Raw genomic sequence first — 72,089 nt, 5'->3', positions numbered from 1 at the left:
ACCTATGGGATGCAGCAAAAGCAGTTCTAAGAGGGAATTTTATAGCAATACAATCCTACCTTAAGAAACAGGAAACATCTCGAATAAACAACCTAATCTTTCACCTAAAGCAATTAGAGAAAGAAGAACAAAAAAACGCCAAGTTAGCAGAAGGAAAGAAATCATAAAAATCAGATCAGAAATAAATGAAAAAGAAATGAAGGAAATGATAGCAAAGATCAATAAAACTAAAAGCTGGTTCTTTGAGAAGATAAACAAAATTGATAAACCATTAGCCAGACTCATCAAGAAAAAAAGGGAGAAGACTCAAATCAATAGAATTAGAAATGAAAAAGGAGAAGTAACAACTGACACTGCAGAAATAAAAAAGATCATGAGAGATTACTACAGGCAACTCTCTGCCAATAAACTGGAGAACATGGAAGAAATGGACATATTCTTAGAAATGCACAACCTGCCAAGACTGAATCAGGAACAAATAGAAAATATGAACAGACCAATCACAAGCACTGAAATTGAAACTGTGATTAAAAATCTTCCAACAAACAAAAGCCCAGGACCAGATGGCTTCACAGGCGAATTCTATCAAACATTTAGAGAAGAGCTAACACCTATCCTCTAAAACTCTTCCAAAATATAGCAGAGGGAGGAACACTCTCAAACTCATACTATGAGGCCAGCATCACCCTGATACGAAAACCAGACAAGGATGTCACAAAGAAGGAAAACTACAGGCCAATATCACTGATGAACATAGATGCCAAAATCCTTAAAAAAAAAAAAATAGCAAACAGAATCCAATAGCACATTAGAAGGATCATACACCATGATCAAGTGGGGTTTATTCCAAGAATGCAAGGATTCTTCAATATACGGAAATCAATCAACATGATACACCATATTAACAAATTGAAGGAGAAAAACCATATGATCATCTCAATAGATGCAGAGAAAGATTTCGACAAAATTCAACACCAATTTATGATAAAAACCCTGCAGAAAGTAGACATGGAGGGAACTTTTCTCAACATAATAAAGGCCATATATATCAAACCCACAGCCAACATCATTCTCAATGGTGAAAAATCGAAAGCATTTCCACTAGGATCAGGAGCAAGACAAGGTTGCCCACTCTCACTACTCTTATTCAACATAGTTTTGGAAGTTTTAGCCACAGCAATCAGAGAAGAAAAGGAAATAAAAGGAATCCAAATCAGAAAAGAACAAGTAAAGCTGTCACTGCTTGCAGATGACATGGTACTATACATAGAGAATCCTAAAGATGCTACCAGAAAACTACTAGAGCTAATCAATGAATTTGGTAAAGTAGCAGGACACAAAATTAATGCACAGAAATCTATGGCCTTCCTATACACTAATGATGAAAAATCTGTAAGTGAAATCAAGAAAACACTCTCATTTACCATTGCAACAAAAAGAATAAAATATCTAGGAATAAACCTAACTAAGGGGACAAAAGACCTGTATGCAGAAAATTATAAGACACTGATGAAAGAAATTAAAGATGATACAAACAGATGGAGAGATATACCATGTTCTTGGATTGGAAGAATCAACATTGTGAAAATGACTCTACTACCCAAAGCAATCTATAGATTCAATGCAATCCCTATCAAACTACCACTGGCATTTTTCACAGAACTAGAACAAAAAATTTCACAATTTGTATGGAAACACAAAAGACCCCGAATAGCCAAAGCAATCTTGAGAACAAAAAATGGAGCTGGAGGAATCAGGCTGCCTGACTTCAGACTATACTACAAAGCTACAGTAATCAAGACAGTATGGTACTGGCACAAAAACAGAAAGATAGATCAATGGAATAGGATAGAAAGCCCAGAGATAAACCCATGCACATATGGTCACCTTATCTTTGATAAAGGTGGCAGGAATATACAGTGGAGAAAGGACAGCCTCTTCAATAAGTGGTGCTGGGAAAATTGGACAGGTACATGTAAAAGTATGAGATTAGATCACTCCCTAACACCATACACAAAAATAAGCTCAAAATGGATTAAAGACCTAAATGTAAGGCCAGAAACTATCAAACTCTTAGAGGAAAACATAGGCAGAACACTCTATGACATAAATCACAGCAAGATCCTTCTTGACCCATCTCCTAGAGTAATGGAGATAAAAACAAAAATAAACAAATGGGACCTAATGAAACTTCAAAGCTTTTGCACAGCAAAGGAAACCATAAACAAGAGCAAAAGACAACCCTCAGAATGGGAGAAAATATTTGTAAATGAAGCAACTGACAGAGGATTAATCTCCGACATTTATAGGCACCTCATGCAGCTCAATAACAAAAACACAAACAACCCAATCCAAAAATGGGCAGAAGATCTAAACAGACATTTCTCCAAAGAAGATATACAGACTGCCAACAAACACATGAAAGAATGCTCAACATCATTAATCATTAGAGAAATGCAAATCAAAACTACAATGAGATATCATCTCACACCAGTCAGAATGACCATCATCAAAAAATCTAGAAATAATAAATGCTGGAGAGGGTGTGGAGAAAAGGGAACACTCTTGCACTGCTGGTGGGAATGTGAATTGGTTCAGCCACTATGGAGAACAGTACGGAGGCTCCTTAAAAAACTACAAATAGAACTACCATATGACCCAGCAATCCCACTACTGGGCATATACCCTGAGAAAACCTTAATTCTAAAAGTCATGTACCAAATTGTTCATTTCAGCTCTATTTACAATAGCCCAGAGATGGAAACAACCTACGTGCCCATCATCGGATGAATGGATAAAGTAGATGTGGCACATATATATACAATGGAATATTACTCAGCCATAAAAAGAAACTAAATTGAGCTATTTGTAATGAGGTGGATGGACCTAGAGTCTGTCATACAGAGTGAAGTAAGTCAGAAAGAGAAAGACAAATACCGTATGCTAACACATATATATGGAATTTAAGAGAAAAATGTGTCATGAAGAACCTAGGGGTAAGACAGTAATAAAGACACAGACCTACTAGCGAATGGACTTGAGGATATGGAGAGGGGGAAGGGTAAGCTGTGACAAAGTGAGACAGTGTCATGGACATAGATACACTACCAAACGTAAAATAGATAGCTGGTGGGAAGCAGCCGCATAGCACAGGGAGATCAGCTCGGTGCTTTGTGACCACCTAGAGGGGTGGTATAGGAAGGGTGCGAGGTAGGGAGTCGCAAGAGGGAAGAGATATCAGAACATATGTATATGTATAATTGATTCACTTTGTTATAAAGCAGAAAGTAACACACCATTGTAAAGCAATTATACTCCAATAAAGATGTAAATATATATATATATATATGAGATTTATAAATATGACAACTTAAATTTATCTTTAGCTGTTCCCTTTTGTAGAATTGTGTAAGTTAGAAAACAAAAGCGTTCCTAAACTTATACTTAACTTCAGCAGTATGCTTAGACTTTCACTTTCACAAAACCAAAGTGAGGTATTCAAATATATTGAAGTAGTGAAATATTGAATGAGAATCAGAATCACTTTGTGTGAAAATATAGTTGAATGTAACCTCACATGGGACTATTAGTCTGAAGGCCATCATGGCATAAGATATGTCTTGAGAGATATTAGAAATATAAATACTGAGAAAAACTTTATTATAAAGGTGTTGGTTGTGATGGGGAATGATCTTTTCACACACACTCTTTTAACTTTATTTGAAAAGAAGTTAAGTGATATAAATATGTGAAATCATGCAAAAGTGAAAATTATTTTGTTAGAACAGAGCTGTTATAGATGGTCTAAATTTTAAGTATTAAATTATCTTTCAATTTTTTTAAACTTCAAAAAATAGAAACTGCTTAAATTTCATGGATGACTCAGAATCATAGGGTAGCACTAAGTTTAAATCAGGATGGGGAAAGGTAATTTTTCTCAAAATATACCCTGAAGGCATTTTAGAGGGAGCCATGGGAGCAATGTCTCTCATTATTACTCACTGTGTTTTAGGAGAAAGGAGGAATGAGCACAAATCTATTCCTTAGGCAAAAGTAGGCTCTGACTTCTCTGGTCCAGAGAAACAAAGGAGCCATGGATCAATTTGCTAACTAACTGTGGTGCAAAGTCCTAGACGTCTCAGGAAAGATTCTCAGATTGCTTTAATTTTGTTTTAAAAAAATAAGGTCTGATACACCCTAAATTATCTGGAGGTTATAAGTGTAAAAATCTTGTAATTTTTTATGGGTCATTTTTCTTGTGCCTGTTCTAAAGACTTGATAGTTCCTTAGTTCCTATCCCTATGGATTTAATTCCCAGATTGTATATAGTGTATTGGCTATATACATACATAAGCAAAAAAAAAAAGAAAAGAAAAAATACCCAAGCAAAAAAATCACAAAAGCAAGCAAACAAACAAAGAAAACAGAAATAAAGAAAAGAAAAGAAACCATAAGGGCACATAGGGATTATGTAAAATGAATCAGATAAAGGTGCAGATTGTAAATGGTGTGCTTTTATCTACTTACTTTTCCACACAAACATTAGAAATATTTGGAGGCACCAAGCCTCCAAATTGATGTGATTGATGTGATTGATGTGATGTGATTGATTTGATGTGATTCTTCACATCAAATATGATAAAATTTTAAGACCTAAATAAATATAGAGATTAGAAGATGACATAAGTTAAAAAAGAAGAAGAATATATAAAATTGACTAGTGGAAAATATAATTCACAAAATATAAGCAACATACTTATAAAAAGATGAGCTAGCAATATGGAAGACTCTGGCCATTCATATTTAACTCCATAATACTCTAAATACAGAGCAAGAGATATAAATGCCATAGGGACACTCAGAAAAAAAAAAAAAAAGAACATTGTCTCTATAAACCAGAAATCAAACATCAATTCAAAGTAAAAAGTTCAGACTGATCTTGCTAGCATCCTGGACTACTGGTTGTGGAATGGACCATGTGGTGGGAATTTTATTCTGTAGAATAACTGAGGGGGAGTATCACTAGTCTAGCTAAGAACAAAATCTTTAAGATTTTTTAAAATTTAAGGATGAAGAAAATGCATTTGACAAAATTCAACATTCATTTATGATAAAATCCCTCAAGTAAGCAGGTTTAGAGGATATGTACCTTAACATAAGGAAGGCCATATATGACAAGCCTACAGCTAACATCATACTCAACAGTGTAAAGCTTTTCCCCTAAGATCAGGAATGAGACAAGAATGTCAAATCTTGACACTTCTATTCAACATGGTATTGGAAGTCCTAGCCAGAGCAATTAGGCAAGGAAAAAAAAAATAGAAGGCATCTAAACTGGAAATAAACATGTAAAACTGTCACTATTTGCAGATGACATGATATTATATCAATATATAAAAACCCTAAAGACTCCATCAAAAAACAATTGCAGGATATAAAATCAATACACAAAAACTTGTGTTTCTATATATTAATAGCAAACTATTAGAGAGATATTAAGAAAATAACTCCATTTTCAATTGCATCAAACAGAATAAAATACCTAGGAATAAGTTTAACCAAGGAGCTGAAAGACCTGTGTATTGTAAATTTTTAGACTTTTAAAAATTGGGATGTGACAAGGCTATCTTACCCATACAATCTACATGTGAACATAGTTTGTGTTAAGGCTACATAGCCAGGGTTTGAGAAGAAGTACACTCAGCCTCATAGTAAGCATCATATCCAAACAAGGTAGATCATTCAATGTCCAAAAGCCAACATAGTGAAGGAAAACTGAGCTGTGACTATCTGAGCTGTGAGGTATTTGGGGGTCTCAGTGTCTGGGTGAAGCAATCACAAAACCAAATACAAAGGGGAATGAATGGATAGGGGGAGGGAGGGGAGAAGGGACAAAGGGAGAGAGAAAGGAGAGAAAGAGAGAGGGAGAGAATGAGGAGAGAAAATTTCTACTCAGAGACTCAGGGTAAACCTAAACTAGAAATCCAAAGTACGTGAAGAAAAAATATATATATATGAGTTGGCAGAAATGGCTAGACCAGTTAACTCTTATGTTTCTGTCCATTGTAGAGACATGTGACTGTGATTAGAAAGCAGTTGCTGGATCAGGTTCTACCTTCCCAGAGTCCCTTGTATCTATGTATGGCCATGTGACTTGTTTTCCCAATTCGAATATGAAGAGAAGAGATCGCTTTCATTTACAAGGTAAGATTCTAAACTTTGGATGTGCTTTTTACACATAATCCCTTTTTTCTTATGTCTTCTGGATGCAAAAAAATATGGTGAGGCTCTTACTGATAGAAATATAACAAGATGGAAGGGGCTAGGTTATCTACCAAAAAGAACCGCCATTTTTTACTGTTATAAGGCAAAAAAACCCCACAAAAAACAACAAAAACAAAAAAACATGGTGTCTTTGAACTGTCATAAATGAGGGTCTATTTATTAGAATAGCTAGTATTGTTATGAAGGTACAATAATAATTTGTAGTAATAATTCCTAACAAACTGAAAAAGCAGAAGACTTATCCTATCCAGACAAAACAAATAAGTACAATAACTATGATTAATTACTTCAGATACAAGGAGAGTAATAGTACTCATATAACTCAGTAGAGTGTATAATGTAAAAGTGGAAGATTAAATAAGAGGCATATGTATTAAAAATGAACACACAGAAATTAAAATATGTAATTACTGGAATAAAATCAAACTACATGTTAAAAATTACAGACTGGACAAATTCTTAGGGCATTTTAGTCAATTAGAATTTAGGACAAAGACCCCTTCACTCTTCACACAGAGAAGAAAACTATGAAAAAGCTATTAAGAAACATGTGTGTTATTTTAAGAGGCATCAATATGTTCCTAATGATGATTTCAGATAAAGGTAATTAACATAGTAGAGAAAAAAGTAGATCTAATAAAGTTTAAGGATTTGTTCTAACTCAAAGACATGAAACTTACCTTAAAAGTTGACACAAATTACTTTATAGGATAAGTAAAATAAATCCACACTAGATAGAACATAGTGAAACTGAAAATATCAGATATGAAGAGAAAATCTGAAAGGATACTTTAGTAGTGTAAGTTACCTGCAAAAGAATGGCAATGAGACTGAGAGCCATTTTCTCAGCAATAATACACAAAAAGTAAGATGGAGTAATCCCTTACAAGACCTAAGGAAAGGAAACTGTTCTGCGAGTCTATAACGGGGTAAACTATCATTTGAGATTTTTAGTGCAATAAGGCTATTTCCTCAGTACAAGAACCGATATTTTACTACTCACTGAATTTCTGTTAAAAAATTACCAAACAGAAATTATGGAATAAATGCCAGTTATAAATATTACTAAAATATAGAGTTAACTATTTAAATATTATCTATAAAATTATAACTAATCATTATGATTTAAAAAGTGGAAATAAGATTCTAGCCAATGATATTTAGGATGACTGAAACCAGATACCTAATTAGTAGTTATGACTTACAAATATCTTTTTATTTTTAACAAAGGTATAAAAATATGGGTGAATTATAATATACTTAATGAGAAATTTAATTTGCGCCAATTAAATTGTCAAAAATAATTTAAAGTCATTATAAAATTGGATATTGGTACATCGTAGTAAACATCTCAAGGAATGCTGACAAGTATTATAAATTCAGACTAACTTTAATTAAAAAATTTTTTTCCCTGAAAGATCCTGAAAATCAGCATGCAGATTTGATTCAGTAATCCTATAAAGCAGGAATATGCATTTTCCAGAATTTTAAAAAACTAATACATTGTGAAAAAAACTACTCTATTTATTTTTAGAAAATAACTTTATTATTAAGAGGATATTCTTTTCAAAGAAATTGGGACAATCTGGTCTACGTTATAATATTGAAATACTGTTTAAAAGTCAATATGGGGCTTCCCTGGTGGTGCAGTGGTTGAGAGTCCGCCTGCCAATGCAGAGGATACGGGTTCGTGCCCCGGTCTGGGAAGATCCCATATGCCGCGGAGCGGCTAGGCCCATGAGCCATGGCCACTGAGCCTGTGCGTCTGGATCCTGTGCTCCGCAACGGGAGAGGCCACAACAGTGAGAGCCCCGCGTATCGCAAAAAAACAAAAAACAAAAAAGCAACAAAAAAAAGCAATATGATTTCTGGGAGATAAATCATGAAGTGAAAACAGAAAAGTAGCTTAATTTGAACAAATCCCCTTCTCTCTCAATATTCTAACTATCCACATATACATATACAGTTTGAATTGTTTAAATTGTTTTGGGAATATAGGTATTGCAGGTTAAATTTTTAAGTATACTATGTCTCTGTAAGTCAATATACCTTTTATTAATGAGGAAAAAAATCAAATACAATTGATTTTTATTGGCATTTTCTTACCTTTTGCCCTGACAGTGATATAGTACTGCTACTAAATCATTAATAAGGCTCCATCTCTGCTTATAAATCATAGGTCAGTGTTTGGTAAATACACCATACCACTTTTCCTAAAATCATCAGTTTCTTAATTAAATATTCATCACATCTTTGGAAACATATTTAAAGGCTAATGAATTCTATCACAAATACAAGCAAATCACTCGCACCAGAATTTTATAAATCAATAAATATTTCATATGCTAGCTTGAATATTCACCTGCTTTTCAATTTGAAAATATTACTTGTAAAGAGTTATTTCTTTTAAAATTCCCAGAAATGCTTGCTATTATGTTTAAGTGTTTGTCTGTATGTGTTTAGTACATAAATATTTTAACCCATTACTATTTTAGCAAAATATCAATTTCTACCCTATTTTTATTTCTATCTTGATATGTAACATGTATAAAATATCTTACTGTTTCCTTCCTTCACCATTCAGAAATGTACCTTCTTGCTTCTTTGTTTTCTCTCTGTTCAAAAACATACTTATATCAATTTCAAAAAATCTATCGAGTAATTTTTAACACATTCAGCTGATTTTAGGGTGTTTCTTCATCATTAGAGAATACCCAATCAAACTACTACTCCACATTTACAAAGATGCAGATGTCCTTAAAGAAATACTTGCCTGCTCAATAGCTAGCTCTGTTAAACACTACGTAACAGTGTGTTAAACTGCTTCAAAATGTTAGAAATCCACTGTTTCTTTAATAACAAAACATTCTAAGTAATGATTATGTTCACATTTCATATTTAAATATTCAAAATATTTGTTATATGTGTATACCAAGGATATTTCATTCATTCTTTACACTTAATCAATATCCTAAGGTTTTTTTTTTTACACAATGAAAAAAATTAACAGTAATTTAAAATTCATCCCTAATGCTAAATATTGGAATTTATGGGGGTTAATGGATCTGTTCTTTTACTCGCTAAATAAAATGTGTCCCCTTAGATGATGGTTACCATCTCTTAATTAAGAATGCACTAAAATGCCATCTAAATGTACATAATTTATTCCTTTTATATTACTGGACTGGGAATTTTGCCAATGAATAAAATATCTTATTCTGAGGTAAAATGAAAACTAATATTTTAAAGCTTGGCGAAGAAATATCTTTTCTTTGAAAGAAATCATTTCTTTAACTTGTTAAATAATAAATCTATATTAAAATGTAGAGCAAATCAGGATAGTACCTAATCTGACCTTCAGTAAGGGCACTAGCTAAAAGCTAAAATGATTGCTTCTAAATGAAAGTATAGAATCCTTAGTGACAGAGGAAAAATATGCATATATGTGTGTGTGTGTGTGTGTGTGTGTGTGTGTGTGTGTGTGTGTAGTATGTGTATATATGTATTATTTTTGTTGCTTATTATTCTTTTCTTACATTAAATAACTGTTCTTGCTCCTAGCCATACTTGTCATAACAGACAGTATACACATTAACTTTGGTTTTTTTGAATGACAAAAGATGTCAGGAGCTTTATAAGGGAATATTTTTTAAATGAGACAGTAAGAACCAGATGGCAATACTTTGTAGAGGTTAACATAACAACAACCAAAAAATGGTTCAATGTTTTAAATTTGTATTTCTTTGTTTGATTCATAAAAGTTTCCTTTGAAAGGAATTAAGAAGTGTTTGGAAAGTCCCCCAGAAGAAACAACACTGAAATTTTCAGTAAATGTGATCACCACAGCTACTTAGCAGACATATACAGAAATGATGCCTGTCTTAACTTTGCCTAGTTCCTGAGCTATGGTTAGTCTCCAGATAATTTAAGCCACTTCCATACACTATTTTTATACATATTATTGGACTAATGATAATTTTAATGTACCTGATATGGCACTGTTCTATTAAAATCACATTTAAATCATTGTTATATTTATGAGAAATTGTTAATTAACTTGAGAGCTTAATTTAGTCCAAAAATAATCCTTTATTCTGTGGGAGAGTTAAGATTTATGATAAATTTGGTGCACATCCTTTCTTGCCACATGTCCAAAAATAATGATAACTTAAATATACTATTATCAACAAATACACTAGAGACATATAGAATATAAAAATCAAGACCATAACATTTTGAAAATTCAATTGAAGACATGCGATTGGCAACCTTTATTCATATTATAATTTAGATAGAAGTTCTTCGTTGGGAAGGTAATTTTTATTATTACAACATTCAAGACCAATGTAAAGATGAATTTAAATCATCTGGAATAACTTAGTCACTTTGTTTAGATTAATCACCTAGCTAAAAATTACTTGCTTTGAACTATAGCATCCATGTCATAGTTAAAATATCTATTTATTTGCTCCCACTCTTCACCAATAATCCACAAGTGACTTTTGCATAAATAAATTTCACTTACCAACTTGAGATTTCAGTCATGGCTGTTTTCCATTGTTTGCTGCTGAGTGATCACCAAAGATGGCAGAATATAATTTTTAATTTCTTGTTTCTAAAATTTTAGACATATTTTTCAGAATCTATGAACTCACATGTCTGAAGAATGTTGCCTAAGAACGTTGTTAGATGTAGGAGAAATTTATGAGAATTATTTCATCTTGTCTCAGTTTTGTACTTGCAGACTGCAAAAAATTTCAAACATTGCAATGCATGCATTCATGTTGAATTATTAATACAGGGATAGAAAAAGCAATGGGATAAATACAAAAGCACAAGTGGTAAGACTTTTCTACTATTTGCATTTGCCAATGAAAAAGTGACCATCATTTTGAATTCCTGCAATAGCAGTCCTATTTTAGCAGTCTCTTAGAAAACCCAACTCATAGCAGTAACATCTTTCCTATCCCCTTTTGTATTGATTCTACTGTGCTAGATATATGTGTGCAAAGAGAAAAAGTAAGGAATGTAATGCAGAAATATGATTTCTTTGCAGCATCCGAGAAACTATGAGTATTACCTGAAATCGAAGGTTAAACTAGAGTGCTAACATCCCAGAAAATAGCATTTTTTGACAACAGACTGATTAGATTAAAAGAATATTGATTTTTCTATTAAAATTTGTTCATTCCCATCTTAAAGTTCATGTTTCAAATGATTTTCAAAAAATTAGGGTGCAAAAGTATGCTTAAGAAATTAATTAAGTTACACCAAACATACTGGCTACAAAATTAGTAGAATTTTATAACAGAGAAAATGTCACATTTTACATAACATCAAACTACTTTTAAACAAATTGCCTGTCATTTTAGATTTTTTTCCTAAAATGATTCTTCTAAAAGCACCACATCCAATTTTTAATTAAAAATACCATGTACTTGTCTTTATGAATTAGGCAGGATGTCTTATTACAAATCCTGATGTCTCCATTCACGAGGAGGGGTACCCATCAGTGTAACACTTCAGGTCTATCTACTCCCTCACTGCTTCCTCCTCTAGGCAGAAGGAATTACCTGCCTTATGAGAGTATTTAGGAGAGAAATTGGGGAGTGCATTCGCCCCCTCACGTCTATCTGGAGTTACGCTATCCTCTGGAGCACACATTCTTTGTTACTCCATGATGTAACTTACAAAGATAGGCTCTGTCTAGAAGGATATTAAGGTCCAGCACAGCCTCTTACCAAGAGGGTAAGTCTATCCAGTTCTGGAGTGTGGTATCAAAGCCCTATTGTCAAACACCTAAGGCATATTATCCAATGTCAGCCATATCAACCATATTGTTATTTCTCCATCTGCTTTTGCCTTTTCCTTCATTTGATTCAGAATTTGCATGGCGAAAGATGCTAATTTGGGAGCACCTTAAAATTCTCAAAGTATGTAACCCTAGTTTTATCACAATATTAAAGCATTAGATTACTAGTACTTGTTTGCAAGTGAATTCCAGCTAACTTAGGCAGAAAAAAGTTGAATTCAGTAACTTTTGTTAAAAGTCAATAGAAAGATCAGAAATTTATATAGCCTAAGAAATGACTAGAATTATAGAGTCGAGCAGCATCTCTCCTCTCTGATCTCCTCCATTTTCCTTTCCCTTTTCTTTTTGTTTTCACTTCATTCTCTAAGACCAGTTCTCTCTACATAGTGGGAGCTATGGTTGCAAACAGATATGTGCTTCTATTTTTAAGAGTGTCATAAATAGAAAGGAAAAAAATGAGCTCTTTCTTATCTGCATGTGTAGAAAACAAAAACAAGAATAAACATAGGAGAAAAATACCTCAGAAAGTTTTCTCATTAGTCTGGCTTAAGATTTATATGTATTCCTTGAACAATCCTGTTGGCATGGATGGCAAATAGGATTGACTTGGCCTGCATCAACAAACAAACTAACCAAGGTAGAATAGGTGTAGTTCATGAGATTCAATATCCTGTAAAACAGAAACAAAACATGTTGAATGCTTCTATAGAAAATACACATGTTGGGGGCAGTGGAATACAAAAATGGATGTGATGTACCTCCTAACACTTAAGAACATATGTGGGAATACATAAGGTAAGTATTTATTTCAATATTGGGATATTTAACAAATACTCTTTCTTCCCTCTCTCAATAAGGTAAAAATAGCATTTGGGCATATGATGTATGCAGATGATAGAAAATGGATAAATGAATAGCATAGCCATGTCAAATCATGTATTCAAATTTCAGGTTTTTCAGGGTAGCACAAGTAAGTTTTGGACAGATGTGTCTTCTAGGGCAGCTGTCCATGTGACTAGATGTATTAGTTTCTTTATGTACAAATGTGCATGATAAATTTGTCTGCCTTAATTATCTGTGTATTGTAAGAGTAATATGGCTTCAGTAAATTATAAAAAAATAAATCTTTTATATTTCCTCTTCTCAATGAAGCAGGGCATGCATGAGGTTATGCTTCCTGTGGGGGTGAGGGAGGTGAGGCATTATAAATCTTGGACTCAGATTGTAGATTTAGTTGAATCAAGAGAAGCAATGAAAAGTTCTTGGATATGATAATAATACCTGTCACAGCTCACGTTCATACTGAGATGGCTAAGGAACATATTGGATATTAATTTTATTTTTGTATTTTGAAACACTTAAATAAGCAATGTTTAGGGTTACTACAGAAAAAAATATTCATCTAGAAGAGTCTTATTTAAAATAAATGTGATTTGAATAAAATATAAAATCTGGTTTTGCTTTCCAATATGAAAAAAATTAATAAATTAACATTTTAAACAAGAATTACAAGAAGAATGCTTAACTTACTTAAGAGGAAAAGTTGCATTTAGAAACACAAAATTATATGTAAGTGGCTTATTAATATATGTCATTTACCCATTTCTAAATCTCTATTTGGCAAGAAATTATTAACTTGTTCATAGCAATGTTCACTTTTAAATTGAACTGCAGAAACTGTTAGTATGATACATAAATGATATATTTTTTACGTGTTTAAATAAAAATTTATTCCAGATAGATTGAATTAGTAGAGGTTGGCTGTTGATGTGGGATTATAATTTGCCTTAAAACATTTAACAGTTTATGAAATATAGAAGATACTCTGCTTTCTCTCTGTTGAGGCTAGATTTGGAAAACATGTAAACATTTTCCTCAATTATCACAATCATCTGTTTAGAGTTAAATCACCCATATGATTACAGAAATTCTGGTCCTGCCTGCCAAAGAATGGAAGATCTCTGAGGAGGGTTGAAGGAAGAGATGAAAGGAATATCACAAAAAAGGACTGAAAGAAGAGTTTTCCAATTAAATTTTGTGCCAGCTTTTATATAAGAACACTGTAATTTTTCAAACAACCCAAAAATATATCACCATTTTACAGCTGTGGAAACTGAGGCATAGCCAAATTAAGTGATTTTTTTCCAGTAAAGTCATAACACAAAACTAGGGTTATTGGTTTCCTATTGTGTGGTATTGTTAGGTCGACTTATGCATTCCAGGAAAAGTTTCCAGGCATGGTTAGCCAGTCCGGTCATTTCAGGCAAGAAATAGAAACATAGAATATGGAAAGACAACAGATAAGTGTTTGACCCATAGTTACTTCTGGAGAGGAAGCAAGACAAAGTGGAGTCAGAGCTCAGGAATAAAACTGATTTGGGGGAACACGAAAGACTGAACTACAGCTCTTAAATCAGCAGTATTTCTAATTAATTATTTTATTTTTAATAAATAATGCATGCTGGAAATGTGTGAAATAACATTAAATATTTGTCACACTATTCTGTGTTAAGGCAATAGATCAATGAAAGGCAATTACATGTAAAGATTTACACTAATAGTAAACTAGCAGGGTTACAAATGCTGCAGTTAGAACATTTCTGATCATTGTGATGATTTGTATTCTGCCATTTTTTGCCAAAATTAATTTTCTTAATTTAATAATTAGCAACTTATTACACAAGTTCAAGTTTCATATTCATTCCAAAAACACCCATTTTTGAGAATGTAACATATTGTTACAACTACCAAACTTCAAAACATTAGGTTTATGGGTCAAAGAGGCCACTGGTGGGATTTCATTCTGCTTAGGAATTTGTTGAAGGGACTATCAAGCAAGAAAAATACATTAATGACTTAATTTGTCCAGAGAAGCCTGTAGAGGATAAAGTACTATTTGTGTGATTATAGAATACATTTAAGAAAATCTAAAAGTAGCTTAGAATGATCTCAAGAACTTAAAATGTAAACTATATTAAAAGCTATGATAGACAATTTATCCATTGCAAGATATACTCAAAAATAATTATTACTTTTACATCATGTGAAATAATTTCACATGTAGAGCTTAGCATTTAGTTGAACACAATTTCAATGAGGAAAATATGAAAGGCTAGTCTATAAGCAAATAATACAATTTACACTTTAATGGTAATTGATTGCCTAAAGATCTGTAACAATATCCACATGGACTTAGTAGGCTTTGTTTTATTTTAGTAGTTTTTGAAAGTGTATTATATGCCAGGCAAACTTCCAAGTCCTTTTAGCACTAAGTCAAAGAAAAAACTCTCTGTCTTTATAAAACTTAAGAGTAAAGCCCTTGGAATTGTTTATATAGATAAAATGCATCCTATCATAATTTTATTTCTTTATAAAAGAAGAAAAGAACAATGTAATATGCTCTCTTGTACATCTTTGCATTCTAGCAATTAACCATGTGTAGGAGGAAATTAAGAAATCATTAAATTCTGATACTAGGAGAGAGAGAGAGGATGCCGAAGAGGGAGAAAGGGAGGGAGGAGGGGAAATCCTAGGTGGTATTTATGCTATTATATGTTTTATACTTAATGCTATTATATTTATGCTATCATTAAAAGATTAAGAAACAGATTTTTGGAAAATGCATAGATAGTAAATTATCTCTGATTATGCAAGTGATTAAAACATTTTAATCTTGACCAAAATGTCTTGATAAGTATTATTTTTATATTAATGACACTTCTGTTGCTATACAAAAGAATAAGCAAATAAATTCTGTGACACTAAACTAAACTAAATATGTGACCCTGTAACACCCTTGTATTTCTGGGTATGAGAACTGTGGATGATGCAAAATTCTTTTCTCATTTTGGGTAAAACTGTAACTGTATAGGTTGTTCTCATATGTCACCAGTACAAAAACAAACAAACAAACAAACAAAAACACAAAAACCAGAACACTATTTATGTCTAATTTTAATTTTTTGTAAAGGTAATTTTATGTTTAATTTCTTGTAAAGCTTAATCACTATTAGTCACCCTACAGTAAAAGGGCAACAGGTCAACCCGCTGGAAGGAAAACTTCAAATTTGTACAGCTGTGCACCTATGGAAACCCGTGTATATTTGAAGATTCATTTTCTCGTTTCTAATATGCATATGGTTACAGATTGCTTTTCATATAAATCTGTGAAATGTTGTGTGGCATGTGAATATTTGCCCAACTGGAGGACTGGTCATAAAACTCATTTTCTATGATTTAATGAAACTAGAAATCCATGAGCAAGAACAGTTTTAGCTTTGTATTCAGACGTTGGAAGGTGTTACAATCACTTGTATGTTCCATAATATGTTCCTGATTTTATAAATGATTAATTTATGCTTCAAAGATAATAAACCTGGTAGTGTGACCATTGTATATAAATTCATGGCAACATGTATCAAAGAAATATGTGTTTTAATATTTTTCAAACCTCTTCCCCAATACCTTTCCTGCTCTTCCTCAAATCCCACTTCTCAGAAAAGCTGAATGCCTTAGTAAACACTGTTATGTAGTTTAGTGGAAGCTGTTGCTGGCACTGCATAAAATGAAACATAGATTTTATGATTCAAATGTACCAAAACAAATGATAGTTTTGGAATTAAATTAGAATTTTATTGCTTTCTCTGATCATTTTGGAGACTATTCTGTAATAAAAGATTATTACCATCCATGTATGTGCTGTGGAATCTCTCAAAAGTAGATATCAAATCAGAAATTGCCCACCACCAGCCTCTCAGAAAAAATAAAGTATTTTCTGGAAAATATTAATGATAACTTGAGAAAATAAGTATCTTTTGTTGTAAATAATCTAAGTCTACTCTACTCCAGTCAATCTTATAAGTGTCCTTGAGATAAAGAAATGAATATAATACGGTCCATGATCCCTAAAATTGTACAGTATTTTCTAGTACTATGTGGGTTAGAAACATTTTAGCAAAAAAATCTATGAGGGACTTGATTTAAGCTGCTAATATGTGACTGCATCTTAATTTTCTCTTTACAGGCTGCTTTATTTAATAAAATAAACAATATTAACAGAAAGTCTAAACTGCATTACATCTAGATTTATAAATAAAGGAGTACTTGGTGAGAACTACCAATATATCCTAATTTTAATAAAGATACGTAATATGGAAGAGAATAAAGTGCAAAAGTTTTATACATCTTGACATTAATTAGAATGTTCTTTCTTTTGATTTATGTTTTTCCTTATCAAGTATTTTACAAATTTCACTTTACCATACTTTACTAGTCTTATTGCCAGCATTTATTTCTTTCCTTCAGTAACATTATTTTTTCCCTGTATATTGTAAAACCTCATCCCCTTTCTCTTTTCTCCTTTATTCAGTTCTTGTCTCTCTCTCCCCTCTCCCTTCCCAATTGTACTAAGATATTTCTTTTATTTCTCAGTGTTCTTTACCACCTTCTCCTCCTTGAAATAGACATCTGATTTTGATGCTGCTTGGGACTCAAGCTATTCCCATTCTTTCTATAGGTAGCACCATGCAGTACTGCAATTATATTTCAAGTGCTTGACACTAAGCACTCTGTGTTTATGAAATAATTTTAAAAACAGTTAATCTTATCCTTTAACCCTGGTTTGAAAGAGTATCACTATGGAAAAAGAATAGCTACTGCATTCCAGAGCTTTTTACCTACTTCACCTTTCTTATTGTCTTTTAGACATATCTTTGATGTCTCACAAGCCTCAGGATTTCAACATATGGATTTGGGGTGGAGGGACACAAATATTCAGTCCATTGTGGGACACCTGAACTGGGATTTCTACAGTGTAGCATAAATGAAAAATAGTATTTATGTGATCCAGACCAGTTTTCCCCATCCTGCAGTAGGACTTTGTGGCAATTACTTGTTCAGAATACTATGTCCCTTTCTGAGAATTTTCTTCTGTGAAAGATCTTTTCCTTTGATATTTCATGAAGAGTGCTGGATAAAAGAAACACTCAATTATTTTAAAATTTGTCCCTAATGGCTGTGATCAAAAAACTTACAAACAATAAATGCTGGAGAGGGTGTAGAGAAAAGGGGACCCTCTTGCCCTATAAACTGATACAGCCACTATGGAGAAGAACATGAGGGTTCCTTAAAAAACTAAAAATAGAACTACCATATGACCCAGCAATCCCACTACTGGGCATATAGTCTGAAAAAACCATAATTCAAAAAGAGTCATGTACCACAATGTTCATTGCAGCACTATTTACAATAGCCAGGACATGGAAGCAACCTAAGTGTCCATCAACAGTTGAATGAATAAAGAAGATGTGACACATATATACAATGGAATATTACTCAGCCATAAAAAGAAATGAAACAGAGTTATTTGTAGTGAGGTGGATGGACCTAGAATCTGTCATACAGAGTGAAGTAAGTCAGAAAGAGAAAAACAAATACAGTATGCTAACACATATATATGGAATCTAAAAAAAAAAAAATGGTTCTGAAGAACTTAGGGGCAGGACAGGAATAAAGGTTCAGACATAGAGAATGGACTTGAGGACATGGGGAGAGGGAAAGGTAAGCTGGGACGAAGTGAGATAGTGGCATGGACATATATACACTACCAGATGTAAAATAGATAGCTAGTGGGAAGCAGCCACATAACACAGGGAGATCAGCTTGGTGCTTTGTGACCACCTAGAGGAGTGGGATAGGGAGGGTGGGAGGGAGACACAAGAGGGAGGAGATATGGGGATATATGTATACATATAGCTGATTCACTTTGTTATACAGCAGCAACTAACACAACAATGTAAAGCAATTATACTCCAATAAAGATGTTAAAAAATAAATTTGTCCCTTTGTGAGAGGCATGGTAATATCTTCTAGGTCCATGTATTTATAACTCACTACCTAACCCAGACCCCAACAATCATATATATCATCAAAGCTATCAATATTTTGATTCTATCAGTTTCACTGTTCCTTATCTCCTAATGTCCTTGTCAACCTCCTTTGCCCATCTTGAATTCCATAGTCAAGTACACACACTTAATTTCTGTGCCCCCGCCTCATGCTTCCTCATACTCAAGTGGCAAAACCACACTCTGATTAAATCCAACACTTCAGCTGCTATTTATCTCCATCCTTAAAGATTACCATGAATGGAGATAAATGCACAACTACATTGACTGATTTCACTTTAAATTTATGACTTGAACCTCAAGTGAAATCTTAATTCAATTTGCAATCATACGATGCTTCCCTAGGACATTCATTCTTCCAGCCCATTATTATCCATCCTCTCCTCTCTCCATATCTCCACATCTCTTATTCCTCATCTGCAGCTGAGGAACTTGTGTCTTACATCATTAGAGGCAATTAGACACAAACTTTCCAACTTCCACTACCAATTCTACCCACTTAACAGCATCTGCACCATTTCCTCTAACTGCCTTTTAATCACTGTAGAGCAGGTACTAAACTGGGTGCCAGCATCCCCCAAATTTCCCATGAATGGAAATTAGGGGGCCCATGAATTTGTAGGAAAAAAAGCTATATCCTTATTTTTAATAATTCCTAACTGACATTTTATATTTCTTTAAAAGATGAATATAGGCAAACACTGAATTGCAATATCTGTAACTTGTCATTGTTTGAAAGCACAGATAATTTTCATATTGCACTGCAATAGTGTAAGTATCCTTTACAGTAATCACAACTTTGAAAACACTGGCAAACATACCACTTGAACTTATTTAAACTGTTAATAGAGAAATACAGTTCACTATAATAAAAGTTTATGTTTTTAATATTATAAAAATACATGCATTTACATGTGATTAGTTTTGTTTGAAGTCCTAAAATATTACTTTGACTAGGAATCAGTAGGCTTCTCCAGCATGCTGAAAATGTTCATGGTATAACAATTTTAAGAACTCCACTAAAGAATTGACCATTTCTTAACTATAGTGATTCCCTTTACATGTATACTAGATTATTTCCCTTTTACTCACTCAAGGACATCATCCCAGTAATTTTTCCTGCTTACTGCCATATTAGTCAGGGTTCTCCAGAGAAATGGGACCAATCAGAGTAGGATCGGGAGAGAGAAGGAGAGAGAAAGAGAGAGAGAGAGAGAGAGAGAAAGACAGGTCTGAAGGCAAAATTCTTTTCTCCTAGGGAGATTTCAGAATTTTTTCTTTTAAGACCTTCAACTGATTTGATGAGGCCCACCTACACTTTACTGAAAGTCTACCAATTTAAACAGCATTTGACCAAGTAACTGGGCAAAATAGACTACTCAAGCTAACACCTAAAATTAACCATTATAGCAGACTTTTGTCATCGGCATAAAAATTTCTTAAATTTCTTTCATTTAAAAATATGATTTCTTGTGATCTGATCCTATTTTCCTTACCAAAGACAAATCCATTCCTCTGCTTCCCTTTTCAGGTAAGCTCCATGAAACCCACACTGTTTCCCAATTCTCTCCACATATTGTCTTGGAGCCACAATGATCATACATTATGCCAGTTCTAGCAGAAGTGCTCTTGTTGATATAATCAGTGATCTTTACCTTACTAAATCCAATATGTGATTCTCATTCTTTATCTAACATGACCCATCAGCAGCATAAAATTCTGCTGTTCTTTATATCTTTCTTGATAAACTTTCCTCATTTTGCCTCCAGGGCACTGTTTTTCTTGTTTGTTCTCCTAATTCTTGTCTTCTTTTTCTTCTTTTGTCTCTGACTTCGTAATGTTGACTTAGACTTTCAGACCTCTTCTACACTTCTTTATTACAGTGGTTATTGCAAGCAGCCTCGTGATTTATGTGCCAATGACACCCAAATATAATTTCTAGTCCTTTTCACCTGAAACCCAGATTCATTAGTCCAGCTGCCTACTAAACATCTCAACTAGTGTCTAATAGACATTTAAAATTCTACATATCTAATAGTGTACCCTTCATATTCCCCCTCCAAATCTACTTTGCCTGCCAACTTCTCTGTCTCACTTGATGACAACTTTACTTTACATATTTTTAGGCATCATTCTTCAGTGTATTTTTCCTTCATTCTAGACATTTGGAAACATTTCTGGCTCCCCTTTTAAAATATAAACAGGATCCAACTACTTCCCACTATCTCACTAACATCTCACCAATTATCACTCTGATCCAAGCCATCCTCTTTGATAATCTATATTACTGCATTGACTTCCTACCTGTACTATACCTTTGCCCTCATTCAGCCTATTCTTAGCAAAGAAGCCAAAGTGGTTCTTTCATGGTATGTGAAATTATTTCACTCCTCTGCTCAAAATCCTGCAACAGGTTCCCATTTAACTGTAAGTAAAAACATAATGCCCTGAAATGGGCTACAAGCACCTCCATGTGATTTGACACCTGCTTCCTCTCTAACTTCATCTTCTGCTCTTCCTAGAGCTCATTCTCTTCAAATCATATGGGGATGGGGGTGGGGGTGGTGGGAGTGATAGTCTTGCTGTTCCTGGAGCATGCCAGTCATACCTCTGCTTAGGACATTTGCCCTGGTAGTCCATCTGCCTAGAAAATACGTCCTCAGATTTCCTCATGACTCTTACCTCCAATCACTGGCTCAGATCGGCCCTTCTTTGCGAGGCCCACCACAACCTCCCTTTGGAAATTATAACGCACACTTCAATCCCTATGCATAACATAACCTTCTGAGAAAGCACTTATCACCCTCTAGCATAATAAATGGTACTTATTTAGTGTATCAACAGTGTTGTATAGATCTCCTACTGATGTAATTTAAGCTCCACAAAAGTAAAGAGGATGTGTCTTGTCTTTCTTTTCTTTATTTCCCTTTTCACCTTCTTCCTCTTCCTCTTCTTTTTCCGCTTTCTCCTCCTCCACTACTATTTCTCCTTCTCCCCACCCCTTCTTTTTTTTTTTTTTTTTTTTTTGCGGTACGCGTACCTCTCACTGTCGTGGCCTCTCCCGTTGCGGAGCACAGGCTCCGGACGCGCAGGCTCAGCGGCCATGGCTCACGGGCACAGCCGCTCCGCGGCATGTGGGATCTTCCCGGACCGGGGCACGAACCCGTGCCCCCTGCATCGGCAGGCGGACTCCCAACCACTGCGCCGCCAGGGAAGCCCCCACCCCTTCTTATTCTTCTTCTCCTTCTTCATCTTCTTCTTCCCCTTCCTCTCCCCCTCCCCCTCCTCTTCCTCCTCCACCACCTTCTTTTTCTCAAAGTTTTCTTCACTGAAGTATTTCAAGCATTTGGAACACACTCTGGTATAGATAGTCAACAAATATCTGTTGAATAAAGGGAACCGGTCAACACAATGCATCTTTCTAAGAAATTATTTAGAACAAACTTCCAAGTTTAGTTAAAGAAGAACTTAGTATTACCTGAGAGATAGAAAAAAAAAGAAAAGAAAAGAAAAAGAAAACTGGATTTGGCCTTAAACCTTCCATGTTTTATAAGCATTTGTTTCATTATTGTATGATGGTGATTTTAGCCATCCTACTCAATTTTTCAACATTCCTATTCTAAAATCAGATAGGTTTCATCTGACCCAGTGAAAATGATTAAGCTCTAATCAAAATAACTATTAACAAAAATGCTCCCAACACTTTTTTTTTAAAGAAATATTGGCTTATGTGTAAGTAATCAGATTTAGTAAGATACAAAGCATAGTAATGCTTTTCTTGTTTTTCTTTTATTCTTTATCTCTCAACTGCTTCTTTCCTATTTTTTTTCATGTTCTCATCTCAACTCTAAATGTTAGGTGCATTTCCTTAACTAGAGGTAAACTCTTCTTTTGATTCATCCATCCTTATGATTTTCTTATTACAAAAAGTTTAGAAGGTACTTTTGGAGACAAATAGCATTGGTTCAGATCTTTGATGTGGCACAAATTAACTGCTTGGGAATGTTACATGATTATTCCATGCTTCAATTTCCTCATTTTCAAATTAGGAAAATAAGAGTATTTTAGACTTTTTGAAGAAATTAAACTATTTTACACATCCAATGTTTATAAAACTATGTTTTGCACATGCTAAAACTTCAGTTTTAGTCCACTTTACTTCCTCCATTCATAGTTCTAGAGGATATTAATAGAAGTTCTCAGTACATGGAAAATACAGTACAATTAAAATACAGTGACAACACAGAAAACTCATTTTCTTCTGTATTTGTTCAGACAAAAAAATCATTATATTAGATAGTTAAGGTCATCTCTTGGGTAAAATGTACTATATTTTACCATGAGTTGTCAGTTCAGAAGTTCATATTGATCCAGTACACACACACAAAAAAACCTAATATTTTTTGCTGTACATTTCTTTCTAATCTATGTGTCCTGTAAAGAGAATATAAACTTTCTTTTACTGATCTTGGCTTTTTCATTTCTTCAGATTCATTTTTCTCCTTTCTGTCGCCTTTGGATTACAAAGTTATCCTATGTGACCTTGAAAGTTTACATTTCTTATTGAGTTTTTCTTTTATTATTATGCTTTTTTTTTCATTAAAGAACTGTGCTTTGAAAAAGGACATTTTCTTTTTGAAACTAAATTCACTTTGGAAGGTATTTGAAAACATCCATTATTTGTTGAGAGTTCATCAAAGACAACATGTGATGAAGAAATATCTCATCTCCAAGCTCAGAGAACACAATCAGCTTCAATTGTCTCATTTCATCTTCCAATTTAAAGGGGGCTAAGTATTAGTTGAAACTACTCATGCATTTGGAAAGACTTTTGAACTACTAAGATTTATTACGTATCAATGGCATCTAGCATGTTACAGGGTTCTTTCCCAACTTGCTGGTGTGCTGTCCAGAAGGAAAGAGCATTCACAAATATGTTGGCACCTGCTTTCTAGTTGCAACAAGCAGGGAATTAACATCTGCAAGAAGGCGATTACACTCACACATCATATTGAGATTTTTCACACACTTCTGTTATTGCTTCAAAAATACCTCCCTTGTGACATATTCCATGAAGAAGCTAATAAATCTGCAGGCAGAAGACAACCTTGAAACACTGGCACTGCTGTTGAAAAGTAATTAATGATAATTTCTTCTCCTCACCACTATACTTGCCATATTTTTTTAGCTCTTGACTAGTACACTCATGTATTATTTTTTAAAAATTGGAAGTTTCCATTCATATTTTCCCCTAATCCATCTTATTCTGTATTATTACTCCAAAACACCTTAGATTGTCAAATTAGAAAGTGTTTGTATATATTAAGAAAAAAGAAACTAAGTATTTTATTGGTGTGTAAATAACATTTATACCTGAGCTTTCCCTTTATTGGTTTCATGTATTTTTAAAATAATTTTTAAATTTCTTTGTGAGTCTTCACCTGATAGTTGCTTATTTTGGGGGATGCTGAGTTTTAGTGTGTGTGTGGTCTTTGTGAGTCTTCACCTGATAGTTGCTTATTTTGGGGGATGCTGAGTTTTTGTTGTGTGTGTGTGTGTGTGTGTGTGTGTGTGTGTGTGTGTGTGTGTGAAGGTAAATTTGTATCAAGATAATCTGGTAATTTCCTGATTCCTTCAACGGATTCTCTGTATTATACAGAAACTATGTTTTAGAATCATTTGCCTTATGGTGAAAAATAAACATTTTGCTCCACACAGTATATCAGGAAGGTGATGTATATTTTAATTTTTATAGGTAAACCTCTTTCATAGGGCTCAAAAGTTCAACTCCCTGGATGATCATAGATGGTAGAGTGAACTAGACATGTCTCTGACATTTATGACAGGTCTTGTAGGTATATCTCTATTTACCTAATGTAAATGTGTTAAGTTCATTTTAAATATCAAATACAAAATGAGTTATTAACACCTATTAGCATTATTATGAGATAGCTAACTTTCATTGGGTGTTATTAGGTGTCAGGCACTATGCCAAGCACTTTACGTATGTAAGCTCATGCGATTTTTACATCAACCTTAGAAGGTGAGTCCCATATTATTCCTTTTTTACAGTGCAAGGAACTGAAGTTCAGAGAGGTTAAATAAATTGCCCAAAGTCATAAAGAAAAGAAGCAGCAGGGCCTGGATTCAATTCCAGGAAATTTACTGAAATTTCATCTCCTATTCTAATTGTCATATTTCTTTTAAGTTCATTTTTCAAGCAGTAATAATAACCATAAAAATGCACCTAGTAATTTCCCTCATAGATAAAAATGATAGAAATTCTTAATCTTCTTTTCTTGTCTCAGTGTAATCTTTTTAAGTCCCTTAATTATCTTAGCACTCAGACTTGCTAAAAATTTTTTAACTTGCTCAATTCATTGTGTCTTTGTTTTTGTTAATCAGTGTAATTAAAATATACTGTATTTATAAAGCAGGGGAAAGGTCAATACGGATAGCAAAATTATTTATTTTTAGATTCATTTTATATAGAGGTTTATGATTGTACAAATGGTAATTTAATAAGTAATCAACGGTATTTAAATTTAAAGTAACTTACATAAAATATATTATCAGTCTCTATTCCACAGAAGAAAAGCCCTACACTGTGAACAAGAATTACTGATATATTTAGTCTTCCTGAGTTTTCAAATTAAAGGACACTTAGAGAAAACAAAATTTAAAAGTAAAAAGAGTAAAAAAAAAAATGATACAAATGAACTTACAAAATAGAAATAGAGTCACAGACATAGAAAACAAATTTATGGTTACCAAAGGGGGAAAGGGGTGGTGGGAGGGATAAATTAGGAGTTTGGGATTAACAGATACACACCAATGTGTATATAAAATAAATAAACAAGGACTGACTATACAGCACAGGGAACTATATTCAATATCTTGTAATAATCTATGATGGAAAGGAATGTGAAAAGGAATATATATATATATATTTTTTCAAAGTGAATCACTTTGCTGTACATTTGAAACTAACACAGCTTTGTAAATCAACTATGTTTCAATTTAAAAAAATAAAAAGATTTTGACTCTGGAAATGAATTTTACATTGTTGCTTCCTGATACTGATTCTGAATACAAGCATGAATTAAATTATTCAGACTCAGTAATTTTACCCCATGATCTGACAATCTGCTAAACTTACTGCATAAATGTAATGCAAGTTTCCTTATGTTGTAACTGCTATAAACTCAATCTTTGTGTATTTTATTTTCTCATAAAAAAGCAGGTCTCTGATGAATTTTATTAGCACAATCTATACTATTCAACAGGTTAAATTAAATGAACAATTGATCCACAAATTGTATTGGTTTGCTCAGGCTGCCATAAAAACATAATGCAGACTGAACTGCTTAAACAAGAGAAATTTGTTCTCTGCAAAATCTGGAGGCTGGAAGTCCAATATCAGGATGTCAACAGTGTTAGTGCTGGTGAGGATTCTCTTCCTGACTTGGAGATGGCACCTTCTGTTTGTGTCACATAGGCTTGCAGAGAGAAAGAGAGCACAGGCAAGCTCTGGGGTCTGTTCTGTTTATAAGGACACCAATCTTATTGGACTGCATGTTCTGTAAGGCTCTAGGCCCTGAAGATTCAGAGGGAAACAAGATTTACTGCCTCCAAGATGCTCACATTCTAGTATGAGAAACAGAGCGCAAATAAGTGACTTGTTTCTATAATAAAATTATGGCAAATTAGAATGCTAACTAAGTAGGAAGGATGGTTATAACCTTTATGGAGAAAATGATTTAAAAAATCACAAATGTCACAGTAATGGGTCATACAGGTGAGCTAGAATTCAAAGGCAGATGAATGATTAGAGTTCATGCCCAGCTGTGTATTACAATTTGCACAAACTTGCATATAAATGCAAATAGTTCAGTATGGCTAGAACAATGAAGGGGATAGGTGAGAAAAGGGAATAGTAAATTCCACATTTAGGTGCTTGTACTTAGTACTAGGAATCAATGAAAGGGTTTTCAATAGAGTGACATTTTAAGCCTTTTATACATTTAAAATAACACACATGGTATTATTTAAAGAGATGTTAGGGAATAAAGATACTGGAGGTTTGGCGCCTAGAGGATCTTGCAGTAGTTTGTGTCAGCAATTAAGAACCTAAATTAATGTAATTATATCTGTAACAGGGAAGAGAGGAGAGAATCAAATAATATCTTAAGTTTCATTAAGTGGGTCATGGTGGGTGGTAATGAGCAAGGGGGAATCCATGTAAAGACCTGGATTCTAACTTTTACTTAATTCACATGAGCTGAGTCTATTGTCTGTGCGTGGTAGTAGTTATTGTTGTGTGTGTACATGTTTGGAGTCAGAGGATGACTGTTTGTTAGCAGTTATCCAAAATGGTGTACACTGAGTTATCTGATACATCTAATACATACACTATTTAAAGGAAGAAGTCTGGTTGGTAGTATATGTGCATATGGGTATGGAACTCAGAGGTGAGGTATGGGTATGGTTTTGGGAAGAGGTAACATGAGGTGGGTGATTTTAAGAGATTGCTTAAGGAGTGATTGTTGTATTATTCAATACATGAGATCTGCTGAACAAAACTTAGAGCCAAGTAACGTTTCAGAAGGAAACAGAGAAATAGTTGGCTAACTCAATGCCCATTCCCAAATGACTTCTTCCTTGCCAACTTCACAGTCTTCACTGTTTCCATTGGCAGGTAAAACAATTTTTACCATAGAAAACAAAAGCAAAACTGCTGGGAAGCTTCTGGGAAAGCTTTTACTTTCCTGATGCAAGGAAGTGATTTTGCTGGTGCCATCTCTTTCTCCCTTCCTCCTGTGTTAAATATAAATAGGATGACTGAAGTTGCAGGATTGACATTGTGAATAAAACCACAGAAATCATGAGATGTTGCCCTCATAGTTCTGAATCACTTAGTTATGCAAGATGAATAAATTCTGAAGATCTGCTGTACAACACAGTGTCTATGTTGTAGTTAATATTGTAGGTGCATTTAAAAAATTGTAAAGAAGGTAGATCTCATGTTGTGTTCTTTCCCCTCCCAAACCTCTCAAAAAAGGCGGGGGGGGCATTAGGAATCTTTTGGAGGAGATGGATATGCTTATTACCTTGATAGTGGTGATGGTTTCATGGATGTATGCATACATCTAAGTCATGATTTTTTTTACAGTAAATAAGTGTAGTTTTTGAATCTCAATTATATCTCAGTAATTTTTTAACTATACACCTCAAATATTTTGTTATACTTAGAAAATAAAACACTTCTTTTCAAGCCACTTAGTAAAGCTCTCAATCTCTTGAAGAAGGATGTATCCTATCTACTACAAAGAAGTAGTAAGGCAAAGAAGGAAAACTCAGAAACAGTCAAAAAGTCAATATCCATTGTCAACTTTACACCAAGAAGAAATTAAGACACAGCAACTCCAAATTATTAATGTAAATAAGAATCAAAACATAATTTAATTTGTAAAAAATTGACTTTATCTTAAAATTTAGAAAATATCCACACATAGATCTAAATTTATGATAGACACCTCATATTATTACATGATGCTTTCCAATCACTTTAAAAAGTAGTACTAAGATCAATTTTGAACAGATCAATAATTCAATAAACATTATTTTCAAAACTAAAAGATGTTCACTTTATTTTTCTTCCAAATTGGAAATAGACTTGTTAAGTTATAAAACTAATGTATGCTCATCAGAAAAGAGAAAGAAAAAAAAAACAAACAGATCATACAGTTAAGTGTAAACAAAATGGTAAAATATACCTAGAATTCCCACTACCAATTAAAAAAACCCTGTTCATGTTTTGATACCTAAACTTCCAGATTTTTTCCTTTGGTTAACACACAATTTAATATGTGTGACACAGATATGGTATGCAGAAATTAATGGAATACATGTATAATAAAATTTTATAGAGATATTTTTGTTATATAGGCAGCTCAGAGGAGTAATATTTTAGCTTTATTCTTATTTTTTCCCCTCATGTCTTCCTTTTAAAATATATCTTATTTCCATTAATACATTTTGGAAATAAGAGTCCTTATATTTTTAGTTCATATTATTAAAGAAGGTAGGTATATTCAAGCATATTTAGTGAGGATTAAATAACATTAAGTTAAATAATCAAACAAACAAAAAATCCTGGCAGCTATGGATAGACTGACTTTGTTTTGTAGAAGAAATACTGCAATCTCAAAGCTAAGAAAAGTGTGATTTTTGTTCCTTTCTTTCTTTTGCTTGCCATTGACTTGACTTAATATGTATTTATCTTAGAAATTGGGTTATTTAAATTGTTTTTCATTTCACTATGGTTCAAAAGGAATTATGGTTTTAGTAATATGATAAATAATTTTGAAATCTAAAAATTACATAAGGATTATACTAAAGAATTTGAAATATAATGGGGTTTGATCTTTTATTTCATAATTTTTCTCTGGTCTTGTTTTTTTCCCCCATAAATTTGGAACCATATAATGTTTATATGCACTTAATATGTTTGCACCTCTGTATTTCCCACTTTACTGTGGTCATGGAACAATAAATTCGGATACAAGTTGTCAGCTCTTATGACTATTTAATGTTGCATTTTATAGACATATCAATTTAAATAAGTAAAGTCTACTGCTCAATTAACATGAAACTTTATATACCTTGTCAAGAGATGAGATATGCATTTTAGTTGCTTTAATTTTTTGAAGATTACTAGTATAGTTTATTTTACAAATGATATATTTTGCTAACATACACTTTTATTGCATTGCTTTTTTAATGTTAGAGGCATATCTTTTTTTTTCAATAAAAATAAGTAAATAAGAATGATCATTTGGTAATTTCACTCAGTTTAAGAATTCCAGTATCAACTTCTCCATTTTTTCTTCATATATTTTTGCTTATAGTTTGATATAGAAAATTACTGACAGAAAGTTTACTTTATGAAGTTTTGTGAGTAAAGAGAAAGATTTGTCTATAAAGACCTACATGGTTTTAAATTTTGGACTTGCTCTATTAAGTACTATTAGAAATTAGACACAATGTATTAATTTTTTAGAACCATCTCATTTACCAAAAAAAAAAAGAACCTACTTTAATTTCATGGAGACTACTAGATAAATAGCAGGTGGAAATAAAAATTCAGACTAGAATATAGTGAGTAATAATATTTCATTACAAATATGTATTTTTATATACACAGCAGTTAGCAGGTTAATAAAAATAGAGGAGTAGACAAACATTTAGAAACAATCAAGTTACAAGGGTATTTAACTAAATAAATTAGTCAAAGTAGAGCATCTGGTTACCTTTGCTTAGAAACATTATGCAGAGTTAATGCCTTTTCATTTCTAATACACATAATTAAGTTGCAAGTCCATTTATTATCAAAAGAAGTCCTCTTGCCCTAGCTGTGGTGCTGGATGTGTTGTCTCTGCTATCTCTACTGCTGTATTTCCAGACAATATATTGACACATACACCAAGGCCAGATCTTAAAGCAGGCAATAGGACTTTAGTAAGTCTAGGTGAGAGCAATTGGATTTTATCATTATAAGAAATGGATTTCTTTTTCTGGCTTAGAAAAAAACTGCACTGATTGTAGCCCAAATCTTGGAGACACTAAACAGGCAAAAAACAGCAGAGAGGATAGATGCCAAAAGAAAAAGTAGGTATTTTCACAACATCTGCCTAGATTCTTCTGGCCATTCATTTACATGTTGCAGTTAAGGCAGCTGACAACATGTGAGTGTCCATCAGGTTTCCGAGAGCCAAGAAAGATTTGGTTGCTGATTTAAGGCAAAACATCCCCCTGTGGTTTGACATTTATTTCTGGGCTCTAAAGGCCATTTAAAAATATTCAAACAGCTAAATTACAGAAATTAGGGCATTATATTTAAACTCTAAAAGACTTTGCTCAAATTGCAGGCTATGAAAGGGCTACACATTAAAGAAAGCAAACAAATATGATGGAAATGAGGAGACAGGGTCTGCCACTAACTATTTTAATATAAACTTGAAAAATCCACTAATATTCTCTGTGCCTTAGTTTCTGTACCTGAAAGATGAAATTGTGAAACCAGACAACTTATAATGCCCCTTCAGGTACCACTATATATTCCTGTATGATTTATTTATATTTCTGCTGGAATTATTATTCCTATTGGTTTAGATGACTTGTTGAAAATGAAAACAATTAATTTTTTGAATTAACATTTCTCAGCTATTCTCCATTAGTTTTTTTTTTTTTTTTTTTGCAGTACACGGACCTCTGACTGTTGTGGCCTCTCCCGTTGCGGAGCACAGGCTCTGGATGCGCAGGCTCAGCGGCCATGGCTCACGGGCCCAGACGCTCCGCGGCATGTGGGATCTTCCTGGACCGGGGCACAAACCCGTGTCCCCTGCATCGGCAGGCGGACTCTCAACCACTGCGCCACCAGGGAAGCCCTATCCTCCATTTTTATGACTGTCAAAATAAAGTTTCTCTAAGCTTTGAACAAGCCTATATTTTTAACCAAATTATAGTTTTTCTATTTGTGTAACATATAAATCTTGGTATATTGTAAATGCATAATGTAATCAAAGAGGTACACAAAATAAAGCAGTCATGAATATAATTATTATTAAAACAATTTTAGTTTTACCTGAGAGGGATGAAGCTGTACTTTGTTGAAAGTTTTACTGTTCACTATTTGATCTATCCTCTGAACTATCTTTTGAAGACAAAGTTATATGAGCCGTCCTATTGGTGTTGATACCTACATTGTACATGCAATGCACTTATTAGATTTTATACTCATTTTTTTAGCCACTTATATTATGTGTTTCTTCTTTCTCCAAAAATATTTGTAAAATAGCTGAATTTTTATATAACTTACTAGCTTAATTTCTTGGTTATTTCATCAGCTAATGAATAGTGATGCTATATTGAGAGATCCAATTTAGTAAATAATAGAGGATTCAGGGTGCAAATCAAAGCAACCAAAGCTCAAGAAAGCATTTGTGTATAGGTAGGAGGTTTAAATTATATTTAGATTATTTTTCCAAACGTTGTTTTTCTACATATCTATTTTAGTTTTTTCTTTTTTCAATATACCACACTAGCATTGAACAGTTTCGTAAGTTCCTAAATTGCTGCCTCTACCGAGTGGAAATCTCAGGAACTTAAAATGTCTGTTTCACTATAGTTACTAAGCAAAAGTTTTCTGAATTACCCAGGAGACACTGCCAAATAGCACTGAGTCAAAAGTCTAATGGAAGTTAAGGAGGTTAACTAGCATTTTTGCTCACAGGCCCTTTCCATATCACAGTGAAGAGGAAGTTGGAAAAAAAAAGCAAATACTTTGTGTAATTAGCATCTAGTTAGTCTGCTTTTCCTAGAGCCTTGAACTCTCTATAGAATTATAGCTTAGGTTTCCTTTTGTTCAGACTCTATGACTGTCATATACATATATATGTATATATATATATTTAAATTAGTATATATATTTAATTATGTATTTTTTAAAAATTTAAACTAATATAACAAATTTTGTTGGAAAAATTCCTGTTGAGCTTTTTGGGGAAAATATAGTTAAAAAACAGAGGGATGGCTTGTACAGCCAAAGTAGTGCTCTGAATTCACCTATGATAATCATTTTTGTTGCAAATATATTACAATGATGGATAGTGTGTAAAATGAAAGCTTCAAAATCAGGCTCATAAAAAAGATGAATATCTACAACTAAAAAAAATAATAATAATAGTAGAAAAAATAGTGAGCACACTTAAGCTATTGTCTAAAGGGGCTTTAGTCCCATATGCAATGATGGTCAGAAATTTGGCTTCTACAGCATAACAGGTGCTAAAACACACTCCGTAGATGAGAAACTGGATCCAGCCTCACAGGTTGAATTTAAGAGAGAACCAGAAAGGTAGAGAGAGAGAGAAAGAGAGAGGGAGAGAGAGAAGAGAAAAGAAAAGAGAATGCAAAGGAGATAGAAATCTAAAATAATAAAAGAAAAATCTAAAAATAAGAGAGAAACCTAATTATAAAAAGGTAACAAATGTTATAATTAAAATATAAATTCACAACAGAAATAATAATTCTACTTAACAACTTAAAAAGGATATTAAGAATACTGAAGATGTTCACAGAGATAAAATTAGGATATTTGTCCTAAAAATGTATAAACAAATTATGAAACAAAAAATATATACAGATATTATGTCAGCACTAAGTAAACACATTTTGAAAAGGTAGAAATCTTGTATAAAATTTAAGTTATGCATACTCTTAAGGATTTGAGAAACAATAGACTACACACAAAGCACATTAGTGAGTCACAAAACAATCTGAAGAATTTCATCACAAATGAAGCAGAGAAAAAGTCCTCGTTCCACTATTATGTAGGTAGTCACAAGAGAACTATGAATTCTCTGTACTAATGAAAACAAGCTAGAAAATTAATGGAACTATTATTTAAGCATATAAGAGAGCTCATGCCACAAAGAAGACCAATGAACTAACAACCAATTTGATGAATATCTCTTGTGAACAAAGAGGCCCATGGACTCTTTTATCTTTGGTGGAGTAATAGGAGGAAGAAGGAAAGAGAAGAAAGTAGACAAGAGTTTTAATGACTCTTTTAAAGGCAAAGTGAGGGAGAGCCTAAGAGTATAAATTCTCTAGAGTAACAGATGTAAAGACAGACTTTAACAATCAGACAGTTTTTTCCACCAGTCTTTACTAAGTGCTCGTAGAAAGGATGGAGGCAAAGAGAGACCTGAGAGTATTAGGACAAGGTAGGAAAACTGATATAACCACTATAGACACTTCAGGCTTTAACTGGATTTAAGGCAGCAGCCCTCTACAATTAGGGAAATAGCAGGAGAGATGACAGAGACTGCTAAATTACAGTCTTGGGACCCACTGAGAAAAAGTCTCTCTGAATCTTATAGGGAGTATTAAACACTGGATATATGCATTTGGAAGAGGGACAGGAGAACTAAGAAAGAGAGAGATCTCTTCTGGTTCGCAACTGCCCAGGACTATGAGGCTTAATGCAGAGGAATCTCATTGAGATCTGCCTTCCTGCAAAATAGAAGCTTATGGCTCTGAACTCAAATAATTTGAAGTATGCAGTGAACTGAATCTAACAAAGGCAAGAAGATTAAAATAATAATAATAATACCAGCTATTCCCACACAGACTTGATTGTTTCAAAAAAGATTCAGCTTGACAGAAGAGAAAGCCTGCAGTTTTCTGTATATAAATATTACTTACACAAATTTCTAATGATAGTTGACCAAAATGCCTGACATAGTAGTGAAAACAAAATTACAAAGCATAAAAGAAGCAAGACAATATGGTACGTTATCAAGAAAGGAAAAAGTCAATAAACAGGATAGAGAGATAACATAGATTTTGGAATTATCATATATGTACTTAAGTTAACTAAGATAAATACATTAAGGAATCTAACGAAAAAGGGGAACAGCATTCCTGACATGACAGAGATGAAAGTGAAATAAAATAAATAAATAAATAAATAAATAAATAAAAGAACAATGGAAATGCTTCAAATCAAAATTGTTATATAACAACATTTTTTGGTTTATCCAGAGAAAAAATTCAATGGATTTGAATACAGGTCAAAAATACAAACACAGTTGAAATTACATTACAGAAAAATAGAATTAAAAATAAGAAAGAAATGATAATCTGAAATTTACAGGAAAATATCATATAGTCTATCATACCTATCACTGAAATTCCAGAAAAAAATATGAGAAATAATGAATTAGGCATTAAAAATATATGAGGGATGATAATTTAGAATTTTTTAAATTGATTAAAGACATCAACCCAAATATTCATAGGGCTCAGCACATGTCAAGCAGAATATATCCAGAGAAAAGTACACCTATGCACATTATAGTCAAGCTGCACAAAAATATAATATTTTAAAAGCCATCAGATGGGGAAAAGGAAATATAAAAAGAAGGGAAACAGTTAGAATGAAATCTCACTGCATCAAATAAACAATGGAGTTTAGTAAACAATGATACTACATATTAAAAATTATGAGAGAAAAAGTACTGTTAATCTAGAATTGTAAAATCAGTAAAATTGTTCTTCATAAATAAAGTGAAAATAAATACATTTTTTAGGCAGGCAAGAGCTGGACGAATTTTTCTTGAACAGACCTCCAGAATAAGAAATGAAAGAGTACAGGTCTTAAGCCTCCTTAGGTAGATTTATTCCTACGTATTTTATTTTGTTGCAATGGTAAATGTGATTGTTTCCTTAACTTCTCTTCTGATCTTTTGTTGTTAGTGTATAGAAATGCAACAGGTTTCTGTGTATTAATTTTGTATCCTGAAACTTTACTAAATTCATTGATGAGCTCTAGTAGTTTTCTGGTAGCATCTTTCGGATTTTCTATGTATAGTATCATGTCATCTGCAAACAGTGACAGTTTTACTTCTTTTCTAATTTGGGTCACTTTTATTTCTTTTTCTGCTCTGATTGCTGTGGCTAGGGCTTCCAAAACTATGTGGAATAAAAGTGGCAAGAGCAGACATTCCTGTCTTCTTCCTGATCTCAGAGGAAATGCTTTCAGCTTTTCACTATCAAGTATGATGTTAACTGTGGGTTTGTCATATATGGTCTTTATTAAATATGTCTCTATGCTCACTTTCTGGAGAGTTTTTATCATAAATGAATGTTGAATTTAATCAAAAGCTTTTTCTGCATCTATTGAGATAATCATATAGTTTTTATTCTTCAATTTGTTAATGTGATGTATCATGTTGACTGAACTACAGGACACTGATAAAAGAAATCAAAGATGACACAAACAGACGGAAAGATATACCATGTTCTTGGGCTGCAACAAGCAATATACTTAAAATGACTGTACTACCCAAGGCAATCTACAGAGTCAATGCAAACCCTATCAAACTACCAATGGCATTTTTAACAAAACTAGAGCAAAAAATTTTTACATTTGTATGGAAACATAAAAGACCTCTAATAGCCAAAGCAATCTTGAAAAAGAAAAAACAGAGCTGGAGGAATCAGTCTCCCTGACTTCAAACTATACTACAAAGCTACAGTAATCAAAACAGTATGGTACTGGCACAAAAACAGAAATATTGATCAATGGAACAAGATAGAAAGCCCAGAAATAAACCCATGCACCTATGTTCAATTAATCTATGACAAAGGAGGCAAGAATATACAATGGATAAAAGACTGTCTCTCGAATAAGTGGTGCTGGGAAAGCTGGATAACTACAGGTAAAAGATTGAATTTAGAACATTCTCTAACACCACACACAAAATTGAACTCAAAGTGGATTAAAGTCCTAAATGTGAGACTGGATACTATAAAACTGTTACAGGAAAACATAGGCAGAACACTCTTTGATGTAAATCACAGCAATATCTTTTTGGATTTGTCTCCTAGAGTAATGTAAATAAAAACAAAATAAACAAATGGGACCTAATTAAATGTAAAAGCTTTTAAACAGCAAAGGAAACCATAAACAAAATGAAAAGACAACTTACAGAATGGGAGAAAATATTTGCAAATGATGTGACCAACAGGGGATTAATCTCCAAGGTATACAAACAGCTCATACAGATCAATATGAAAATAAAAAAAAAACCAATCAAAAAATGGGCAGATCTAAATAGACATTTCTTCAAAGAAGACATACAGATGGCCAAAAGGCACATGAAATGATGTTCAACATTGCTAATTATTAGAGAAATACAAATCAAAACTACAATGAGATATCACCTAACACTGGTCAGAATGGCCATCATCAAAAAGTCTACAAATAATAAATGCTGGAGAGGGTGTGAAGAAAAAAGAACCTTCCTACACTATTGGTGGGAATGTAAATTGGCTCAGCCACTATGGAGAGCAGTATGGAGGTTCCTTAAAAAAACGAAAAATAGAACTACCATGTGATCCTGTAATCACACTTCTGAGCATATATCTGTAGAAAACCATAATTCGAAAAGATACACGCACCCCAATGTTCACTGCAGCACTATTTACAATAGCCAAGACATGGAAGCAGCCTAAATGTCCATCAACAGATGAATGGATAATATAGTATATAATAGTATAATATATTACTCAGCCATAAAATAAAAAGAAATAATGTCATTTGCAGCAACATGGATGGATCTAGAGATTATCATACTAAGAGAAGTAAGCCAGACAAAGAAAGAAAAATATCATATATCACTTATATGTGGAATCCAAAAACAAAAAAATGTTACAAATGAATTTATATGCAAAACAGAAATAGACCCACAGATGTAGAAAACAAACTTTTGGTTTCCAAAGTGGAAAGGGTCTGGGGGAGGGATAAATTAGGAGTTTGGGATTAACAGATACACACTACTATATATAAAATAGATAACAAACAAGGACCTACTGTGTAGCACAGGGAACTATACTCAATATTTTGTAATAACTTATAAGGGAAAAGGATCTGAAAAATACATACATACATATATATATATATAATATATACATATATATGTATATATAATATATATATATGTATAACTGAATCACTTTGCTGCACACCTGAAACTAACACAACATTGTAAATGAAGTGTACTTAAATTTTTTAAAAAAAGGAATGAGAGAAAGAATGTGTTTTTTTTTTCTTTTTTTAAGCCAAAGAAAACAAAAAGAATGAAAAAAAGTAGGTATGATCATGATGCAGATTAACAATAAAACATGTTTTTTCTTATCAAGGAAAGGTTTAGCAAAAGCCTCTAAATGCATGATGTTTAACTGAACATCATTTCATTAGACCTGTATGGCCCTAGGCGAACTTTGCTTGACCAATGAGAAATTCTGTGCCCTGAACATGGAGTCATCACAACAAGCAACCATAACATCAGTCATTTGGGTTACGATTTTCACTCAGACACATCTGGGTTTAATCCATGCTCCAGCACTTGCTTTGTGAACAAGTAAATTGTAATGACTGTACAAGAAGTTTTATACTCTTCATCTGTATAATAGGAACCATCATAAATCCTTACAAGAATGTTGCAAGAATGAGAAATGAATAAACAAAATCATCAAGCACAGTGCTTGACATCTTAGACCCTCTCAATGCTTCTACTGTCAAATTTTTGTTCCATGGGCAGGATAAGACAACATGGCATGATTCATTTTAGAGTGGAAAGTGATGAATGGAGCAAAATGAAGGAAGAGAAGAGAAAGTAAGAACATCATTTGCATGACAGATTTGCAAGAACATCATCTGCATGACAGACAATGGATATGCTGACAAGCCCACTGGGAATCTTGCTTGTGTTCAGAAGTTAAGTGAGAGAACCACCCAAATCAATATCAATGATATCAGTGATTATTTGGAAAGGACATATGGTAAAATTATAGCAATCAAAATAAATTACCTAGATGTAGCAACACAAATAATGAAAACTCAAATGAAGATAATTTATCTAACAAGTTATCTATAGTATGAGAAAGTTTAAATGTTTTACATCAATATTACACAGATAATATAAATTTTTATTTTTTATGATGAAATATTTAAAATATATTAAAAATTACAGTGAAAACAACAAAGGCCAGAGTATCCACCACTCAGCACCATCAAAATAAATGATATTGTCATAATTACATTAATTTTTTAAAAGAATTAATATAGTACATTTATATTTGAAGGCCCACCTCCCTCCCCACTTTATTTTCCACATTCTTGATCATTTTCTCTCCCCAGAGGGAACAACTACACTAAACTTGATATACATTATTACCTTGTGTTTTCAGCACATTTAGTATAATACTGAAGGGGTTCAGGACACTACCCTAAAATATGGCACCTTTGTATACTGGATATTTTAATCAGGAATATGAGAAGACAGCAGAAGCAAGAAGGTCACTCTGACCTTCTGCCCTTTTCTTCTGAAACAGGTCATAAAACCATCATGCGAGCCCTCGCAATACCCAGAAGAAAGGAGCATCCTTATCTCCAAAGACACAGGGACATGGGTAGAATTCGAACAAACAGACCTTGCTAAGATTCCCCCAGCTTAATACATTTACCTCACATATCTACACAACTGCTCACTCTTCATCAAACCTAGCATAAAAATACTCAGGTCTAACTGCTTCTTTGTGTCCTCATTTCCTTATGAAGTCTTCCATGTCACATACAATTAAGATTAAATAAATTTTCAGACCCAGCCAGGGACCCTAAGAGGATCAGGAAAACTTCTCTTTTCCTACTATATTTTCTATAAACAATATATAAACAATGTTATTATTCTGTATTTTAATTTTTTATATACTTTAAAGGTCATGTTGAAACTTCTGTTTAAGAATAATACATCTCGTGATTTACCACTCTTGGTACATTTCACTCTGGTTCATGAAATTTAACTACGTTACATATTCCACAATCTGAAAAAAAAGGAGTTCTAAAAATACTTTCCAATATCTGGGATTTATATTACATGTAGAAAGCAAATGAGTGACTAAAAAAGTATGCAGATGCAGATAAAAGTTATTGAAAGTATGCCAATTTTAAGGATCTGATCTTATTGGTTAAGAGTTAGAATATTTTTTGAAGATAGACTGAAACATTAAACATGTGTATTTTGGTATAGACAGTGACCACAAAAAAATTCAGTATAGATGATGAAATGGAATACTAAAATGTATCAATTTACCACTTTTTCAGAAAAAACAAGTTGGAAAGAAAGAATAGGGAAAAGAAAGAGCAGACTAAATAAACATGAAAAATGGAAATTTAAACTCAAGCATACTAATAATTGCACTAAATATAAATGGAAAAAGCACTCTCCTAATAAAACACAGATATTTTCAACCATATTTTTTTTCCATTCATCCAATCATTTTTATATTTATTTATTTTTTTGAATTTTATTTTATTTTATTTTTATACAGCAGGTTCTTATTAGTTATCCATTTTATACATATAAGTGTATAAATGTCAATCCCAATATCCCAATTCATCACACCACCACCCCCCTGCCACTTTCCCCCAGTTAGTGTCCATACGTTTGTTCTCTACATTTGTGTCTCTATCTCTACCCTGCAAACCAGTTCATCTGTACCATTTTTCTAGGTTCCACATATATGCATTAATATATATTTGTTTTTCTCTTTCTGACTTACTTCACTCTGTATGACAGTCTCTAGATCCATCCACGTCTCTACAAATGACCTAATTTTGTTCCGTTTTTAGGGATGAGTAATATTCCATTGTATATATGTGCCACATCTTCTTTATCCATTCATCTGTCTATGGGTATTTAGGGTGCTTCCATGACCTGGCTATTGTAAATAGTGCTGCAATGAATACTGGGGTGCATGTGTCTTTTTGAATTATGGTTTCTCTGGGTATATGCCCAGTAGTGGGATTGATGGGTCATAGGGTAATTCTTTTTTTAGGTTTCTAAGGAACCTCCATACTGTTCTCTAGAGTGGCTGTATCAATTTATATTCTCACCAGAGGTGCACAAGGGATCCCTTTTCTCCACACCCTCTCCGGCATTTGTAGATTTTCTGATGATGCCCATTCTAACTGGTGTGAAGTGATACCTCATTGAAGTTTTGATTTGCATTTCTCTAATATTAAGTGATGTTGAGCAGCTTTTCATGTGCTTCTTGGCCATCTGTATGTCTTCCTTGAAGAAATGTCTATTTAGGTTTTCTGTCCATTTTTTGATTAGGTTGTTTGTTTTTTTAATACTGAGCTGCATGAGCTGTTTATATATTTTGGAGATTAATCCTTTGTCTGTTGATTCATTCGCAAATATTTTCTCGCATTCTGAGGATTGTTTTTCCTTTTGTTTATGGTCCCCTTTGCTGTGCAAAAGCTTTTAAGTTTAATTAGGTCCCATTTGTTTATTTTAGTTCTTAATTCCATTACTCTAGGAGGTGGATCAAAAAACATCTTGCTGTGATTTATGTCAAAGAGTGTTCTTCCTAAGTTTTCCTCTAAGAGTTTTACAGTGTCTGGTCTTCCATTTAGGTCTCTAATCCATTTTGAGTTTATTTTTGTGTATGGTGTTAGGGAGTATTCTAATTTCATTCTTTTACATGTAGCTGTCCAGTTTTCCCAGCACCACTTATTGAAGAGACTGTCTTTTCTCCATTGTATATCCTTGCCTCTTTTGTCATATTAGTTGACCATAGGTGCATGGGTTAATCTCTGGGCTTTCTATTCTGTTCCACTGATCTATATTTCTGTTTTTGTGCCAGTACCATATTGTCTTGATTACTATAGTATATAGTAACATATTTGTAGTATAGTAGTAACTATTTGAAGTAACTATTTGTAGTATAGTCTGAAGACAGGGAGTCTGATTCCTCCAGCTTCGTTTTTTTTCCCTCAAGACCACTTTGGCTATTCAGGGTCTTTTGTGTCTCCATACAAATTTTAAGATTTTTTGTTCTAGTTCTGTAAAAAATGGCATTGGTAATTTGTTAGGGATTTCATTGAATCTGTACATTGCTTTGGGTAGTACAGTCATTTTCACAATGTTGATTCTTCCAATCCAAGAACATGGTATATCTCTCCATCTGTTTGTATCATCTTTAATTTCTTTCATCAGTGTCTTACAGTTTTCTGTATACAGGTCTTTTGTCTCCCTAGGTAGGTTTATTCCTAGGTATTTTATTCTTTTTGTAGCAATGGTAAATGGGAATGTTTCTTTAATTTCTCTTTCAGATTTTTCATCTTTAGTGTATAGGAATGCAAGAGATTTCTGTGCATTAATTTGGTATCCTGCAACTTTACCAAATTCATTGATTAGCTCTAGGAGTTTTCTGGTAGCATCTTTAGGATTCTCTATGTATAGTATCATGTCATCTGCAAACAGTGACAGTTTTACTTCGTTTCCAATTTTGATTCTTTTTATTTCTTTTTCTTCTCTGATTGCTGTTGCTAGGACTTCCAAAACTATGTTGATTAATAGTGGCGAGAGTGGACATCCTTGTTTTTTTCCTGATCTTAGAGGAAATGGTTTCAGTTTTTCACCATTGAGAATGATGTTTGCTGTGGATTTGTCATATATGACCTTTATTATGTTGAGGTAGGCTCCCTCTCTGCCCACTTTCTGGAGAGTTTTTATCATAAATGGGTGTTGAATTTTGTCAAAAGCTTTTTCTGCATTTATTGAGATGATCATATGGTTTTTATTTTCAGTTTGTTAATATAGTGTATCACATTGATTGATTTGCATATATTGAAGAATCCTTGCATCCCCAGGATAAATCCCACTTGATCATGGTGTATGATCCTTTAATGTGTTGTTTGATTCTGTTTGCTATTATTTTGTTGAGGATTTTTGCATGTATATTCATCAGTGATATTGGTCTGTAATTTTCTTTTTTTTTAGTATCTTTGTCTGGTTTTGGTATCTTGGTGATCTGGGCTGCATAGAATGAGTTTGAGAATGTTCCTTCATCTGAAATTTTTTGGAAGAGTTTGATAAGGATGGGTGTTAGCTCTTCTCTAAATGATAGAATTCACCTGTGAAGGCATCTGGTCCTGGACGTCCGTTTGTTGGAAGATTTTTAATCACATTTTCAGTTCCATTACTTGTGATTGGTCTGTTCACATTTTCTATTTCTTCCTGGTTCAGTCTTGGAAAGTTATATCTTTTAAGGATTTGTCCATTTCTTCCAGGTTGTCCATTTGATTGGCATAGAGTTGCTTGTAGTAGTCTCTTAGGATGCTTTGTATTTCTGTGGTGTCTGTTGTAACTTCTCCTTTTTCATTTCTAATTTTATTGATTTTAGTCCTCTCCCTCTTTTTCTTGAGGAGTCTGGCTACTGTTTGACCAATTTTGCTTATCTTCTCAAACAACCAGCTTTTAGTTTTATTGATCTTTGCTATTGTTTTCTTTGTTTCTATTTCATTTATTTCTGCTCTGATCTTTATGATTTCTTTCCTTCTATTATCTTTGGATTTTGTTTCTTCTTCTTTCTCTAGTTCCTTTAGGTGTAAGGTTAGATTGTTTATTTGAGATGTTTGCTGTTTCTTTTTCTTTTTCTTTTTTTTTGTGGTACGCGGGCCTCTCACTGTTATGGCTTCTCCCATTGTGGAGCACAGGCTCCAGACGCGCAGGCTCAGTGGCCATGGCTCGTGGACCCAGCCGCTCCATGGCATGTGGGATCTTCCCAGACTGGGACATGAACCCGTGTCCCCTGCATCAGCAGGTGGACCCTCAACCACTGTGCCACCAGGGAAACCCCAGAGATATTTGTTGTTTCTTGAGGTAGGGTTGTATTTGTGTAAAGTTCCCTCTTAGAACTGCTTTTGCTGCATCTCATAGATTTTGAATCGTCATGTTTTCATTGTCATTTGTCTCTAGGTACTTTTTGATTTCCTCTTTGTTTTCTTTAGTGATCTCTTGGTTATTTAGTAATGTATTGTTTAGCCTACATGTGTGGGTTTTTTTTTTATGTTTTTTTCCTGTAATTGATTTCTAATCTCATAGCGTTGTGGTCAGAAAAGATGCTTGATATTATTTCAATATTCTTAAATGTACAGAGGCTTGATTTGTGACCCAAGATGTGATCTATCCTGGAGAATGTTCCATGTGCATTTGAGAAGAAAGTGTAACCTGCTGTTTTTGGATGGAATATCTTATAAATATCAACTAAATCTATTGAGTCATTTAAAGCTTGTGCTTCCTTATTAATTTTCTGTTTGGATGATCTGTCCATTGGTGTGAGTGAGTTGTTAAAGTCCCCCACTATTATTGTGTTACTGTTGATTTGGTTTTATAGCTGTTAGCAGTTGCCTTATGTATAGAGGTGCTCCTATGTTTGGTGCATATATATTTATAATTCTTATATCTTCTTCTTGGATTGATCCCTTGATCATTATGTAGTGTCCTTCCTTGTCTCTTTTAATATTCTTTATTTTAAAGTCTATTTTATCTGATATGAGTATTACTACTCCAGCTTTCTTTTGATTTCCATTTGCATGGAATATCTTTTTCCATCCCCTCACTTTCAGTCTGTATGTGTCCCTAGGTCTGAAGTGGTTCTCTTGTAGACAGCATATATATGGGTCTTGTTTTGCATGCATTCAGCCAGACAATGTCGTTTGGTTGGAGCATTTAATCCTTTTACATTTAAGGTAATTATCAATATGTATGTTCCTAATACCATTTTCTTAATTGTTATGGGTTTGTTTTTGTAGGTCCTTTTCTTCTCTTGTGTTTCTTGCCTAGAGAAGTTCCTTTAGCATTTGTTTTAGAGCTGGTCTGGTGGTGCTGAATTCTCTTAGCTTTTGCTTGTCTGTAAAGCTTTTGATTTCTGCATTGAATCTGAATGAGATCCTTGCCAGGTAGAGTAATCTTGGCTGTAGTTTCTTCCCTTTCATCACTTTAAATATATCATGCCACTCCCTTCTGGCTTTTAGAGTTTCTGCTGAGAAATCAGCTGTTAACCTTCCGGGAGTTCCCTTGCATGTAATTTTTCATTTTTGCCTTGTCACTTTCAGTAGTTTTTCTTTGTCTTTAAGTTTTGTCACTTTGATTACTGTGTGTCTTGGCATGTTTTTCCTAGGGCTTATTCTGCTTGGGACTCTCTGCACTTCCTGGACGTGGGTGGCTATTTCGTTTCCCATGTCAGGGGAGTTTTCTACTATAACCTCTTCAAATATATTCTCAGGTCCTTTTTCTCTCTCTTCTCCTTCTGGGACCCCTATAATGTGAATGTTGTTGCATTTAATGTTGTCCCAGAGGTCTCTTAGGCTGTCTTCATTTCTTTTCATTCTTTTTTCTTTATTCTGTTCTGTGGCTGTGAATTCCACCATTCTGTCTTCCAGGTCACTTATCCAGTCTTCTGTCTCAGTTATTCTGCTATTGATTCCTTCTAGTGTAGTTTTCATTTCAGTTATTGTATTGTTCATCTCTGTTTGTTTGTTCTTTAATTCTTCTAGGTGTTTGTTCTTTAATTCTTCTAGGTCTTTTTTAGACATTTCTTGCGTCTTCTTGATCTTTGCCTCCTTTCTCTTTCTGAGGTCCTGGATCATCTTCACTATCATTATTCTGAATTCTTTTCCTGGATGGTTGCCTGTCTCCACTTCATTTAGTTGTTCTTCTGTGGTTTTATCTTGCTCCTTCTTCTGGTACATAGTCCTCTGCCTTTTCATCTTGTCTTTCTATGAGTGTGGTTTTTGCTCTACAGGCTGCAGGATTGTAGTTCTTCTTGCTTCTGCTGTCTGCCCCCTGGTGGATCTCAATCATATTTTTAAATGTAGACTTCAGGACAAGGAATTTATCCAGAGACAAATAGGGACATTTCTTAATGATGGGTCAATTCATGAAGAACTTCTAGCAATCTTAAATATGTATCCATCTAATAACAAAGCAGGTAATTACCTAAAGCAAATAATGTGGGGAAATAGGGAGAGAGACATATCTAAAATCATAGTTGAAGATATTAACCCTCTTCTCTATAATTGAAAGAACAAGCAGGTAAAAAAAAGTAAGGATCTGGAAGATTTAAATACTACTATAAATAATTGACCTAATGAAACTTTAGACTATTACATCAATCACAACAAAATATACATTCTCCTCAACATCAAGATGGACCAGTGTGGGTTAACTCCAAGTCTCAGTAAATTTCAAAGGATCCAAACAGGCAGAGTATATTTTCTGACCATATTCCAATCAGAATTATATTTGAAATCATTAACCATAAAATTTCTAGAGAATTTCACTAATATTTTGAAATTAAACAACAATTCTACATACTGCATGAGTTAAGAAGACATCAAGATGAAGAAGTGTCATCACCAAAGCCTGAGAAAGAGCAAACAGTAGATAAAAAAGGAATCTGGAAATATGTGAAATCTAATAAAGTTTTTCAAGAAGATGGGAATGATTAACTGTTAATTGTTCTTCTAGACCAACTAAAATGAGGACTGGGAACAGATCATTGGATGTAGCAAAAAACAAAAAAAAATAGAGTAGATTTACAAGATAATAGGACCAGTGAAATTGGAGATTGTAAGACTGAGTACAATTTAGGCTAATGTTTTATAGAAAAGCAGAGAAATGAGGTCATAGCAGAACATTAGTGTGGAATCAAAATATTTGCTTATAGATATAGGCAATAATTCAACATGAATTTATACTAATGGGAAAGATACAACAAAGGAAAGAAAAATTGATGATTCTGGAGAGGCAAGAATTGCTGGGACCAAACATATTTTCATAGGTAAAAAGAGTAAGATACATGTAAAAGGCAGTGACTTTGGTTTTAGACAGAATAAACAGTTCATCTATGGTATAATAGAAAGAATGTTGCATCATAGATTTATGTTGTTCTTGGACATTGTGGGAATTCTATTCTGATTGCTTTAAAATTTCCAGTGCACAACATAAGAACATATACATAGACCAATGAAACAGAAAAGCCCAGAAATAACCCCCTGCATATACAGTCAACTAATATTTGGCAGGGGAGCCAAGAACACCTAATGGAGAAAAGGTAGTCTTTTCAATAAATGCATCTTGGAAAACTGGATATTCACATGTAAAAGAATGAAACTGGATCCCTATAGCACTCACAAAATTATACCACTCACAAAATTTAACACAAAATGGATTAAAGACAAATATAAGATCTGAAAATGTAAAACTCTTAGAGGAAAATGAAGAGAAAAAGATCCCTGATATTAATTTTGGCAATGACTTCTTTGGATATGACACCAAATGAACAAGAAATAAAGCAAAAGTAAACAAAGAGGACTATAGAACTAAAAAGCTTCTGCACAACAAAAGAAACAATCAACAGAATGAAGAGACAACCTATGAAATGGGAGAATATATTTGAAAATCATATATGATAAAGGGTCAATCTCCAAAATATACCAAGAACTCATACAACTGAATAGAAAAAAAAAAATAAGCCAGTTAAAAAATGGACAGAGGACCTGAATAAACATTTTTCTAAAGAAGACATAAAAATGGCCAACAAATGTATGCAAGGGTGTTTAATAACACTAATCATCAAGGAAAGGGAAATCAAAACCACAATGAAGGGTTTCCCTGGTGGCGCAGTGGTTGAGAATCTGCCTGCTAATGCAAGGGACATGGGTTCAAGCCCTGGTCTGGGAGGATCCCATATGCCGCAGAGCAACTAGGCCTGTGAGCCACAACTACTGAGCTTGTGCATCTGGAGCCTGTGCTCCGCGACAAGAGAGGCCGCGATAGTGAGAGGCCCGCACACCACAATGAAGAGTGGCCCCCGCTCGCTGCAACTAGAGAAGACCCTTGCACAGAAACGAAGACACAACACAGCAAAAATAAATAAATTAATTAATAAACTCCTACCCCAACATCTTTAAAAAAAAAAAAGAGCTCTATGTAGATGTTTAAAAAAAAAAACCCACAATGAAATACCATCTCACACCTGTTAATGTATATTATGAAAAAGACAAGAGATAACAAGTGTTGGAGAGGATGTGGAGAAAAGGGAACCCTACTACACTATTGGTGGGAATGTACATTGGTGCGGCCACTATAGAAAACAGTATGGAGGCCCCTCAAGAAATTAAAAATAGAACTACCATATGACCCAACAATCCCTGAGTATGTATCTAAAGGAAATGAAATCACTCTTTCAAAGAGATATCTGGACCACCATGTTCATTGCAGCATTATTCACTATAACCAATACATGGAATCAACTTAATTATTCATGAACAGATAAATGGTAAGGAAAATGTGGTAAATATATACAGTGGAACATTATTCAGCCATAAGAAAGAAGGAAATCCTGCCATTTGTGTCAACGTGAATGTACTTTGAGGTCATTGTGCTAAGTGAAATAAGTTAAGTCAGAGAACAACAAATATCAATACTTTAAATCTCAGTTATATGTGGAATCTAAAAAAAAAAAAAAAGTTAAACTCATAGAAACACAGAGAGTGGAATAGTATTTACCAGGGGCCATAAGGTGGGGGAAAGGAGGAAATAAAAACTATATACATCCCAATGCAATAGTAAACAGTGTGATTAGCTGAGACAGGAGGTGAAGGAGAATGTATTAGAGATTTGAGGAGAAAAGGAAGTATATGGAACAGTCAGCTAGGATTGAAGAATGTTCTATGAATTCTGCACAGTAAGATCTCCCTTGAGGTTCATTGTCAAAAATTTTGTGTGGGAACAGTTAGCAAAGTATATTTTTCCTCCAGTTTCCTTCAGTTGCATCAGAGTGTAATACATAGTATTAAACAGATGGAGGGGAAAGGAATTAAGCAGGTGTGCAGGAGAGTAATTGTTATGATTACACATAAAATTAGACTAAGGAAGGAAGAAAAAAGGGCTTGAGCTGGATGAAGTTCAGCAAAAGGTGGTCAAACCAATGGGTATTGTTTCTGGTGGCATCAAAGGATCAATGAAGTTGTGAATTTTAGAGACTAATGTGGAAATCTAAGGGGTGTTGGTTGTAGACTGGGATGCTTCAAATTAAGTAGTCACATAGTAAATGTTTTAAATCAAAAGTTATACTCAGAGATTCTGCAATTAAGATATTATAGCAATACTGGAACATTATTTGAGCAGGTGACATTTATGCTCAGGATAGACCATGTGATGGTGAAGATAAGTCCCTTTACATTTTCCTCTATGACATAAAGCAGAACAACACTTATTGGAATGAAGTTTAGGCATCTCATCCAGCACCACATGGCAGGAAATGTACACAGTAGTGGTCTGTAGTTCATCTGGAACTTAGCTCTTTGCAGTCTAAATTTCAGTCTTCAGACCTTCCTGCACAACTAGGCTAAACTTGCAACATTTATTTCTAATCTTCAATATATAAAATGCTCTTATTATGAGAACCCATTTTCCTCTATATAAGCCCTTGCTCCTACTGTGCCAACTTTTAGTAAAAATAAATTTGCTAAAGTGGTCATGGTCAGCTACAAAGACCAAAATACCTTTAGTTACTAGGGATTTTAGGTGGCCTGTTAAATATCAGTCTCCTCACTCTATACAATGAGGCCTATTATTGAGATAAAACACTGGTGATCTTCAGTGACCTGCTACTGTAAAAATCCTGCCCAGTCTACATTTATCAAAATTAAAATCTAAAGCCACCCACTTGGGCTGCTTCAGATCACTCCATGTATAAATCTTTTTCTAAGGTTTCAGGCCAATTCACTAAAAAGTTAAAGTTTTAAGGCATCCATCTGTTAGGTACCTAAAATTTTTCCCCTGTTGAGGTTGAAGCAAATTGAGAAATAAAACAGAAGACAGACATCTGAATTAAAATTATGATGGAAGCTTTACTATTAATAAACCCATCTATATAATATGAATTTAGATTTGTGGCCAAAAGACTAAGAGTTTATGAAGTGCCATTTTTACTGCCTAGACTATTGGATTCCCAACTTAGGAAAAATTGGGGAAAACAGAGCAGCCTTAACTACCTAGGATTACTGCTCCATATGAGTTTGGGGTAGAATGGAGAAAAGAAAAAAAAAAAAGAATCTACAGTTCTTTCAGCCCTTTTACAGGTTAATACCTCACAATCAAGGAACATGGGCCAATGGATGTCACACACTTATCAGTTAACATCAGCCCCATAAGGAAGTATGAGTAAAGGTGAGGGAAAAACTTTCATGAAAATTTACTATCATGGAAGATGCTCCCTGTGGAACCTTAAACATAGGAGAAATATTAAATTTCTAGTAAATTAAAATGATAAGATATTTAGATTTGAAACACATTGATGCACATCAGAACCTGTGACAGGCACAGGCAGTAAACCAATAAGTATTTAGTGTAATTTTATAAACTTTAAAGCACTTATTTAGAATAGACAAAAACAGTTGTTCAAAACAGCATCAACCATGGGCTTCCCTGGTGGCGCAGTGGTTGAGAGTTCGCCTGCCGATGCAGCGGACATGGGTTCATGCCCCGGTCTGGGAAGATCCCACATGCCGTGGAGCGGCTGGGCCCGTGAGCCATGGCCGCTGGGCCTGTGCGTCCAGAGCCTGTGCTCCGCAACGGGAGAGACCACAGCAGTGAGAGGCCCGCGTACCGCAAAAAAAAAAAACAGCATCAACCAAAAGAAAGTGTAAAGAAAAACATAATATACATATGAATAGGAATATCAAGCATAGAACAGAAAAAGAAGAGAGAGAGAAAGATATTAACAAATAAGTAGAAGCTGAAGTTTTTTGGGAAAAGGTCAGCAAAATATTAACATTTCTTAAAAGCTCTACCTTAACAAAAGCATTAAATTAGGGCATAAATGACAAATCAACTAACTTAGAACTAAGAAAATTATATAAGCAAATACGGATTCAAAGGGCATTAAATTGTGAGAGTAAAGATTGAAATAATCCTTAGAGAACAGAGTATGAACAAAGTTATACTAAAATTTTGAAAACTTAAGAGTAATTAATGTGCTTCTGAAAAATAAAAAGTGGATTTTACACTTCAGGAAGATCTAGAAAACAACAAAAATCAATTACCATAAAAATAAATTGGTAATTTAAAGTATCAGGCATAAAAAGAAACTAGGACCAGAGAGTCTTTCAGATTTGTCAAGACTCACGTTTAAGAAACATATAATTCCCACTTTATATCACTTTTTCAAGAAATTAAAATTAAAGAAATCTATCCAATGTATTCTAGAAGAATATAATTGCATACACACACACACACACACACACACACACACACACACACACACAAATCTAAGAATAAAAGGAAAAACTTGTGTTTAGTAGGATTGTTACCTAGATACCAACTTCCACCTCCAGGACAGGGTTGTCAAACGTCTAATGCAGCATTTATAAAGTGCAGAAACTGATTCTCAGTTACACTTCCCAAAACAGGGCCTTGTGTGTCTGGTAACAGAAAAAAAAAGAAAACTTTACTCTCTGACCTCACAGAACTTTTTATTTAGTAGAAGAGATAATATTTGTGATAATGTAGATGTAATAAAAGATAGAATGTGAAAAATGATGTAATAAAATTTCTCAAATCTGTAAAAATAAGTAAATAATTTAGTGGAAAGAGAGGGTAAGGAGAAGGGTGAGTACGTATATAGGAATAGTCAAGAATACTGTCCGTGCTATACAGTAAATCCTTGTTATTTATCTATTTTACATATAGTAGTTTGTGTCTATTAATCCCATACTCCTAATTCGTCCCTCCCTCCCTCCCTCTCCCCTTGGTAACCATAAGTCTGCTTTCTATGTCCGTGAATCTGTTTTGTATATAGATTCACTTGTATTATTTTAAAATTCCACATATAAATGATATCGCAGGGAATTATATTCAATATCTTATAGTAATTTATAATGGAAAAAAATCTCAAAAAAATAACTGGAACACTTTGCTGTGCATCTGAAACTAACACAACATTATAGATCAATTATACTTCAATAAAAATTTTTTAAAAGATAAATAAAAAACAATTACTGCCTAAGTTAAGGCAACCACATGACTGGGCTCTAAGGCTCATTTAAAGACTTACCATAAAATTCCAATAACACAGCCTTTCATTTTCTAGACGGTTCTGCCTCCAGTTAATTGAAAGTAATCTAGAAATTCAAAACAGCCTTCCTCTGGATATTTACTCACTTACAATGCAAGCACATTTTTATGATGTGTTTAGTTAGAGGATTAGTGAAGTGGGTATGTCAGAAAGATTCAGCTTGCTAATTAGCGTTTTTAATGAGTTTTTGCTATGTCATTACTTAGTAGTCTGTTTACCATTTTCCATACTGTAGCTTGGAAGCCAAAATCCTAGTGGGTTTTAATTAACTCAAAGCATTTCTACTAAAATCACACCAGTCATAATATTTAAGGACTTCAGTCAATAGAAGAGATAGTAATAATAATGCAAGGTATAAGATCAAATATATAAATATACATATAAATAGATAACAGATACAAACATTAAAATAAAATCAAAAAGAAATGCGTTCAGGTAGAATTCAATGAAGAATTACCTATATTATATAGCTTATATATGTATATATATATATATATATATATATATGCAATGATATTTATTTAAATGAAGTTTTAATGAACTTGCAGTTAAATTCAAACTATCTTAGTTTTACTGGCTGAATACTCTGTGATAGATTATCTCATTTGCAAATTCTGTGGCATTGGTGAATACACCATAACTTATAAGCTGTACCTGTATATCAACTACATTGATATATTAGTATACTGCTATCTATTACTATACTTTTATAGTAAATCCTATATTGGTTTGGCACATGTAATAGCAAAATGAAGAAATACGCGTCTATCCATTGAGTGGCAATCTACAGTCCAGAATATCCCCAGTTAAGGAAATCTTAACTGTGCTATATATTATCTGGTTTCCATTGTATTGTAACTTCATACTGGATAGGGAATTTAAAGTCAGAATTCAGATTTGGTGAGTGCTAAGCTTTGTATAAAGCTGAGATTGTTTAACTCTGTCCAAGGTGAGAAACTTCTTTTAACTTTCCTGAATATTTTTATGGAAGATGCAACATATATAAATGATTTACAACAAAATCTATTTCCTTTTCCATGTTATACAGCTCTCATTGGGAAGTGGCTTCTCAGCTAGAGACGACATTCCATAGACTCCTTACATGTAGTGGTCATATGAGTTGTCTCCAGTGAAATGTGAGCAGAATGATATGTGTCATTCTAGATAAAGTCAATTAAGGGTCAGGGGAATCTTCCCTTTACTCTTACTTTTCCTTTTCAAGGACCGAAAGCAGAGGATTCTTTAGGTTTCTGGGGGACAGCAGAACCATAGTCCAGAGCAGCTTGGTCCCTGAATCAGCAAATAGAGAAAACATTCCCACATCAGACAGGAATACCCACATTAGCTAGCTAAATGAGTGAGAAGTAAACTTCTTTTATGTTAAGTCACTGAAATTCAAAGTTTTATTTTTTACTTTATGGAGAGCTACCCTAATTACAGAAGAAATTCAGCATTTTTCTATACCATGAATACCCTTTTTTAAAAATTGCAGTATCTCAGTGATTATGTGAATGTTTATTAGATACAGTTATAAATTGGTCTCCTAATAATGACCTATTAAATGAAATCCAGCAATATATATATATACACACACACAGTCAGTCATCCATACTTCAGCAGTGGGATAAAGTCAAAAGTCGAAAGGTTAATATTTAGAAAACTGCCTGAAAAATAAAGCACATGTGCATATATTTTTATTCATCCAACTTATCAACACACTGTGGAATAAAAAGGCAAGTAGGAAATATGTTTTCTTTCTCTAGGGATTACTTCACCTCCTCTTTTTATTTTATCATGTTGTGACATTGCTATGGGGATATGGGAGGCCTATTATTAAAACAATCCTTAATCCTAAGGGAAAGAAACAAGCTGGTTATGCATATGGGATCTAAGTGAAAAGAATAAGTTATAAAAAAGTTCAGTGAAATCATATTACAGGAAGAATATACAGAACACTGTTTTCCCCATAGAAATCTATGATTATATGAAATTAACTTTAAATTCTCTTTGTTATTACAAATTGATAGAAGAAACATAGTTAAAATATGAAAAGAAGAAAAATCCAATTAACTACTTGACTCTACTTTTAATAAAAAATATTTTATTTATTTACTAATTATATAATTATATTAATAAAATTTCCATACATAACTGCCAGAAATTCACTGAAGGGTGAATATGAGTCTGGCTTTAAACACTCCATGGTAGGATCAGAATCCTTTGTTTGCAGAGACTCTCCACTTTATTTGTTCAGTCACACCCAACTGGACAAGGAACAGGTACCTCACTTAGCAAGAATAATTAGAATTTCATCCCAAGGAATTTTTAATTGGTGATGTTAAAAATCATTTTCTCTTGGAGGTTTAACTTGTAAACTCATGAGCTCTAAATAGGCTCTTTTGCCATATGGACTCAATTTCTTCTGGAGAAGGAATAACATTGCATGTGACCAGCAAGATAAAGGAGAAACATTGTGGATCAGCTTCTAAGGGATGCTTATAAGCCTTTCCAATCATTAGCTCTCCTGTGTCCAGCTTAGGAAGGGACCCTGTATCATATCGCTTAATCTAACTTCATTCACTAATGTGCTATCACTTGAAAAACCCCTAAATTAAAAAAAATATAAAAGCTATGGCTAATATAAATATATAAAATAATGTTGGAAGAAGAAATGAATTTCCTATTCTGGTAGTTCCTTATATCATTTATGCTTTTTGACCTGCTGGAGAACTGCTTCAGCAAACTTCACAGCATCAATGGCCTATATTAGGACTAGAGGAGAGACACTAGGCCTCATTTTTCTGAACTCTAGAACGTATTCTGTCTTTGAAATCTGTGAACTTTTTACTCTTCTTTGTCTTATAGTTTAACGTCTCATAGTTCACCCTGCAGCAGTTAAGAACAAAACCTCTTTCTATTTAAAGTGGTCCCATTCTCCATCTCTTTTGGTGAAACATAACCCAATTAGCATAGTTGTTTTACTTTCTTTTCTGATAAATATAATTATGAAATTTTATTGAAAGTAAAATTGATCATTTGATGATTTTCAAGCTCCTGTAATTTACTCCATTAATAGTAAAATGTTGGGTGAAATATAAGACTATAGACAGTAAGGTTAGATCCTCAGGTAATATGCAGTTGAGGCTAAGAAAAATTGGCTAGTGTCCTGTGCATTTTGTTTGAAGCTGTTACTATAATTCATTCAATAACAGAAGTAAGCAACATTTAATACATTTTTGATAAGTATTGCTGTTGCTAGAGAAAAATTGATAAGAACACTTTATTTCTTTTCCCTTGTAAGCCTTTTTATTTTGAATGGAACATACAAGGATCAGTTTATTCTATTTATTGTACAGTAGGTATCACAGTGCCCTGAAGGATACAGGATGGGTCAAGAATGAGTATCAAGGATATTCGTGTGATGGTGAGTGAATGGACTATGGCTCAAAAAACCAGGTAGAGTAAAGAGATGGTGATTCAGAGACTCTGATTCTGACCCTTCAGTTGGGGTCTGCATATGAAAACCACACACGGGCTTCCCAGCATCTTTTGCCCTTGCTTGGCTGCAAATGTTGCACATGGTACTGATGCACTTGGGCCTACAATCGGTGCCCAGGCCAGCGAGCGCTCAGAACATAATTTTCACACAAACTACTCAGCACCCACACTGCAGAGGCATCACTCAAAGACCTGGAAACCGGAGCACTACAACTATAAATATTTTTACAATTAACTCTTAGAATCACGTTCATATTTAAGCACGTTTTTATGAAGAGACAGGGCACACAGGGGCATGCATATATATTTTATTACCACAGTAAGTTTAGTGAACATCCATCATCTCCTATAGATACAAAATAAAAGAAAAACAAAATATTTTTTCCTTGGGATGAAAACTCAGGATTTACTCTCTTAGACACTTTCATATATAACATACAGCAATGTTAATTATATTTATCATGTTGGACACTACATCTCTAGTACTTATTTACCTTATAACTGGAAGTTTGCACATTTTGACTGCCTTCATCCAATCCTCCCACCCCTCGTAACCACAAATCTGATCTCTTTTTCTATGTGATTGTTTCTTTGTCTTTGAAGTATAATTGAACTACAAACCATGTCAGGTCCTGTTACACAACATACTGACTTGATATTTCTATACATTTCAAAATGATCACCACAATAAGTCTAATCACCATGAAAGTCTATATTTTGCCACTCCCAACCCCTTCTTCCTTGGGGTACACATAACTCTATTCATAGAGACAGTTCTGTCAGTTAACTGCAAACCAAACCAAACCAACCAAGGATTTGAGTAAAACAGACATCTGGAATATTTCACATGTCCACACCCAAGGAAGAGATAAACATGTTAAATTCCAAAGTTCACAGGAGGCTACCCCAGGATCCGTCTGTCCTGGCGTGCCAAATGTCTTATGTTTTTGTTTTGTTTTCTTGCATTTGCTTTTAACTGGCTCACACTGAGAGTAGCCAGGCTGGTCTATAGAACCTCCCACCCAATTCTTCCCCAGAGAAGGTGGAGAACTGCCCTACCTAGAGGAAACCAGGAAAGTAGCAGGGAGAGCAATAAAGGACTCCTGCACCATGTGGATGCCCCATCACGGCAGGGAGAACATTGGAGACAGAGAGGGCAGTGTGGAAGTTGTCTACCCAGTGAGACATGGTGGGAGCTGAGCTTCACTGGTCTAAACATGACCTTTGCCCCAGTCTGGTCCACTGCTTACTTAATGCCAACAGGTATACAGAGGTAAGAAAGCCTGGGCCTGTATTTTGTTCCTACCTCCGGAACTTCTCCCAACCCTTTGGTCTCCAGGTCACATGCTATAAAGTCTCGCTCCACAGTGAGGCTGTAGTGCTGCACAGATGAAGCTAATGCTCAACCCAAGAGCCATCACACAGAGAACTCTGCAAATCCCTTGGTAGGTCTTCCCTCTCCCCGCACTGAGGTTAGAAGGGATGAGGGTGGCAGGCCACCCCGTGAGCCCTCTTAACACCTCAACAGTAAAATCAAGCATAAAATCACATTAGTGGGTATTTAGCCAGCTGACAGACTAGGATAGGGTGGGAATTTCACAAAAGTGTACTGTTCTTTTCTGTTTATTTTGAAGAGTTAAAGTGAAGGGAAATGGTCAAAACCATTTCCCTGTGCTTCGAAATCCATCTTAAGGATTATAATAGGCAGATAAAGACAAACTGTGCTGTAAACCTTCAAGGATGGGTGTATCAAGGAACATTCCTCCAGTCCTCTCTTATGCACAGTATGTTTCTGTTTTTGACTGTTTTGTCAGCTTTACTGAGGTATGATTGACAAATACAATAATAATACATTTAAAGTGCACAAGGTGCTTTGATATATGTATACATTGTGAAAGGATTCCCACAATCGAGTTATTAACACATTCATTTCTTAACATTTTTGCCTTTTTTTTTTTTTTTTTTTTGGTGAGAATACTTAAGTTCTACTTCCAACAAATTTCAATTATACAATATAGTTTTATCAACTATAGTTACCGTGTTATACATTAGATCCTCAGAATTTATCTTAAAAATGCTGCTCATATGGAGACTATCACCACTTTTGTGAGGAGGTCCCAAGGTAAACCTAAGTGCTGACTGGGAGGTAGGGGAGAAGAAGGCAGGTGGGGGACTTCCCTGGTGGACCAGTGATTAAGACTCCGTGCTTCCATTGCAGGGAGCATGGATTCAATCGCTGGTCAGGGAACTAAGATGCCACATGCTGCAAGGTGCAGGCAAAAAAGCAAATAAATAAATAAGTAAATAGCCTCCTGAGGCTGCAGCTTCAAAAAAAAAAAAAAAAAAAAAAAAAACAGAAGGCAGGTTGGCAGTAGGAAGTGCTGAGGAGCGCACCTGCCAAGAGGCTTGACTCTTCTGTCAGGTCAGTGAGTCCACATAATGAAAAATGGCTCTCAGAGCACAGCTAGTCTCAACATTGTCAGTTTTCTGAGTCAGCTACAGCACTTTGTTCCCCAGAAACCTGAATTCTTGCAGCAGCAAACTGACAAAGGTGAGACAAATGTATACATATGAAAGGGTTGTTCTGTGGGTGGATTTCCTTGCCCAACACACATACTTGGCTGCAATCTCAAAAGTCTCCACCCATAAGACTGCCTCCTTTCTCTGCATCCATGAGGACAAAATTTGCTGCAAAGTCATGATGCTAAAAAAATGCATAAAAATTCAAATTCTTCACTTCTTCCATTTTGTGCACTTTGTTCTAAAGGATTTCTGCCACTCTGCTGGCACACAGTTCACGGAGGCCAAATGCTTTCTGTCCCAATATGCTATATATTATTTCAACATGATCCCACTCTTCTTGGAACCTGGGACACAGACAAGCACTCACCAACTCCTTTGCATTTTTAGCAGCTTTTTTCTCCTATTCAAAGGTACTTTATCACTTCATTTTCGCTGTTGTTTGCAAAGCCTTTTCACAGGATTTAGCGGTGGCATAGGCACTTACAGATTTCTTTACATAAATGGTTGTTCAAGTCTCTGGTTCTTCCCATGAATCCTGTATGGCCTCCTTTGTCCCATCCATGGATGCAGGTGTCATTCTGCCAGAGCAGGTAGGTGAAAGCTGCTTCTAGTTCTTCTGCTATCTCCCCTAGAAACACTTAATTTTATTATTATTACTATTATTTTTTAACATCTTTATTGGAGTATAATTGCTTTACAATGGTGTGTTAGTTCCTGCTTTATAACAAAGTGAATCAGCTATACATACACATATATCCCCATATCTCCTCCCTCTTGTGTCTCCTTCTCTCCCACCCTCCCCATCCCACCCCTTGAGGTGGTCACAAAGTACTGAGCTGAGCTGATCTCGCTGTGCTATGTGGCTGCTTCCCACTAGCTATCTATTTTACATTTGGTAGTGTATATATGTCAGTACCACTCTCTCACGTCATCCCAGCTTACCCTTGCCCCCTCCCTGTGTCCACAAGTCCATTCTCTATGTCTGCGTCTTTATTCCTGTCTTGACCCTAGCTTTTTAAGAATCTTTTTTTTTTTTTTTAGATTCCATATATTAGCATACTGTATTTTTTTTTCTCTTTCTGACTTACTTCACTCTGTAAGACAGTCTCTAGGTCCATCCAGTTCAGTACAAATAACTCAATTTCATTTCTTTTTATGGCTGAGTAATATTCCATAGTATATATGTGCCACATCTTCTTTATCCATTCATCTGTCGATGGACACTTAGGTTGCTTTCATGTCCTGGCTATTGTAAATAGAGCTGCAATGAATATTGTGGTACATGACTCTTTTTGAATTATGGTTTTCTCAGGTTATATGCCCAGTAGTGGGATTGCTGGGTCATATGGTAGTTCTAATTTTAGTTTTTAAGTTACCTCTATACTGTTCTCCATAGTGGCTCTATCAATTTACATTCCCACCAACAGTGCAAGAGGGTTCCCTTTTCTCCACACCCTCTCTGGCATTTATTGTTTGTAGATTTCTTGATGATGGCCATTCTGACTGGTGTGAGGTGATACGTCATTGAAGTTTTGATTTGCATTTCTCTAATGATTAGTGATGTTGAGCATCCTTTCATGTGTTTGTTGGCAATCTGTATATCTTCTTTGGAGAAATGTTTATTTAGGTCTTCTGCCCATTTTTGGACTGGGTTTTTGTTTTTTTGATATTGAGCTGCATGAGCTGCTTGTAAATTTTGGAGGTTAATCCTTTGTCAGTTGCTTCATTTGCAAATATTTTCTCCCATTCTGAGGGCTGTCTTTTTGTCTTGTTTATGGTTTCCTTTGCTGTGCAAAAGCTTTTAAGTTTAATTAGGTCCCATATTTTTAGTTTTATTTCCATTTCTCTAGGAGGTGGGTCAAAAAGGATCTTGCTGTGATTTATGCCAAAGGGTGTTCTGCTTATGTTTTCCTCTAAGAGTTTTATAGTGTCTGGTCTTACATTTAGGTCTTTAATCCCTTTTGAGTTTATTTTTGTGTATGGTGTTAGGGAGTATTCTAATATGATTCTTTTACATGTAGCTGTCCAGTTTTGCCAGCACCACTTATTGAAGAGACTGTCTTTTCTCCATTGTATATTCTTGCCTCCATTATCAAAAATAAGATGACCATAGGTGTGTGGGTTTCTCTCTGGGCTTTCTATCCTGTTCCATTGATCTGTATTTCTGTTTTTGTGCCAGTACCATACTGTCTTGATTACTGTAGCTTTGTAGTATAGTCTGAAGTCAGGGAGCCTGATTCCTCCAGTCCGTTTTTCTTTCTCAAGATTGCTTTGGCTATTCGGTGTCTTTTGTATTTCTATACAAATTGCGAAATGTTTTGTTCTAGTTCTGTAATTTTATTATTTTTAAATAACTTCTGTCAATTATTTCAAGATTTCAAAAGGAAGAAATAAGGGGAGCACCCAGCAACCTGAAGCTAGAGTATTCTTTACTTCTGTTCTTAAACAGTTTTCAAGGGTCCGTTTTTTAAAATTGAGGTATAATTGACATATAACATTATTTTAGTTTCAGTCATAAAACTGAATCAATATTCGTATATATTGTGAAGTGATTACCACAGTAAATCTAATTAACATCATCACCATATATAATTACAGATTCTTTTCTTGTGGTGAAAACTTTTAAGATCTAATCTTAGCAACTTTCAAATATGCAATATAATATTATTAACTATAGCCACCATGCAGTACATTACAATCCCATGACATATTTATTTTATAACTGGAAGATCGTGCCTTTTGAGCCCCTTCACCCATTTACCCACCCCTTACCCCTGAATCTGGAAGCCATCCATCTGTTCTCTATACCTATGAGCTCGTGAGGTTTTTTTTTTTTAATTCCATGCATAAATGAGATTACATTTGTCCTTCTCTGTCTGACTTATTTCACTTAGCATAATGCTCTCAAAGTCCATCCATGTCATTTCAGATGTCAAGATTTCCTTCCTTTCTATTGGTGAATACTGTTCATATATAAATATCTCACAATTTCCTTACCTATTTATCCATCAATGGATACTTAGGTTATTTCCCTATCCAATAATACTGCAATGAACATTGGGGTGCATATATCTTTTTGAGTTAGTGTTTTCATTTTATTTGGATAAATAATCAACAATGAAATTTCTGGCTTATATAGTAGTTCTATTTTTTATTTTTTGAGGAACCTTCACACTAATTAATTGGATTGTTTGTATTTTTGCTATTGAATTGTGTGAGTTCTTTACATGTTTTAAATATTAACCCTTTAACAGATACTTGATTTGCAAATATTTTTTCCCATTCAGTAGATTGCCTTTTCATTTTGTTGATGGTTTCCTTTGCTGTACAGAAGCTTTTTAGTTTGATGTAGTCCCATTTGTTTATTTTTGCTTTTGTTGCCTTTGCTTTTGTTGTTAAGTCCAAGAAATCATCATCAATATTGATATCAATAAGATTACCACTTATGTTTACTTCTAGGAGTTTTATGGTTCCATGTATTATGAAGATCACAATTTTAAATGAAGCAAATTAAATTAATTTTAAATTAAAGATAAATTGCTACAAAAACACTTGGGCTTCAATACTTGGAAACATTAGAACCTAATATACACATTTTTGTCTAAGATGTTAATATAATTTAATATTTAAACACTACACATAAACTCGTATTATACCATATTTGAATATCCTTAAATATCTCACAATATTTTATTGGTATAGTTTTAAATTGAAAGTAAAATCATGTATTTAAATACTTTGCTCTGATTACTCCAACTAATCAGAGTTAGGCCAGAATTTCTAGGTTATGGGCATGGTCCTCCAGAAGACTGCCCTCACTGCAGACACTAGCCACAAGTTTTGGGGTCCCCAGGCCACCCTCACTTCTGACCAGCTGGTTATAAATTTGAGAGTTCTCAACACCGCTTCAGATTTGATAATTTACCAGAACAACCCAAAGAACTCAGAAAGAGCTATGCGTATTATTACAGTTTGATTATAGCAAATAGGTACAAATCAGAACCAGCCAAAGAGAGAGACACATAGAGCAAACTCTAGGAGGATTCCAAGCACAAATCCTCTGTTGTCCTCCCCCTGTGGAATCAGGAAGCATCAACCTCTCAGTATATGTATGATAGTACACAGAGAGAGTTGCTAACTAAGGAAGGTCACCCAAGTTTTAGCATCTAAAAGTTTTGGTTGGGGTTTCATTCTTTCTTTTTTCTGGCCATGACACGCAGCTTGGGATCTTAGTTCCCAGACCAGGGACTGAATATGGACCCTCAGCCATGAATGCATGGAGTCCTAACCACTGGACCACCAGGGAATTCCTGGGGTTTCATTCTATAAGGATGCTTGGTTGGATCATTGGTCATGTTATTGAACTCAATTTCCAGCTTCACTCATCTTCCAGAGGGCTGGTTTATATCATGTTGCTTTTATTTTTTTTAATGTATTTTAATTTTGAAATAGCTTTTAAAATATATTTAGCTATTTTATTTTAGTTATTTTATTTTATTTATTTTATTTTATGGCTGTACCACGTGGCATGTGGTATCTTACTTCCTTGACCAGGGATCAAACCTGCACACCCTACATTGGAAGCATGGAGTCTTAACCACTGGACCTCCAGGGAAGTCCAGATATCATGTTGCTTTAAGTGTTAATCCTCACATGGTTGGTCCATGGCCAGTCTCTATCCTGAGTCATCTCTTTTGCACAAATTATCTAGGGGCCCACCCTAAGCCACCTCAATATAAACCATCAAGTGTAGTCAGAACCCACCATGAATAACAATAACACTTCTGTCGCTAAGGAAGATCCAAGAGTTTAGAGGTGACTTTCCAGGAACTGGGGACAAAGGCCAACAAAATTCATTATTAGACAAATGCTTAATCATAATAAAAAATGAGTTAAAGAGTATTTCTGTAGTGCAGGCAAGTTTCTTCTATAAAACCTGAGAAACAAAATCAGTGTTCTCAGATAGTAAGCTATCTAAATATTACAGAAGAGTTGGCCCTAATGTTCTCTGTTGGCAAAGCAAGAATTTACCTCTGGAAATATTTTCAGATATGTTTCAGCATATGGGAAAGAAAAAAAATAGGATAGTTTCCCCCAGAGTTCCATATCATAGCAGGTATCAGAAACAGTGATGCTTTGAAATGTATTCCTAACCATTAATTAAGACTATGTTGCTTGTTGGTAGAAGAGATGTAATCAGGAATGACCACACAGGCCAGCAAGTTCCAGAGAATGATTTCTACCTATGTCTACAGAACAAAATAGGAATAAAATGACTCCTTAGATACTTGAGGGGCTTACATGAATGTATAAGGTTGTATTATCTGTAACCGAGATGCAAAAAAATTATGTTCAGATACTGTGAAAACCAATGTAACAAAGTGTTTTAAAATGCATTCCCTGAGTCCCTCCCATCAGGAAACTTGCACAAGACTCTTAGATAGAATCATTCACCAGAGGGCAGACAGCAGAAGCAAGAAGAACTACAATTCTGCAGCCTGTGGAACAAAACCCACATTCACAGAAAGAGACAAGATGAAAAGGCAGAGGGCTATGTACCAGATGAAGGAACAAGATAAAACCAAAGAAAAACAACCAAATGAAGTGGAGATAGGCAACCTTCCAGAAAAAGAATTCAGAATAATGATAGTGAAGATGATCCAGGACCTCAGAGAAAGAATAGAGGCAAAGATCAAGAAGATGCAAGGAATGTTTAACAAAGACCTAGAAGAAATAAAGAAAAAACAAAAGGGATGAACAATACAATAACTGAAATGAAAAATACACTAGAAGGAATCAATAGCAGAATAGCTGATGCAGAAGGATGGATAAGTGACCTTGAAGACAGAATGGTGGAATTCACTGCCACAGAACAGAATAAAGAAAAAGAATGGAAAGAAATAAAGACAACCTAAGAGACCTCTGGGACAACATTAAATGCAACAACATTTGCATTATAGGGGTCCCAGAGGAGAAGAGAGAGAGAAAGGACCTGAGAAAATATTTGGAGAGATTATAGTAGAAAACTTCCTTAACATGGGAAAGGAAATAGCCACCCAAGTCCAGGAAGCACAGAGAGTCCCATACAGGAAAAACTCAAGGAGAAACATGCTGTGACACATAGTAGTCAAATTGGAAAAAATTAAAGACAAAGAAAAATTATTGAAAGCAGCAAGGGAAAAATGACAAATAACATACAAGGGAACTCCTATAAGGTTGATTTCTCAGCAGAAACTTTGCAAACCAGAAGGGAGTGGTATGATATATTTAAAGAGATGAAAGGGAAGAACCTACAGCCAAGATTACTCTACCTGGCAAGGATCTCATTCAGATTCGATGGAGAAATCAAAAGCTTTACAGACAAGCAAAAGCTAAGAGAATTCAGCACCACCAAACCAGCTCTACAACAAATGCTAAAGGAACTTCTCTAAGTGGGAAACAAAAGAGAAGAAAAGGACCTACAAAAACAAACCCAAAACAATTAAGAAAATGTGATAGGAACATACATATAGATAATTACCTTAAACGTGATTGGATTAAATGCTCCAACCAAAAGACACAGGTTCGCTGAGTGGATACAAAAGCAAGAACCATATATATGCTGTCTACAAGAGACCAACTTCAGACCTAGGGATACATACAGACTGAAAGTGAGGGGATGGAAAAAGATATTCCATGCAAATGGAAATTAAAAGAAAGCTGGAGTAGCAATATTCATATCAGATAAAATAGACTTTAAAATAAAGAATATTACAAGACACAAAGAAGAACACTACATAATGATCAAGGGATCAATCCAAGAAGAAGATATAACAATTATAAATATATATGCACCCAACATAGGAGCACCTCAATACATAAGGCAACTAACTGTTAACAGCTATAAAAGAGGAAATCAACAGTAACACAATAACAGTGGGGGACTTTAACACCTCACTTACACCAATGGACAGATCATCCAAGCATAAAATTAACAAGGAAACACAAGCCTTAAATGACACAATAGACCAGATAGATTTAACTGATATTTATAGGACATTCTATCTGAAAACAGCAGGTTACACTTTCTTCTCAAGGCACATGGAACATTCTTCAGGATAGATCACATCTTGAGTCACAAATCAAACCTCAGTAAATTTAAGAAAATTGAAATCATATCAAGCATCTTTTCTGATCACAACGCTATGAGATTAGAAAGCAATTACAGGGAAAAAATGTAAAAAACACAAACACATGGAGGCTAAGAAATACATTACTAAATAACCAAGAAATCACTGAAGAAAATAAAGAAGAAATCAAAAAATACCTACAGACAAATGACAATGGAAACATGATGATTCAAAATCTATGAGATGCAGCAAAAGCAGTTCTAAGAGGAAACTTTATAGCAATACAACCCTACCTCAAGAAACAACAAACATCTCAAATAAACAATCTAACCTTACACCTAAAGGAACTAGAGAAAGAAGATCAAACAAAATCCAAAGTTAATAGAAGTAAAGAAATCATGAAGATCAGAGCAGAAATAAATTAAATAGAAACAAAGAAAACAAAAACAAAGATCAATAAAACTAAAAGCTGGCTCTTTGAGAAGATAAACAAAATTGGTAAGCCATTAGCCAGACTCATCAAGAAAAAGAGGGAGAGGACTCAAATCAATAAAATTAGAAATGAAAAAGGAGAAGTTACAACAGACACCACAGAAATACAAAGCAACCTAAGAGACTACTACAAGCAACTCTATGCCAATGAAATGGACAAACTGGAAGAAAAGGACAAATTCTTAGAAAGGTATAACCTTCCAAGACTGAACCAGGAAGAAATGGAAAAAATGAACAGACCAATCACAAGTAATGAAATTGAAACTGTGATTAAAAATCTTCCAACAAACAAAAGTCCAGGAACAGATGGCTTTGCAGGTGAATTCTATCAAACATTTAGAGAACAGCTAACACCCATCCTTCTCAAACTCTTCCAAAAAATTGCAGAGGAAAGAACACTCCCAAACTCATTCTATGAGTCCACCATCACCCTGATACAAAAACCAGACAAAGATACTACAAAAGAAAAAAGAAAATTACAGACCAATATCACTGATGAATATACATGCAAAAATCCTCAACAAAATACTAGCAAACAGAATCAAACAACACATTAAAAGGATCATACACCATGATCAGGTGGGATTTATTCCAGGGATGCAAGGATCTTCAGTATATGCAAATCAATCAATGTGATACACCATATTAACAAATTGAAGGAGAAAAACCATATGATCATCTCGATACATGCAGAAAACGCTTTTGAAAAAATTCAACACCCATTTATGATAAAAACTCTCTAGAAAGTGGGCAGAGAGGGAACCATAATAAAGATAATAAAGGCCATATATGACAAACCCACAGCAAACATCATCTCAATGGTGAAAAACTGAAACCATTTCCTCTAAGATCAGGAACAAGACAAGGATGTCCACTCTCACCATTATTATTCAACATAGTTTTGGAAGTCCTAGCAACAGCAATCAGAGAAGGAAAAGAAATAAAAGGAATACAAATTGGAAAAGAACTAAAACGGTCACTGTTTGCAGATGACATGATACTCTACATAGAGAATCCTGAAGATGCCACTAGAAAACTACTAGAAGTAATCAATGAATTTGGTAAAGTTGCAGGATACAAAATTAATGCACAGAAATCTCCTGCATTCCTATGCACTAATGATGAAAAATCTGGAAGAGAAATTAAAGAAACACTCCGATTTACCATTGCAACAAAAAGAACAAAGTACCTAGGAATAAACCTACCTAGGGAGACAAAAGACCTGTATACAGAAAACTGTAGGACACTGATGAAAGAAATTAAAGATGATACAAACAGATGGAGAGATACACCATGTTCTTGTATTGGAAGAATCAACATTGTGAAAATGACTATACTACCCAAAGCAATGTACAGGTTCAACGCAATCCCTAACAAATTACCAATGCCATTTTTTACAGAACTAGAACAAAAAATCTTAAAATTTGTATGGAGACACAAAAGACCCCAAATAGCCAAAGCAGCCTTGAGAAAGAAAAACGGAGCTGGAGGAATCAGACTCCCTGTCTTCAGACTATACTACAAAGCTACAGTAATCAAGACAATATGGTACTGGCACAAAAACAGAAATATAGATCAATGGAACAGGATAGAAAGCCAAAAGATAAACCCATGCACCTATAGTCAACTAATCTATGACAAAGGAGGCAAGGATATACAATGGGGAAAAGACAGTATCTTCAATAAGTGGTGCTGAGAAAACTGGACAGCTACATGTAAAAGAATGAAATTAGAACACTCCATAACACCATACACAAAATAAACTTAAAATGGTTTAGAGACCTAAATGTAAGACTGGACACTATAAAACTCTTAGAGGAAAACTTAGGAAGAACACTCTTTGACATAAATCACAGCAAGATCTTTTTTTGATCCACTCCTAGAGAAATGGAAATAAAAACAAAAATAAACAAATGGGACCTAATGAAACTTAAAAGCTCTTGCACAGCAAAGGAAACTATAAACAAGATGAAAAGACAACCCTCAGAAAGGGAGAAAATATTTTCAAACGAATCAACAGACAAAGGATTAATCTCCAAAATATAGAAATATATCATGCAGCTCAATATTAAAAAAACAAACAACCCTATCCAAAAATGGGCAGAACACCTAAATAGACATTTCTCCAAAGAAGACATACAGATGGCCAAGAAGCACATGAAAAGCTGTTCAATGTCACTAATTATTAGAGAAATGTAAATCAAAACTACAATGAGGTATCACCTCACAACAGTTAGAATGGGCATCATCAGAAAATCTACAAACAACAAATGTCAGAGAGGGGGTGGAGAAAAGGGGTCCTTCGTGCACCTCTGGTGGGAATGTAAATTGATACAGCCACTCTGGAGAACAGTATGGAAGTTCCTTAGAAAACTAAAAATAGAATTACCATATGACCCAGCAATCCCACTACTGGGAAACCATATACCCAGAGAAAACCATAATTCAAAAAGACACATGCACTCCAATGTTCTTTGCAGCACTATTTACAATATTCAGGATGTGGAAGCAACCTAAATGCCTATTGACAGATGAAAGGATAAATAAGATGTGGCACATATATACAGTGGAATATTACTCAGCCATAAAAGGAACGAAATTAGGTCATTTGTAGAGACGTGGATGGATCTAGAGACTGTCATACAGAGTGAAGTAAGTCAGAAAGAGAATAACAAATATTGTATATTAACACATATATGTTGAACCTAGAAAAGTGGTACAAATGAACCGGTTTGCAGGGCAGAAATTGAGACACAGATGTAGAGAACAAACGTATGGACATCAAGGGGGGAAAGTGGCAGGGGTTGGGGTTGTGTGAAGAATTGGGAGATTGGGATTGACATGTATACCCTAATATATATAAAGTGGATAACTAATAAGAACCTGCTGTATAAAAAAAAAATAAAAATAAACAGTAAAAAAAATAAAATGCATTCCCTGAAGGTGGCCTGCCTGGGTGCAAATACTTATTCAGCTGTGTGCCTCAGGGAAAGTCAATTAAATTACCGTGTTGATATTAATAATACTCTCTCAGAAAACTCTAAAATTTAACTGAAGAGAATTCAGCTGAAGTTAAGCAATATGTGACTCACTTCAAATATTTAATAAATGGGAACTAAATAGTAATAGTAGTGATAGTACTGATGTCACTGGCAAAGCTCATTAACAATTACTGGAAAATAAAAGTGAGTAATAAAATAATGTCTAACCTTTTCCTTTCCCTTTGTGCTTAGTCTAGTCTCATGTGCTTATAGGCTGTCATGTGCAGAGGCCTTGGCCCCGGCACCTGAGACCAGAGTTCCCACTGCGAAAAGGCTGCGGCGACACCTCAGCTCCCTACGGTGGGCAGAAGCGCTGTCCACGACACTCAACTCAAGATGGTGGAGGCGGACTGTGTGCAGAGTCACTGCACCAGGCATTGCTCTCTGGAGCCTGAGCAGCACAGCTGCACCCACCCGACAGGAACTCTGTCCACTTCTCTTCCTTATGACAGAGCCCTAGAACGCAGCCCCGCCCATCACCTGAGGGGACAGTGTCAACTCTAGAGTGAGAGCTCGCACGTCTCCATGCTCTGATGGAAGAATAAAACTTTCCTAAAACTTTCCTTTGCTTCTGAATCCAACTCAGTCTCATTCTATTGGGACAAGCAACACTGGGCAGAAGGACCCTTGTCAGGGACCAACTCGGGAGGGTTGATAACAGTAGTAGTAGTAACACTGGTCTCAGAACATTTAGCATATTTCCTTCCATCTGAAATGTAAATTATTTCTACTCAAAATTAGAAAATCTAAAAATATGCCTTTTAAAACAAACACTAGTTTTAATTAGAAGAGTTTAAAAATTATGTTTGTGAAGAATATAGCTTCAGCTTATGCCCTTGGTGAGTAATTTTTGATAGTTCAGAAATTGTCCTATAGAGAGCAATGAGAAAGGAGACAGAGCTCATGCCTGATGGTGAGGTTGAGAAAGGGATATTCCTTTTTCCTCTCTTTGCATTGCTTGAGTGCCTCTATAACTGCTCATCTAATGTAGTTAAGAGACCACTTCTAGGTACTGAATAAAGGCAATCACTTGTTTGTTCCTGGCTGCTACTGAATTTGTAAGGGTTTTGTTTTGATAAATATCCATTTGTCCCACTTTGAAATGCCATCTCCATATTAGTGCCCAGAGCAGAGTTCCTTCCATTGCCTAGTTGTCTAAGGCCAGTCTTTCTGACTATATATCCAGTTTGTTAACTACTGTCTAAGAAGCTGTATAAATCTATACCTTACCATTGTTGTTGTTATATAGTTTTTCTGATGAAATAAAAGTACGACTTTTTTTTTTTTTGCGGTACACGGGCCTCTCACTGTTGTGGCCTCTCCCGTTGTGGAGCACAGGCTCCGGACACGTAGGCTCAGCGGCCACGGCTCACGGGCCCAGCCGCTCCGCAGCATGTGGGATCTTCCCAGACCGGGGCACGAACCCATGTCCCCTGCATCGGCAGGCGGACTCTCAACCACTGCGCCACCAGGGAAGCCCCAAAAGTAAGACTTTTAATTCTGCTAATTTAGAGGATATATATTTTCCTTCTTCAGTGAAATGCAGCTGTCAGGTCACAATGCAGCTGTCTTCCAGGTTAAATGTTGGTTCTCCACCCTGAGCCATGATGCTTGTTGGGAGTCTCTAGTAACTGACTGTAGGGGAGAGCTATTTAACCCCTTTTAAGTACGTGAGTAGGTAACTTCTAAGAGGGATTTAATGTAGAGCCCAAAGATATTTCATCTACCTGTTCACATACATGATCAGTACCACAAGTGGTCACTGCTGATGTATATTCTTAAAGCATTACAGGGGAATAAATAACTCTAAAGTTTCCTTATAGCATACCTAACTAAAACAGCATAAAGGAGCCAATTTGGATAATATCCTTTCCCTCAGTATTTGAGGAGGGAAAGTGTACTACATTTAGATATCACATATTTCAAACAACATATTCTGGTAGAGCTTTGACAGCATCACTGCTCATCTTAGTACACTCCTATCCTTAGAAAACTAATCTATTAGGTTGGTACAATATGTGGAATTAAAAAGGTTGCCATATTCAAATAAACATATATTTAAAAGGTAAAAAAAGACTTTATAGTTTATCTGGTCTAATCTCTGATTTTCAATAAAAAAACATTATAAATTTCATAATAAACCTTAACACATATTACATTTAATAAATATAGACATTATAAAGACTAACAAATTCCTCTGAATTATCATATTTACAACTGTATTAAATAAATGATAAGATTTATAAATCTGACTTTCTCAACACTCAAGCTCAAGAACATCCTTATCCTCATACTGGTAAGTAGTCAATGATTTTTTTCTCTATTTACAGAATGCCCTCCACTCATCAATTTTATGTGCTAATGAAAAAAAAAAATAGATCACTTAACATGAGTAATACTTTAAACATTCTATTGTATTTGGTTTGGGAAAGCAATATTATATTTTTCATATCATTTTAGTTTAGGCCTCATTATCTTGTTTACTCTCAATCAGATACAGTTTCTAACCATTTTTGACCAGTTTTTCTAACCACACTATATCCACTAGTTTTAATAAACTAGTTTTGCACCATTTTAAGTGGACAGGTAAAACAGTTTTTCATTTGTATTAACAAACATTATTGACAAAGCTTAACAAATTTCTATATGGGCTACCATTAATACAACTTTTCTACTAAATTCAATGTAAATATCTTTTATTTTCTTTATGTTTTCAAAGCTAAAGCTAATAACCGTACATACCAATGTTTATGAAAAAATATTACAGTCTATTACAATGTTACTGGAGACCATTTCATGTCTCAGGAAGATATTTCTGCCTACTGATTACTGAGACAAGTAGGTACTGTATTTGTGAAGACAACTCTTATAACATTAAAATGAGAATAAATTTGAGTTTCTGGATATATCAATATTATCAATGGCCAATTTTCTACTTTTGTGTAATAAAAAACTTATCTGGTATCTCCAACATTTGAGATATTAACATAAACACATTTAAAAATACATTGAAATTACCCAAATGAATAAAATTCTTTGTGTATGCTCATCCATATCAATCCTTTAACTATTTTCAAATGGTGACTCTGTCATGAACATGAATAAAAATTAGTCCATGAAACCATTCATGCATTCTAGAATTATTGTAGTTGAACAATATCACATTATATTAAAATTGTTTTTTATAAATAAATGACATACATTAAGCCTGGCTTGCATCAAAAGTCAACATTTTTCAGTATTTCATTATATGGTAAATGTGGTAACTAATATGGGACACATGCCCAAATATGGGCACTTGAGTAGTTCATTGTGGCAGCTGCTGGCTTGACAAAATCATTATGTCTTATGCTAATATTTTTTTTTCCTGTATCTAACTTGCTATAACTAAACTTCATTAACACTTTAGGAAATATGAGCCTTTCTCCATCTGGCACATGGTTTTTTACAACGCGTTTGCTGTAATGTAGAAAATCTGTAAACAGCTGGCAAAAAATATATTTTTATTAAGATCTTCAGCACCATATTTGAAAGATCTGTAGCTTTGCATACATTTCTGCAACTCAGAATATTTTCTTTCAACTCTGTAATCTCCACAACCTCTCTAAATTTTAAGAGACTAAGTGGCTTGGTCTCTAATTATGAACCTGTATGTAAATCTATTATATTTAAAGTTTATATGTGGATAATTCAACTGATATTTGGCCTTAAAATTATTAAAAGCATGAGAGACTCCCTTTTGACTGTTTGTTTATTTTAACAACAAAGATTTCAGACAGTGCTTCTCTATTCATACAAGATCATTGAATGAATATTTTGTATGTTTCTGTTTTTAGGCTTCCTTTTTATGTATATTACATAC

General features: G+C 34.3%; 1 pseudogene; it reads right to left on the bottom strand.

Moving 5' to 3' along the window:
• Positions 1–23,851: 23,851 nt before the first annotated feature.
• LOC103081008 (ectonucleoside triphosphate diphosphohydrolase 6 pseudogene) lies at positions 23,852–68,605 on the bottom strand (annotated as a pseudogene).
• Positions 68,606–72,089: the final 3,484 nt, after the last annotated feature.

Source organism: Lipotes vexillifer, unplaced genomic scaffold, assembly GCF_000442215.2.
Source record: "Lipotes vexillifer unplaced genomic scaffold, Lipotes_vexillifer_v1.1 scaffold1301, whole genome shotgun sequence".
NCBI classification, from domain to species: domain Eukaryota; kingdom Metazoa; phylum Chordata; class Mammalia; order Artiodactyla; family Lipotidae; genus Lipotes; species Lipotes vexillifer.
This window is presented reverse-complemented; position numbering and strand designations above follow the sequence as displayed.